The sequence below is a fragment of the Spermophilus citellus genome (genome assembly GCF_964194105.1).
Source record: "Spermophilus citellus genome assembly, chromosome: 15".
Lineage (NCBI taxonomy): Eukaryota > Metazoa > Chordata > Mammalia > Rodentia > Sciuridae > Spermophilus > Spermophilus citellus.
Genome location: NC_138195.1, coordinates 78,728,281 through 78,800,025, shown reverse-complemented (window position 1 = coordinate 78,800,025; position 71,745 = coordinate 78,728,281). Strand labels below are relative to the sequence as shown.

Sequence of the window (71,745 nt, the reverse complement as noted above, 5' to 3'; positions counted from 1 at the left end):
GGGTGGCAGTGAGCAAGAGATACCATAACCTTTAGCATTTGAAGATTCCTAAAAATCTTTTAATTTTTTTTTGTTTTGTTTTAAGTTGTAGATGGATATAATACCTTTACTTTATTTATTTTTATGTGGTGCTGAGGATTGAACTCAGTGTCTCACATGTGCCAGGCGAGCGCTCTACCACGGAACCACAAAGCAAGCCCAAGATTCCTAAAGATCTTATTCAAGCGCTGATCATCCTAGGTTCTGGCTCTCTGCATCTTCCCAGAGGAAGTCTCCACCCCAAACAGCCCCTTGACGACTTGATGATTCCCTTTCCTCTCAAGCTCAATGTTTGTCAGCCTCCAGGATGGCCTTTCTGAGCAAATGGAAGAGATTTGGGGTTTCCCCCAAAGACACACAGTCCCCTTGTGTTTGTCTTTCTACTCAAGCATCCTGACCCATGTGCCAAGATAAGAAATCCAATGAGTAGAGGCCCATGGGGAGCCCACAGGGTCAATGACTCCTCCTAACTACATGGCTGAGGCTTGAACAGTTGCCCACCTGTTCCCATCATCCTTACATCACCAGTCTAGAGGGACAGAGATAGTCCTTTTGCCTCCTTACCCAGCCCTGGGACAACCAAGGTCTCCCACCAGGCTCTCTGAAGCAGGGCTGTGGAAAGATACCAAAGTTAGGACTGGAGCCTTTTGGCCTATAGCAGAAGGGTAGAGGAAGGGCTGACTAAGCTCCTGAGCCATCCAGGGGTCATAATCATTGTGGTATTTATTACTAAACAACATGGCACAAGTAAAGGCTTTGGAGAACAGGGACCCTAAATGAAACAGGAAGTGGTCACTGTGATTCAACCTCAGAGCTTTTCCTTGAGTGTCATCTGTCAAGAGTGACACAGCCTGTAGGGAAAGTCACTGTGCTGAGGTGGGGGTGGGGGTGGGCGGCGGTTGGTGGGGGGGGGGCGGGATCTGGGTAGTGAAATCAGAAAAGTGTGCAGCCTCCTGTCACAGTTGTGTCTCCAGGGCACTGGGGCCAGCATCCATCTCAGTCATGGAGAGGTCCAGTCCCCAGGAGGCAGCTTCTCTGCCTTCCGGAATCAAACCCTACTTACCAGAGCTACCATTTGGACAGGTTACTTTACATCTCTAAACTCTATTTTCTTATAGATGTCCTGGGAATACTAATGAAGTTGTTGTGAAAGTCAAATAAGATGTTAGTAAATAAGAATAAGAATATAAACATATTACTTAGAAGGTGTAAGGTTGTTTGACAATAAGCAATCGTTGTTGTTATTTTTTTTATTATTATAATCAGAGACTCTCAAAGGTGGAATTAGCTTAAATCATTTTCAGAAAAAGAAATTTGAAGTGTCATGAGGGGCATGATTGTCCCCTGGGTCTCACATAGCTGAACAGAGACACAGCCCTTCTAGAACCGGGGTCTCAACTTCTCAAGCCCTTTCTTTCCTTCTCTCCCTGTTCCCCTCCCCTGCCTTCATCATCATCCTCCGGTCACTGGAGTCTTGTAATGAGCCAACCACTGTGTGCGTGATATCAGCTAATTCTCATACAAGGTGAGCAAAATTACTCCATCTTTCAGATGCTGTGTCATCTGGAATACCTTCATTCATCTTCTTTCGATACTCTTTAAACTGTGTCTCAGGGCTGGGGCTGTAGCTCAGTGGCAGAGCCCTTGCCTAGTATGTGTGAGGCACTGGGTTCAATCTCAGCATCACATAAAAATAAACAAATGAAATAAAGGCATTCTGTCCATCTATAACTACAAAAAACATTAAAAAACAAAACAAAACCTCTGTCTCCAACCCTCTCCCTAGAAGTCCTCCTGGATTAAATCTCCTCCCAGGACACCAGTCTCCCTAACACCATCCACAGCTTAATCTTGCAGGTATTCCCAAGACCACAACTAACCAACGCAAACATGGGGAAGGAGCCAGTGTCCTTCAAGCGCAGAAGGTTCTTTCAAATCATAACTTTAAAAAAGTATAAAAAGCACTTTAATATTAAACGTAAAGTAATAACAGCCATCCTTTTTCTTCTATTTTTTTTTTTTTTATTCCAAGCTCCCTTCTAAGTGCCTTACACAGAATACCTTTAAACATGCATCTTACAATATGCTCAGCAAAGGAGAATTCCACTGCTTCTATCCACCATGGTTCCCCCTGGCTTTCCGGTAGCTCAGCCAAGGTAGTATTAGATTGGAGTGGCTTCTACCCTTAGATGGGGTTCAGTCATAGATCGGGGGCCAAGGGCTAGAGGTGAGCAAATACCCAGGTACATGGAGGGGTCAGCCAGTCAAATATATTCAGTGTGGTTTTCAATATATTCCTGAGCGGGGAGGGGAGAGTGGGCTATGCCCTGGTTTGTGTCTGATTCTCCCAGTTTCAGTGCCAGTCCAAAAGTAGTTAGCCATGTCTGTGGTGTCCAGTCCAAAATCTTAAGAGGAACATTCTCCTCCTGGCCCTTCTACCTCCACTGGACTCTGAGTCCTAGCCACTCACCACTTCCTCCCCTGACCCTTGACCTTGTCTCTCCCACACTGACAAACTCTGCTGCAAGTTTCCCCCATAAACTGGCTGTGTCATACAGATGGGCATGTATACAGCATCCTCCTGGCTTTGAAGGTTCCCCTCACCCCTGCTTGCTGCCTGCAGATTTCCAGGGAGAAGTAAATAAGTCCTCCATTCAGGTCTATCTCCTCAGATGAAACTGTGAGCTTCTCAAAATAGGAACTGGGATTTAGTCTTTGAAAAAAAAAATTACAAACAGGCTATAAACCTGTGAGCCATAGTTTGTCAACTTTATTTTTTAAGATTTTGCATTAAAATATTTGTCTTGATTACTGAGTCTTTTGGGCACCTCCTGCCAGTGGGACTTTGTATCTGAAGCAAGTGCCTCACTCCCCATGTTTGCGTTGGTTAGTGGTGGTCTTGGGAATACCTGCTAGATCGGGCTGTGGATGGTATTAGGGAGCGACTCGCATCCTGGGAGGAGATTTATCCCTGGTCCCTGTCCTGCTCCTTTGCATTCCAAGAGCCCAGTGTACTACCTGGAAGTGCATTGGCCCAGTTTTCATAGTCAAATGAACGACACCAGACTGGGAATCCAGAGCTCTGTATTCCAGGCTCTGTGGCTTAATTTTGTAATCCAGGCATACCCCTTAACTGCTGCAGGCCTCCATCTTCCCCTCTGAAAAATGCAGTGTGGATGACCTGGCAGGTTCTCCCTGAAAACACCCATCAAACATTCATAGATAAAGCTGGATCAGAGAGAGGAACACAACCAGGTTCCTTGTCCTGGAGGTGCTCAATTTTTGGAGGCAATCAGGAAATCTGGGAGCCTTCGGCATTTCCCCTGTCACATGGTATGCCTGGGGCTATTGTGAGGCTTAAAAGAAAGAAGGCGATCATTATACAATGTATTACTCCAAATGTTCTAGGAACTTGAATGCGGACTTACTTTTATACTTTTTATAAACCACTTGGAAAAATACTAACACACCCTCTGATGTTGAGCTGTGGAGGGAAGCTGAGTGCCATGATTTCAAACCTACCTGCTATGTGTCCTTGGACCAGTTACTGAACATCTCTGAGTCTCCAGTTCCTCCTTTTCTGAATGGGCATGTCAGCCAAGGTCTCCCCTACCTACCTGGAGATTGTAGTAAAAGTGCATTGAAAACTGAAACCCCCCTGCCTGGGGCACCTCGTGGAAACTCCTGCCTCCTGAGGTTGCGTGTGCTCTCTTTCCCACCCTCCATCACTCTCTGGGGAAAAGGAACAGAAACTACTTCTAACTGCTGTAGAAAGTGATTCCTGTTAGGGTAACTTCTGATTGACATGGAAGCCTTGAATTAAAGGAGTAAGGAGGAATTCAGGAGCTGGAAACTAGGAAAACCTAGAGGTGGGAGAGTCTTCCTGAGTCATTGAAATTCCATCCAAAGCATCATGTCCTGCACAGTGCTTTCAAAAGCCCAGCCTCCCCTCATTTGGCTAGTTCTCATAGAAACTTGGGGTTAAAGCAATTCACTTTCCTTAGAGCTCAGTTTTCTTCTTCACAGAATGAAGAAGGGGCACAATTAGGTTCCTGAGCCCCCTGAGTCTTTTGAGTTCTCATGGTGCTTGGAAAGATAGGGGTTGGCAAAAGGATGTTTTCATTTCCCCTTCTTGCATCAGATGCCCTCTGCCCTGGTCAGTTCATTCTCACACTAGTGGCCTAAATATCCAGCCCCAGGATGAATTTAGGGCCATCTGCTTTGCCCAGCTTGCCTATCTGAACCCTGGACAAGGCTGAGGGCATCCCCTGCCTGCCCTACCTGGCTAAGCCCAGGTGCCCATGGCACAATCACTACCATGGGAATGTAACCAGGGCAGTTCCCACATGGCTCCCTGCACAGGGTGGGACCCCTTCCTTAGCCAGACAATTGGAATCACACCCTGCAAAATATTAATTATCGTTGCTGCTAAAGCCCCACCAGCGGCTGGCAGCCCTGCCCAGGAAGTCCCAATAATCAGCATCACTGGTTTTTTAGTCACCCAGTGGGGAACCGGGTCACCTGACTGTCCAGCTGCTACAGGGAGACTGTCTTAAGGCAGAACCACTTCCTGGAACTCAGCCGGGGACACACCAGTGCAAGGAGGCTGGTGAGGGCTGATGGGGGTGGGGGGACATGTCAGGGAGGAGAAGAGAAGAATATGGAACTCTGGAAGAAGAAAGATGAAAAACTTGCTAGCTACCTTTAAATGGCTCTCTTTGATACCAGAAAGTTGACACAAGTCTTTGTTTTACGGAAGAGGTTGAGAAATGTCGGAAAATTGCCCCAAGTCCCAAGCTGGCAAGAGGCAGTGCTGGGGCACTTTCTACTGCACTAATGGCAGGTAATTTCACAGGCAGGAAAAACCACCCCAGCCTAATCAGTGGTTGAGCATATTGGGAACGTGAGAAAGTAGTGGGCAGATCATGTTGTCAGGATGACAGTGGGACTGTGGGCTCTTATGCTCTTGGTGGCATAAAAGTCCCCCCCGCCCGTCAAGACACAAAGGAGATGTAAACATACAGGTGCTCCTGACCTGCATCAGAACTGGGGGAAAGCCCCTAGGAACAAGTGCTTAAACCATGTGAGGTGAGCCTCAATGGGTATTTCAGAGAAGCCTTCCAGAATCTGAAAATCTTTTTTGAAAAAAAAATGTTCAATTTATAAATACATACTACTTTCCCCCCACAGAATCTCACAGGATATTTTACAGCTGGTAAGAGTGATGATTACAAAGAATCTGTAATAATATAAGGAAATGCATATGCTACAAGGTAAGATACCCACTATGTATATAAGACTAATCTCAGCAGTTCAAAAGTGGGGAGGGGTAATAATCAAAGAACCAAAACTGACCCATAACTGATACATACAAAACAGATCAGTCAGAAACACCAAAATGTTGACAGTGGTTTTACTGAATATCTGGCTCTATGCTAAGCACTTTTTTTAAAAGTCTTTATAGCAGTTCCCTGAGGTGGACATTGTTTTTGTCTTTATTTTAAAAGATTCACAGGTGTTAGGGCATGTTCTACATATTGAGGTGTTGGCTCTCTAGGACCCAAAGCACCCTGTGCAGGGAACAGGACTTCTCTTGTGTTTAAGCTTGGGGGAATGGAGTACCCCGCCCCCACAATGGAGGACCAAGAGCAAATCTGCACCTTCTAGCTTTTGGGTGTGAGTGTAGGCATAGGACCAAGGCTCAGCCAGATGTGCTTCTTTGATGCCTGGGCTTCTGGGTCCCTGCGGGCCATTGGGTCGCAAACCTGTTTATTGTGCTATTTAAGCTACAGCTTAGCAACCTCCCGATCCCTCTTTTAGGTACAATGATGGCTTCTACTGCCTACTGCTCTGGGTCTCAATGGCTGCCTTCATTTCTGCCCCTTTCTCAAGACTATCCCCTCTTGGACCCCTGCCAATTCTACTGCAGTAGATTCCCTTCTGTGTTTAAGATGGTTGGGGTCTATTCCTGTGATTTCGCCACTGAGAGCCCTGACCCTTAGCAGCTACTTTCCAGTATCCCAGAGCAAAAGCGAAAGCAGGATTCCTATCCCAATCTGTCCATCAGACCCGGGGCATTTGACCCGTCCTCGGTGCTGCCCATTCTTCCCCAAAAGTATGATTAGCATTTCCTGAACCTCTAGAAAACAAACCGGAAATATTTTCTTGAAAATATTCCCAGAAGTTAGTGGCACACCACCCCTCCTCCTGCTGTGGGAACCTGGAAAGTCGTTTAGGGAAGGGCTGGAAGCCAGGGGCAAAACCCAGGTCAGGGAGGAGTCAAGCCCAGGCCTCCAGTGAGTGGGGTGCAGACTGACCCCAGGAGGAGAGATGCAGAGGCGAGCCAGCCTCCCTGGCACTTCCTGGCTAGTGCCAGAGGACTGACTCATCATAGGTCCTCCTTCCCCAGGAAGCCTTCCTTGACCTTTGGAGTCTGGGAGAGGAAGCTCTGTTTGGACCCCTTGCATGTCCCTCTCCCAATCCTGGTGGTGACAGTTTGTCTACATGTCTGCCCCCATATAAGTACAAACTTTCAGGGGACAAGAACTAGGACTTTTCCACCCGAGTCTGTGATGCCTGGCACATAAATGTAATTAGAGTGAATGAGCAAATGAATGAACGAAGGGGCTCTCTTCTTCCCAGTCAAGCAATGTGCAACCACAAACCCTAGGACTTCTCCAAGACATTGTGACAAAATGAACAGCAGTGGGCTTTGGAGTTGATCAACCTTGCTTATAACCCTGATACTTTAATCTATAAGCAAATTCCTCCTTAACCTCTGTGAACCTCAGTTTCCTTATGTGCAGAATGGGGAAGTGCTTAACTCTCTCACATGCAGTAGAGAAGCTGTGAAAGTGGCTGGCACACCATAGGCACTCAGTACAGCCTAGCTTGCTTCCTTCCTCTCCCAACACTCATAGACTCAATTCCTTCTTCCTGCCCCTCACCTGAGTAAATTGTCCAACAGTAGGGAAAAGGTTAAGTAAACTATAGCATATCAATGGGATAAAAATGGTAGGCAGTCAAGGAAAATAGTTAAGCCCGTGTTTATAATGGCATAGAAAATTTTCACGTGGAGACTAAATTATTCAGACTGTATGACCTCAGTCATGTCAAGCAAGTATGCACACACATGCTTGTACATGCAATTGATAATTTGTTGAAGAATGCACAAGAAATTCTCAACAGTGGTTTCCTTCTAGGTGGGAGTAGGAAATTGGGGCAGGACTTTGACTTTTGACTTTACAGCCCTCTGTCCTATTTGTGTGTGTGTGTGTGTGTGTGTGTGTGTGTAATTGTGTTTCACCATGAGTATATATTAATATTTAAATGGCACCACAGATATTTGATCTTTAATTTTACTAGATAATGCTAAACCCTTAAAAAAAAGTTTAACACTTTATAGCTGGGGTCAATGGTGCACACCAGTAATCCCACTGTCTTGGAAGGCTGAGACAAGAGGATCATAAGTTGTTTCAGGCCTCCTTGAGGATGTAGCTGGGTTTAATCCCCAGTACCAAAAAAAAAAAAAAAGAAAAAAAATTTACCACTTTACACTACCACCACCAAAGTCAGTGTCATGCTCTACTCCAATTTAACATTTGACATTACCAGATTTTTAAGTTTTGGCTAATTTGGAAGAGGTATAAAGTATTTCAAGCTTTAATGTACATTTCCAATTATTACTAATTGAAACTTTTTAAAAAAATATTTTTGAAAAAAAATTTAAATGAAAATCAAAAAAAATAAAAAATAAAAACAGAGACAAATATAAAGGAATACAAGATAGCATCAGTGGTTATTTTGGAAATAATGAAATTATGGAATTACTGAAATACTTCTTTTTATATTTTTTGTATTTTCTATGAAGCTTTCTATAATTAGCTTATAATTCTTCCACAAGGAGAATCAAAAGCAAAAATTGGGCTGGGGATGTGGCTCAAGCGGTAGCGAGCTCGCCTGGGATGCGTGCGGCCCGGGTTCGATCCTCAGCACCACATACCAACAAAGATGTTGTGTCCGCCGAGAACTAAAAAAATAAATATTAAAAATTCTCTCTCTCTCTTTCTCTCTCTCCCCTCTCTCACTCTCTCTTTAAAAAAAAAAAAAAGCAAAAATCGTTTTAAGCACCCCACCCCCAGCCGGGGTGGGGAGAGGAGGTGCGGCAGGTGACCGTGTCCAAAGGGCGAAGGGAGCAGGAGGTTGGAACCAGGCACAGGCAGTTGTATTTTTGGAGCCATGTGGTTCCTGCTGAGTCAACTAACTGGTTATTTTGCCCCAGCCTGCCTTGGAGGCAGGAAATGCTCCCACTCTTGCCTGGTTCATTGTTAGTCACCCTCTTGGAGAGCAGGGTAGGGGGCAAGGGTAGGAGGCTAGTTGAGAGGAGTCTCCTCTGGCCCTGGAGCCTTCTAGGCAGGTCCTGGGAAGGAGTCTGGGACCCAGCATCCTGTCCCCCTGGCATTGTCCCCTTGGGGCTGGCAGTGGCTTGGAGTGAGCAGGAAGGGATGGGGGAGGGATGCTGGGAAACACCCCCTGGCCCTTGGCACCATCCTTCTGTGGAAGCTATTGTGAAAATTAATTACCGTTTGTCCAGGGCTTTGAGATTCCCCAGATGAAAGACCCAGCAGAAGGAGAGTCATGATGAATATGTGTTTACGGTATTGACTTTCATCCCAAACACCCAGCATGACAGTCACATGTCCCTCCCCTAACCTCCCACTGCCCCGACATCCTGGCCTCCAAGAACCAGAAGCTAAGCCTCAGAATCGAATCAGCCCTGAAGAGGGAGGAGAGTAAGGAAAGACAGGGACTGACTATCCCTCATCGTCCTGCACTTCACATGGGCAAACTGAGGTGCTTTATTAGTTCAAAGGAGGAAATGTTGACAAGTCAAGGAAGGAGGTCTTGGAGAGAGGGGTGGTGGATCATTCTGGGATGGCACCACCATCCCAGAGCCCAGGACTCCGCCTCTCTTTAGGATGGAGGGATGGGGAGAATTCTAGAACTCCCTGGCTCATTCTGCTAGAAAATTGAATGGATCCATTGTTGATTGCTTCTGAACACTTTTAACTTTAGCTGAATTCTAATGTCTCCTGGTTCCATGAGAACTCTTTGGTTTTCTAGGTTCTTCTTATTTTGTCTTCTCTTCTTTATTTCATCCAGGACATAGTTGCATGTCTTCATTTCATAGTTGATCTCTAAAGACATTTAAAGTGTCTCTGTAGGCAAGGGTGCAGAGACATCCAGCAGAGAGGATCTTGGAGGGTCCAGCCCCTCCCTTATTGGGGCTGCCTGTTCACAGGACATTTAAACAATCTCAGAGGGCAGGCAGGACAGTTGTGGACTAGAGAGCTCAGGAAATGTCCCTAGGACCTAGGTCTGCATACGCAAAGGGATAAGGGATGCAGCCCAAGAAGAGATAATGAGGCTCCCTTCACAGAGTTGAAAGTTCCCCTGAGGTCAGAGGCAGGCAGATAAGCAGGTGGGGCAAGATCTTGAAGGCCCTTCAGTGCCAAGCTAAAGAACTGGGATCTTGTCCAGAGGACAGTGGAAACCCACTGGAAGTTTCTGGGCTAGAGGTTATGGTGTTGAGTTTGAAAGAAGGGTTAAATCTTTCACCAGGAGGTGAATCTTAGCATCTCTGAATCAGCAACTGAACCAGGGAATTCATAAGTCTTCCTCCTCAGACCAGCCTTGACTTCTATTTCAGCTAATGATACATCAGCACCAATGTCATCTCCCCAGGTGCTCTCTGACACACAAGACAGTTTTATTTTCTTCATGGCATTTAACTCCTACAGAAATGATCTTTGTGTATACTTGTTTTCTTCCTTTTCCTCTTTCTCCCAAAGAACATAAACAAAAGGTGTTAAGTGGCAGATGCTTTGTGTGTACAAATAGATGGATTGATAAATGGAGTGGTAGCACCAAAATTTCTGTCACCTGGGCCTGAGCTCCATGGAGATACTTGACTCTTCTTCCTCTTCTGCAGAATCTAGTCATTCCGGGGTCCAAGGTCATTATTTCTGCTTTCATTCCTCCCGTCATTCTTTGCATTTAACCTCTACCCTCTCTAACAACTCCAAGCTCCTTAGAGCTGACTCCTCCTCATCATTCCCCCAAGGGGTTCTAGGGCCAAGGTTATGACAATTCCCACTGATCTGATCTTTACAGTTTTCCAAGAATTTTCCATCCTGAAATACCTAGAGCAGATTCAGAACTTGAAACTCAGTCCTGGACTCTAACACACTTATTCCATCATTGTTCTGAGTTATGCATAATGTATGAGGAATGAATGAACGCTGGGAGTGCTCAAGGTTGATTATAGAGGGGGAAACTGGAAGTGGGAGGAACAGCTGGGGGAGATGTTGGCCCACCTTGACATGGAAGGACAAAAAAGCACAGGAAAGCAAGTGATTGGAGTGAGGGAAGTGGGGAGGATGAAAAGCTGGGGCAGGAGGGCTGACCCCCCAGAGATTAGGCTGTCCTGTTCATGTGGCTATAGCACCCAACTCTAAGTTCTCATTATTTAAGACCGAAAGACATGCAGCCCACCCAGGAGAAGACGCCACAGTCAATGAAGGGGCACAGAGATTCCAAAGGAGATTTTATTTATTGGCTTCTGAGCTCATTATTTCTAAGCAAGAAGTAATAAACATACGAACAATTCCTCTGGGCAAAAGTTATGAAGGTCAAAAAATAAAATAAAGCTGGACATGCTGGTGGCACCTGTAGTCCCAGTTTATCAACAGGCAGAGGCAGGAGGATCTTTTGAGCTCAAGAGTTCAATATTGAGACTCCATCTCAGACAAACAGAAACAGAGCAAAAAAGAAAGAAAGAAAGAAAGAAAGAAAGAAAGAAAGAGAAGAAAGAAAACATAAATCATCAGTTATTTCACCATTCAGAAAATCAATTTTAATATTTTGATGTAGATTCTTTCAGATTACATAAATGTCATCATAAATATACCTTTATTTTATATTATCTTTCCACTAAAATATTATTTTGTATAGCATATATGCTTTTGTATATTAATAATAATACAATAAATACTATATATACAAGTATGCATGCACATTTGTTGTTGTTAATAAAATGGGATACACAAAGTTTTATAACCTGCTTTTTGTCACTTAATAATATGTAATGAACACAAAAGGATATTTTATAAGCCCAAAGGGCAGTTTAAAAAGATAACCTTTGGGATAAACAGGAAGCCAGAGAAGATATATGAGCATAGAGTGAGCGGCTAAGCTCTGTGGTTTTGATAAATATTATGAAGGTAAATAAATCTTAGCTGTCCTGCCAGGTTAGGTAATTATTAGCTCCCTATCAGCAAGGCCACGAATTCACAGACTCAGGATGTTGGTACTTGAAGGAGGCTTTGAGGTTATCTAACTCAATCCCCTTACCTTCCTATTGAGAAACTACAAGTCCATAAATATTAAATAACATGCCTAAAGAAATATGACTGGTGAGGCTGGGGTTGTGGCTTAGTGGCAGAACAATCGCCTAGCACATGTGAGGCACTGGGTTCGTTTGATCCTCAGCACTATATAAAAAATAAAATAAAATAAAGATATTGTGTCCACCTAAAACTGAAAAATAAATTTTAAAAAAGATATGAATAGTAAACCACAGAGCCCAAATGAGAACGGAGACCCCTAACTCCTAGTTCAGTGCTCTTGCCTGTGAACCACACTGATTAACAGGGCCTGTGCTTTGGCCACATACAATGATGTGCAGAATGGAACAGGGAGAGACGAGGCCCAGGCCTAGTGAGTCACCTAAGTGAATAACATCAGTAGAGATGTGTGTGTTAAGAGGACATCAAGCCCTGCATTATGGCACATGCCTGTAATCCCGGTGATTCAGGAGACTGAGGCAGATGGATCACAAATTTGTGGCCAGCCTGGGCAACTTAGGGAGACCTTGTCTCAAAATTTAAAAATTAAAAAAAGGGTTGGGATGTGGCTCAGTGGCAAGGAACCCCTGGGTTCAATCCTTAGTACTGGGGGGGAAAAAACACATCAAAATGTCCCTGGGCTAGTATTTAGGAGTAGTTGGACCTGATATCAGACCATAAGAACCAAATCTTGGCTCCCTTACTGATCTTGCCACACAACTTTGAACAATTTACTTAAATTTTCTCACCTTCTCATTTGTACTTAGGGGTAGTAGCTGTAGGTATCTCAACAGGTGGCAGTGAGAATTAAGAAAAGCTCACAGAGGGCTTAGCCAGGGGCTTGGCACATAGAAAGAGCAAATAAATGTGAGATATCATGATGACTACTGCTCTGGCATAAAGGCCAATGTCCTTGGACCCTTTAAAAGGAGCTTAAGGTCATGTCACAGCTGTCCTTGGCCACCGCCACCTGTAAGAAAAGAAGACCGAGAAGGAGGCCCATCCATGGAGCTGACCTGGCCCTGGATATGACATTATTAAACAAGCAAACAAAAAATCACTCAATTCATCCAAAAGAAGGCAGGTAAAGAGGGAAAACTGCACTAAAAACAGAGGCGGGGAATAGAAAACAAACAGCAAAATGGTAGATTGAGACTCAACAATATCAGCAGTTACCTTAAAGGCAATTTTTAAAAGATAGATTGAATTAGAAAAGCAAGCTCTATTGTCATGGTCTGTGTCTAGAATGTCCTCCAAAGACGTATGCGTTGAAGACTTGGTCCTCAATGCAGCACTGTTGAGGTGGGGCTTTTGGGAAGTGACTGAATCATGAGGGCTCCCACCTCATTAATAGATGAATGCATTGATGGGTTCACAGCTGAATGGACTATTGGGAGGGGTGGGAAGTGTAGGAAACGGGACCTGGTTGAGCACATGGGATCCTTGGGGGGGGTGTGCACTTGGGAATCACCTTATTGGGGCTCCTCTCTCTCTTTCTGCTTCCTGGCCACTGTGAAGTGAGTAGCTCTGCTCTACCACACCCTCTCCACCATGATGTTCTGCCTCACCAAAGGCCCACAGCAATGGAGCCAGACGACTATGGACTGAAACCTCTGAAACCATGAACCAAAATGGATCTTTCCTCCTTTAAAATTTTTTTTCTCAGATATTGTGTCACATCAACAAAAAGCTGACTAATACACTCCCACATGTTCTTTTCAAGAAAACAACTCTAAATATACACAGGTTAAAAGTCAAATAAAAAGATATATTATGTAAGTACTAATCAAATGAAAGCCAGAGTTGCGATATTGATAAATAGGCAATATATACAACATAGTAAGGAACGTCACCAGGGACCAAAAGGGACATTTCATAATAATAAAGGGGTCAATTCTTCAAGAGGACCATACTAGTCCTAATGGGACTTTGGAAATTCAAAGCAAAAACTGATAGATCTGAAAGCGGTGAATTCCCGTTTTAGTTGAATACGATTTTACTCAGTAACTGATAGAACAGTAGACAGAAAGTCAATAAGAAGGTAGAAGGCTTGAACAACATTATCAGTCAAATTGACCAAACTGACATTTCATAATGTCAATGTCATAATGTCATTTCAAACCCAAAAGCAGCCGATTACACATTTATTTTCCATGTGCACATAAAACATTCACCAACATATTTTGGGCCATCAAATAAATCTCAATAAGTTTAAAGGGATTGAAATCATACAAAGTATATTCTCTAACCATCAGAGAATTAAATTAGAAATAAATAACAGAAGGATATCTGGAAAATCCTCTTGTAAAAATTAATCATCCAGGGGGCTGGGGCTGTAGCTCAATAGCAGATAGCTTGCCTAACACATGGGAGGCACTGGGTTCGATCCTCAGCACCACATAAAAATGAACAAATAAAATAAATTTATGCTGTCTATCAACAACTACAGATTTAAAAAATTTTTTTTAAAAATTAAAAAAAAATTATCCCTGAAATCCTGGCAATTCAGGAGGCTGAGGTAGGAGGATCCCAAGTTCAAGATCAGCCTCAGCAACTTAGCAGGACCCTCAGCAACTTAGCAAGACCTTGTCTCAAAATAAAAAATAAGAAGGACTTAGGATACAGTTCAGTGATAAAACCCCCCTAGGTTCAATTCCCAGTGCCCCTCCCCCCCCAAAAAAAAAAAAAAAACTTAGTATAGGCCACTGCTGCAGGAAAAGTTCCTGCACATCTGAGCAGTCAAGAGGTGTGACCTCACAAGGACTCAACCACAGAAGTCAAGGAAGCCTTCCAGCTGCTTGACCAAAGAGGAGATGGCGAGATCCTGTGCAGCCAGCATGGGGATATGATGACTAGCACAGAACCCCACAAATGTCAAGGTGCTCAAGGTTCTGAGGAACCCCAAGAGTGATAAGAGGAATGTGAAGGTGCTAGAATGTGAGTGCTTCCAGTCCATACTGTAGACTGCAGCCAAGAACAAGGACTAGGAAATCTATGGGAGTTATGCTGAAGGCCTTGGGGTATTTAACAAAGAAGAAAACAGGTACCATTTTGGTCCCCGCGATGATTCCTTGATGGTACTATGACATAAGAAGAAGTGAAGACACTGGTGGTAGGGCGTGAGCAATCACGAAGAGCTCATCTGGATGGTGCTTGATGGCTGAGGACATTCTCCACATCCCCGAGGCCCATGCCACATGCTGTGTGAGATATGTGTGTGGCTCTGGAGGCTTTCTAAGGCTGATGATGATGATGATGATGATGTTCATCAAATAAACTTGCTCTTTGCCCCACCCCCCAAAGAATTTATTACAAAGCTACAGTAATCAAGATAGCATGATAAGATGGGGTAGAGAGAGAAGATGTGAGGGAAGGGGAGGGGGGGTAGTAGGGGATAGGAAAGGTAGCAGAATACAACAATTACTAATAGGGCATTATGTAAAATTGTGGATGTGTAACCGACGTGATTCTGCAATCTGCATTTGGGGTAAAATTGGGAGTTCATAACCCACTTCAATCTAATGTATGAAATATGATATGTCAAGAGCTTTGTAATGTTGTGAACAACCAATAAAAAAATAAGTAAATAAATAAATAAAAAAGATAGCATGATAAATGTAGAAGGATAAATATATGTAGGAGATATACATAGAAGGATAAGACATATGTCAGTGAAATATGTTCAATGGAACACCAATTGCATAAGGATAGACATATATCTAGGAATAACTCTTGAAACTTAGGACACAAAACTTATTTAAAGAAAATTTTCAACAATACTTCACCAAAGAAGATATACGATTGGCATACACACATGTGGAATAATTCACAATGCCATTGGTAATGATGAAATGCAAACTTAAAAAAATATCCAATGAGATCCCATTATAATACTACTAGAATGACTAAACTGGAAAAAAAAATCCCAGCGAGGATATGGAACAACTGGCACTCTCATTCATTACTCATAGGAATGCAAAATGGCACAACCACTGGAAAAATAGTGTGGTCATTTCTTACAAAATTAGATATTCACTTACTATAGGGCCAGAAATATGCCCATGAATATCCATGGCAGGATTATCCATACTAATGCAAAATTGGAAAAAAAAAACAGGTCCACAGGGTCATGTCCTACTATGAAATAATATTGCAGCATTAAAAAGGAATGAATTATTAGTCTCTCAACCCTAATACACTGAGAAACATCTAAGTGAAACAAACCAGACTGAAAAACCTATGTACTGTATGATCCCATTTGTACAGAATTCCAGAAAAGCCTCAATTATAACAAAGGAAAACAGATTGGTGATTTCCAGAGGCTGGGGTAGGGAGAGGGAAGTGAACGTACAGGGCACAGGGAGATGCTTAAGGTAAAGAAAACCATCTCTATCTTGATTGTGGTGGTGTTACCTTACTGTATGTAAGCATTTGCCAGAACTCAGTTAACTGTAAACTTAAAAGGGGTAAATCTTTATTGTATATAAATTACACCTCAATAAAGCTTGTTTTTAAAAAATCACAGGCATCCTTATTTAATTCCCTTTGTGAGAGTGTTTTGAAGGGGAGACATAGGTACCAGGAGGTCATTTAATAAGGAATCCTGAAATCAGGAACTAAAATTGTGAGTGAGGTCCAGAGGAGGCCCACAAATGGACAGGTAAGAGAAGAAAAGGAATGCGGGAGAGGGGGGTCATTGCCAGGCCCTGAAGCCTGACTCCTCTCCACTGCAGGCTTCCCAACAGAAACCCCTTTATTTACCCATCCTCAATCTATGCTGCAGTTATTGCAATCAATAATCACAGCAACAGTTCACTGAGGACTTACTGTGTCCTTGACCTCATATTAGCTAATTATTCCCCATCACATTTACTCTTCAAACCTGAACCCACAAAGTAGATTCAAGTTTGGACTGGTTGGATTTCTTTTTTTTTTTCTTTTTTTTTTCTTTCCTTTTCTTTGGTTCCAAGCTCTACCACTGAGCTGCATCCCAGTCTTTTTTATTTTATTTTATGTTTTGATTCAGGGTCTTGCTAAGTTGCTAAGGCTGGCTTCAGACTTGGAATCTTCTTGTCTCAGACTCTAGACTCCAGAGCTACTGAGATTACAGGTGTGTAAATACCCCACTAAAACTTGAGATTTAGATGAAATAATTAATCCATGTCCACTCACCCAGCAAGTAACAAAGCCAGAATTCCATCCAGCTCAGGGTTATGAATATATACCCTCTGAGTTCTGGGTCCTACTCTAATATAACTTCAGCTAGTCCATTGACTCTTCAAACCACTCTTACTACCTTTCCCCAATCCTGTTGATCCAGCAGTCTCTAATCCCTTCTTCATTGCCTCGTGGGACATTACCTGTAAACACATCACATTGTTCACATTCTACTTGAAATACAACTCACAAATCTAAATGCAATATGGGAAGCAAAGGTTTGTAAAGATAATGAACTTTTGTAACAAGATCACTTGAAATTCCACTCTAAAGAATAAATCCATTTCACCAGGTGTGGTGTGGTGTGGTGGCACATGCCTGTAATCCCAGTGACTTGGGAGGCTGAGGCAGGAGGATCACAAGTTCAAAGCCAGCCTCAGCAATTTAGCAAGACCCTAAGCAACTTAGTAAGACCCTGTCTCAAAATAAAAAATAAAAAAGGTGTGGGGATGTGGCTCAGCAGTTAAGTGCTCCTTGGGTTCCATCCTCAGTACCAAAAAAAAAAAAAAAAAAAAAAAGAATAAACAGATTTCATACCCATGTATAAGGGGTGTAGTAGACATGGAGGCACATACCAAGAAGCTTTTGAATTTCCTTTCCTGAAAAATATTATAGTGTAAGGGAAAGCACATGTCCTTGAGTATCCACTGCAAGTGAGGTATTTTAGCTCTGACCCTCAGGCTGCAGCTGTGTGACCTTGGTGGGGAGGGATAACCTTTTCCTTTTCTCACCCCATAAAATGAGACTAACAATACCCATGTTTCAGGGTTCTCGTACATCTTAAATGAAAGATCATGTGCAAAGTACCTGGAATAGAGCATGCCATAGTATGTAAGCAATAGACTGTCCTCCCCTCCCCTGCTTTTCTATAGAAAACAGTAATTCTGGGCAAGTTTGGAGGTGTTTTTTTCTGAAGCAGGAGACAGAAACTACATGACCTTTTGAAATTACTTCCATCCTGGCATCTGTGGGGATTAGGAGACTTGTTCTCAGCTCTCACTTATCCCATAATCCCCACACTTACCCTCACATGCATACCTGTTGTCTTTGGGGACAACTCTCCTTTCAGGCCCAAGCAATAATGTTCCCTAGGATCTGGCACCAGCAGTCATATTTCCTGATTCTAAGGCCACTGTTCTTTCCTTCTGGATGAGAGATCAATTTTTTTCATCTTTTCATCATAGTGATGTATCTGAGGTTTCACTATCAGAAGGTTTGTTCTTCCCAAGCAACACATTTTCTCCTTGCTGCTGGAAAGCCCAGAATAAAAGTGTTCAGATACTTCAAGGGTTTACTTTTAAGGCCCCATTTGGTGGCTTCCTGGTTTCTGTAAACCTTTTTAAGTGAATGCATGGGTGTTGGGGGTGGGGAAGAAGGAAAAGGACCTGACCTGATATTGCCAATAAGCTAGGATTTTATATTAGGTTCCCAGGCTGGAGCTGGACCTCAGCAGTACAGCATGTGCTTAGCATGAGCAAGCCCCTAGGTTCCACCCCAGCATAATAAGTAAAGAAAGAAGGAAGATTAGTTACCATAGTTAAGTCACCTTGGGGTGCTGCTGCAGGGGAAACAAGATGGGTACAGAAGGTTTCACATGTTTTTTTTCTGAGCTTTCTTATGGGACACTCAAGCAAGGGGCACTAATTGAGCATTTTATATAGTAAGAAAGTCAAATGTATGGAAGGCCACCCTTTCTACCTGAAACTGCCTTATCCATAGCCCGCATCTAGGGAGTCTGAGCTAGCAGGTCTTTGATGTAGAAGAAACTGGTTCATCTGACCCAAACACAGCCCACACATAAGCTGATCAGTGACCAATAAGATGATGTGGTGCCGTGGATTCTAACTAATGAGGTAGCAGTAATTAACCAGATCTTGGTAATTAATTGGCAAGTAGCCCTGGGGTAAAGGAGACTACATGCAGAGGGTTCAGGGGCTCCAATATAGAGAGGGCAGCTTCTGGTTCTGACAGCTGTTCATTCTCAGTTTTTTTCTTTATTCAACAATTCTTATTGAACACCTAGCATAAATCAGAACTGTGCTAAGTCACTTTTCAAATCAATGCAATTCCTGCCCAGCATAGTGGTACATACACTCATGCAATCCCAGGGACTTCAAAGGCTGAGGCAGGGGGATCACAAGTTTCAGGCCAGCCTTGTCAACTTAGTGAGATCCTATCTCAAAATAAAAAATAAAAAGGTCTAGGAGGTAACTGCCCATGAATTCAACCCCAAGTACTACAAAAACTAAATAAAAAATAAATGTAATTATTGCCCTCTTAGGGCTTATGGTCTAGATGAGATGGGCATTAAAATAATCACAGACAAGTGAAATTTTAAACTTTGGCAAAATATGGAGGAAAGATATAGGGAGCTATGAGAGATCTAATAGTGACATCTGGCCCAGTCTAGGAGTCTTGGAGGGCTTGCTTGGGGAATCAAAGTTGGAGCTGTGAAGTGAAGGACCAGTGGGTGTTAATGAGTTGAAGGGTGATTTAGAGGAAAAAGGTATTCCAGGCAGAAACATGTATGTGCAAAAGTCCTGAGGCAGAAGGGAGTATGTCATGTTTAAAGGGCTAGAACAGGGTAACTGTGTATTAAACCCTTTCCATAATGTGGCCTGAGGGGACTCTTTTTATTGCCAACAAAGCCCAATGAACAGAAGCACCTATTGTAAGCCTCAGTGTTCAGAAGAGTACAACAACATTGAAATAGCTTCATCCTGGCTCTACTAGCCACGCAGCCTTGGGAAAGTTATTTAGTTAGTACCTCTGAGGTTGTTTTGTGCATCTGCAAATAAAGATAATAAAAACTTATGCACAAGTCTCTGATGAAAATTAAATGAGATGATGCCTGTGTACCCGCCTACCATGGTTTATAGCATATGAAAGTACTTAATGCATACTTTTTATATTAGCCAAATGGCTGGGAAAGGGATAGGGCTCCCTAAGAGCTCATTTCTTTAAAAAAAAAAAAAAAGGAGGGGAGGCTACTTTTTTCACTCCACTGGGGGTGGAGGTAAGGGCAAGACTAATACCATATTCATTAAAAAAAATACAGAATTGATAAAAAGGAAGAGCACCTAAGATGTGATGTAATGTAGGACAGGGTCTGGGCTGTTAGCACAGGTACCACAGCCATGTCCACAGGTTGGTATTCTGGTGATTTGGGGTATGAAACATACATAAGAGAGGACAGAGTTGGAACCTAGGGCAAGAGCTGGCTGGGGGAGGGGGCCTAGGGGACATTGGTCCAACTGTGGAGGCCAACTCCAGTCTGGGACAAAAAGTCCAGTGAATGGTCATCAGAATCATGAAGTCCTTGAAGGTGGAGCCATGTGGCCCTTGCTCCTCCTTGATTCCCAGGTTTAGCAGGTACTCAGTGTTACTGGATGGACAGATGACAGTTATCTAGACAGAGGAATCACTTCTATCACATCCCAGTCTTATAGCTTTGAGCAATGTGTCCATCCATGCCAGGGTTCCCCAAAGGGTACTGGTAAAGGTCAAAGTAGAGGGCAGTGGCAGAGATTCTGAGGCAAGGGTCCAATGCCTCAACCATGAGGTAGAGTTCTGGACAGAATCTATCCCAGAAAGAAACACAGAATTTGGCAGTCACTAAGAAAGCAAAGGAAACCAGTCCCATAGATGAATCTCTCAGGGTGAGAAGAGACACAGGGGCTTCTTTCTTTTTCTTTTTATACCCACCTCATTCCATAAGCACATTGTGTTATGTTTAATCTTTAAATAGGATTTGAAGGGTACATTGTTGTTGTTATTTGAGTCACTGAGGAAATGGAAGGGGAAATAAAATTGGAAAACTTCAATATAAACAAGGTGGCGTCAACATGAAAAACACAAGTCAGAAGCTCCTATAAAACAGGGGTGGGCTCAGAGTTCAATTCTGAGCTGCCTAGTTACCTGAGCAAAAAGGAAAGCAGGCACATGAGCTTTATGGTGTTCAGAAAATAAACCACCAGCAACTTCAGGAGCTACAGCTGGTTGGGGTATCAGAGTCAGGGAGACATTTTTCCATGTTCCTGCACAAGGAGACCTGTGGGTGCACAGGACTTCTGCCAGCACACTGGATACTGGGTTGAGGCTTCTTATACATCTTCCACCCCCATCAGGCCTAACTCAGAGGCCAGAATGGACCCACAGGGCTTCATGCACAGAAGCAGCAGGAAATAGAATAGGGGACGTGTCTATTTTCCCAGACACATATCTACCTGAGGATGCTGGAAATCAACAGAGATGTTTCAATTGAGTCCCACCAGCTTCAACTCCCTATCTGGCACTGGAAGCAGTGTAAAGCTGATCTTGGCAAAAACGGAGGTATAATTAATGAAGAGAATATTAGTGGAGTGAGAGTTCCAGAGCCATCCCCAGCTGTAGAGTTCACTGGCTTAACCCTGCCGCGGCCCCCAGTGACTCACTGGCTTATGAGCAATTCTCATATGCCTGATTTAGAGGACTTACTCAGTCTTCAGAGAAAGACTTTAATGCAATAAGGCAAATGTCAGCAAGAGGGACACGGCTTAGCCTATCACCCCAGCCTGTACCTGGCTTCTATAGTCTGGGTCTCCCTGCTTGAGCTCCCCCTACCCCCACTCACTAGGCACCTGGACAGGCTGCAGATCATACCCTGACACTGACTGGAGGCTCACAGATGTGAAACCAGAAGGGATCAGGCATAGCTATCCCAAGCCCTGAAGTCTGGTCCACAAAGGGTGGAGATTAGCTCCCACACACTGGAGGTGAAGGGAGGGCTGGATCTTGAGACGCCTTAATCCCTGTTCAGTGCTCCTCACCATGAGAACCCCACTTAGATTAAGCAGATAAGGGAGACAACTGAAAGAAATTCAGCCTCCCCAGTGTGCAGGCTTCTCATCTGTGCTTTCCAAGTAGCCTGTGGAGGGTGATTTGAGAGAGCAAGACTTCAAGCGAGGCTTTGATGTGAGCTCTTGAGAAGGTCGGCTAACCTGGGCTCTGCCACCATCTTGACCTTTGACAACACAGAGTGCCTCTTTGGGCCCTCCTGAATTGAGGGGTACAGCTGGAATCCCCGTGGGTATCAGGCATCAGTTGTCTAGGGTGGCATACATCCCAATCAGTTCCCTACAACCCCAGATTGGGAAGTAGGCCCCAAGACACACTTGACATAGGCAGTGCTGTGGGGAGTCTGCTCCCTCCTTTCTCCACCAACGCAGAAGACGACATTAGACGTCAAATTGAGTCTGCCTTGGATTTAAACCCACTCACTGTGGGATTTACCCAGAAACTACTGAGTAAATTTTCTGGAAGAATTAGTTGCAAGGGTAAAAAGGGGCTGGGGGGCAGGATCTTAATGTCAAACAACTTCATGTAGTTCACATCTCTATCCCAACACCTTCTATCTAGACTTTTTAGTTGCATGTGTCAGGCAGGGAGGGAGGAGATTGGAAAGCTTGGCACCCAGGTTTGCTAGAATCCAGGGCCTTATGCTTACGTGGACTTTCATCTAGCTCAGTTCATTCCATTTCACACATGAGGCATCTGAGGTTCCAGCCAAATTCACTATCTTGGGGTGATGGGATTGAGGAACCCAGAGTGAACAGATGCTCCAACCACTTCCCTGTGAAGCCTGTTAGCTTAGGGAAGCCCCCCAGATGAAAAGCAGCATTTTGTGTCCTTGTTTCGATCACAGACTCATGAGTTAACACTTACAGCTACATATCCACCATTTCACCCTACTATTTGGAAATGAAACCCAGTGCAGCAGGCTGGCTCTGATCCAAAGATATCCCCACTTTACTCCAACTCACCAACAACATGAAGAAGTGCTGTTTCCTTTAACTATTTTTATTTTGCACTATAAAAAAACAATAACAACCAGTAACATACCCCTTTTCTTCACATTCACATGGGTTTTAAGAAATTATTGCCTTTTCCCCTGGAGAAATAATCTACAGACAGAAAAGTAGTACCACATTGCAACAATCTGCAAATCCCAGAATTCAGTAGCTTGAAGACAACCCCCAGGGGCTGGGAGGAAAACAAGTGTCACAAGAAATGAGACACGAGCACACAGAAGGACAGCAAGCAGAGAAAGGACTGTTTTCAATGCCACTGACCCAGAAGACACAGCAGGTACCCTTTTTCTCCAGGCACCCACTGCCACCTCAAAGGGGTGATTTTTGGTCTATGGTCTGAAAACCCTTTTCGAATGACACCAGAGTTTTAAGAGAGTTGCAAAGAGACTGGTTCAAGTATGATGAAGAATCATGCCAAAGTCCAAGGTCAGGAAAGAACCCACAGTGAAAACGAAACCCAGAAGAGTCAACATCTTGCAACTTCAACCAAATGTTTCCCTTGGACCCAGAGGGCATCTCACAAACATTTCAGGGTTCAAAACAGCATATCCAGGGTGTCCCTACCAATCCGGCAGGGTAACTTTCCTGACTAGGCGGTGATCAGCTTATACCCGAAGCAACAGAGACTGAGACTGTCAAAGTTCAAAAAAATAAGATGGAGATTGTGCTTCCTTTAAAATGAATTGGCTTCCTAACTAACTGCCTTTTCTCCTGGTCCAGCAACTTCTCTCTTTCCTGTTGCTGCAGGTGTTTATTGCCTATGCTTGAAATGAAAAGGCGAACTTTGAGGTGCAAGGACTAGGAGGTCCTGAGAGGGCAGGGGTCTGGAAGTACAGTAGTCAGCACACACGGTGCTCTCGTAATGGCTTGGCCTTCCTTCAGTCCCGAGAACCTCTCTGTGAGGTCAGTCTGAAGTTTGTCTGCAAACCTGATAACCGCTCAGTGTCTTACCGGGGCAGTGAGACAGAGAGAGGTCTTCAGTATTGCACAGGTGTGAAATGTCCACAAGTTTAAAAAACAAAATCACAGTTGCTCTGGGGCTGGGCTGGCACCCCACCCCAGTCTTAGCAGGATGTGGCGGTGGCCACAGGGCCCCTGTGGAGCTCTGCAACGGTTGAGTGGGTGGGCACTGGAGCCAGCACCGAGGTAGGGAATGTGCAGTAGGTGCCCTGCACATCAGGGCTCAGTGTCTGCAAATGGTCTATAAATGGGGAGCCTGCTGCCTCCCCTTGGCAGGAGAGAGGCTGCGGGTTGGGCGTGGAAGGCAGGATCTCAGATTCATACTGCAGGAGCTGGCCCATGAAGCCGAAGTTGGGTGAGATCACACTCCTCCGCTGCTTGATGTAATCGAAGGCCTCCTTCAGGCGGAACTGCTTGGTCTTCATGAGGTAAGCCATGCAGATGGTGGGCGACCGGGAAACCCCAGCCTCACAGTGGACCAGGACCTTGCCTCCCTTTTCCCTGACACAGTCTGAAAGGAAGATAAGAGATTGGGAATGAGTGGGAACTGGAATTGAAACACAAGAATTAAACAGTAATGTCACCTAGTTATCACACCCTCGTGCCTGCTCAGAGCCATGGTACCATACTGGACGTTTGCTAGTCTTCAGCCCCTACTGGTGAGGACAGATGTAGGAAGTATTTAATCCTCACAGCTACTCCCCAGTTCCCTAGAACATCTGCAGATTCTGCCATGGGAGATGCTAGACCTGGAGGAATCCCTTCTGGGGATTCCATCCTAACTTGGGTTCCAACGGTGGGGTTCAAGAAGGAACTAGAAAATCCTTGAAAGCATATGCAAATTTTTATTGCATATGCACAAATTTTCTGAGAGCCTCCCAGACTCAAAGCCTTACTTGGAGAAGTAATTCTTTGCCTCTCTCCAGGTCAGATTCTAATGATGACAACCTAGCCCCCATCCTGGTAGAGACCTCCTGGCCTCCCTGGACACCCTGTCTTGCTGTGCCAGGGCGGGATGCTTGGCTCAGCTCCTAGGGTTCTCACCACCAAACATACGATAAATAGCACATGGCCACTAATTATAGCCCTGGCTAAGTGACGCTTACTAGACGGAGGATATAAATGGCTTTTGCAAATTCCATGTTGCTCAACAATGGGAGTCACTGCTATAAAGCTACCACCATCAGTTAGCATTCTTTAGCTCAATATGACCAAAAGGGGGCCCCTCCTTTCCTGCTCTAACCCTCCCAGCAAAACAGAACTACAACTGTTAAAAATGGGAAAGGGTAAAAGGTGAACATTATCAACAAGACCACAAAAAACAGTCCTTCCAATTCCCCCTTTAGCTAATGAGGAAACAATTATATCACAGGAAGTTAGATGTAGCTAGCACTCTGTGAGGCTGCAGTAAGCAAAAACAAAATTTTTGAAGGCAGCAGGTAGGGGAGCCCCCTTACATCCTCGCTTATCTGCTCCAAGTTCAAGAAGTTTGCAAATGAATCTGCAATGTCTAGAAGATGAAATATCTAAGGCTCAGGGAGGAACCTACAGATTCTTCATGTGAACCAAAAAAACCCAAAATACACCCAAGGTAGCTCATAAGAGGTATACCCCCAATCCAATCAATTCAAAACAACAACAACAAAAAAAACAAAACTTCTTATAAATCATTTCCAAGGGGAGACCCCCAACTCCCTAGGATTACAGGGTTGTGCCTTCGTTTCCTTTGCTCTTCCACTCATTTCCCCTCTTGAGTCCAGCTTTTAGTGGGCAAAGGACCCAGAATGCACTGCTTCTCTATAGCTCAGGGGCCTGCCTTCTATAGGACTCTTCATCTGGAAGGGGTTGGTGCATATTTCAGCACAGGGCCCACTGGGGAGGCTCAGCCTCTTCCATTAGCAGGGCAAGGTGTCTGGGAAAAAACACTGTGTACTTTTGAAACCCTGTGGGGTGGTGTGACTGTACACAAACACACACACAATATACACACAGGACTGGGAGGGACAGTTCTGTGAGCTGGATGGAGGCGAGTTTCATGACCTCATGTAGCAGCTATCTAGGTAATTAAATAAGAGGCCTAGGAGGGCAGAGCCTTCCCAGGGACCGGGAGAGCAAGTCAAGGGTTTCCCACCCAGAACCCATCATTTTGGCTGCTTCTCAGGCTCTAAAGGGATCATTTCAGCCTGGAGGCTCAGGGGACAATGAGGACAGGTTTGACCTTTTGCCTCCGGTGAATTTCTCATCAAGGTTTCCTATGGAGCAGAAATTGTGTGTGATGAGCACAGGGCTTACCATGTGGCTGAAGAAGGGCCCTTTAATTGCTATCTGCACCAAGTAATTATGCTGTGCCTAACACCTGTCTTTCCTCCTTCAACATCCCTTAGAACGTGATACAAGGAAAATCAAGCCTCAGTACCAACAACTATGCATGTTAAAAAGAAAGAAGTCCTCTTAAGACCACAAGGTTAGGGAGTAGTGTTGCAAATGTGGGATTAAAAAAAAAAAAAAAAAGTTAGGCCAGACCTGCAGGGAAAGAGATATGGGAGAAAGAGAAGACACCAAACGGGAGGACAATCCAGGCAACCTCAAGTGCCTGGAAACCCCAAGGCCAAAGCTCTTTCCAGGCAGAGGGTGAAGGCTACGGCCTTGTTTTCAGGTTTGCACAATGGAGTAAATGATAACTGCCTCATAGGAATGCAGAAAGGATGTAGAAGATGCCAAATTTTCTGTGCACAAAGCATGGAGCTTGAGTCAAGTGCTATCTTTAATCCAAAATTAGCTGAAAATGCAAAACAAATTGCCTCCAAAGCTGTTTGCCAAAACTGTGGAAAGCTGTTGGGCCCTCCAGGCTCAGTGCGTAAGTAGCGCTCTCTCGATCCTTCTGTTTGCTTTTAAAAATATCCCAGCCTACGTACAAACACAGTTAGGGAGCCCCCGCTTCCCCCTTTCCTCGTGTGAAGCATTACACATGGACATACTCTGCTCCCGCCCAACTTGAAACAAAACAAGAGCAGCAGTGAGTATAGCCATAAAATTATATTAATTCATTTATCTTGCAAACTAAAGCTCCTATTAATAGCAGCTCAAATCCTCCCTCTGCCGCATCTGTTCTTGGTGTCAACTCTTGGTGGTTGCATACACAGGGCATTTCTCTCTCAGAGAAGGTAGTCCCCCCATCAGCACATCAAAAAACCAAGAAGGCATGCTCCAAGGGGCTCCCAAAATAATGGAGGGGGAGGACCCAACCTACCAATGAAGTCTATTGCTTCTTGAAAGTGGGAGCTGATGTCGGCCGTGTGGCTGTCTTCCACTGGGATCCATTTGTAGTGTAGGTGGGTCGTGCAGGCCTCAGAGGTCCGCCGGGAGACATTCAGCAGGGCTGTGATGTGCAGGTTGGCTAGGAACTCGCACTTGGATGCATGGTAGGCACTTCCAAGGTAGAGGAAGGGAAGGATTTCCACAGGGCTGCCCTGGAAGCAGAGACAAAGAACAACCAGGAAATATTGGATTAGCCTGCTCATTTGGAAGAATTAAAAATAAACAACTCTGACCTATTTGTCTCTTAAGGTGGGAGGTTCCCTTTCTGGTTTCCAGGTAGAGAGAGTTCAGAGCCAGGGCAGCTCAGCCAAGAGTGTGGGTGGCACCTCCATCCTGGTAAACTTTACCCACCGTGACTGCCGTGTGACTCAATGACAGCCAAACCCACACGGCCCAGAGTTTCATTTTTTGCACTTATCCGAAGAGATAGGAAATGCCAGCAGCCTTCCTGTGCTACCCAGTGTAAGAACAGGAGCAATGCAATTAAACGACCTATGGTGACATTTCAGCTGCCCTAAGAGTACCAGGACAAGCCTTGAGCCGTGGGGCAACCCTGGCAATGTAGGCTCCCTTCTTTATAGCCCAGACATTTTAGAGTGTATTTTCATCAACCCTCAGATACTGTCTATTCTAAAATAACCCAGGTTTCAGAAATGGTAAAATATGCAGCCTCCTCACCTCCAAAAAAGTATGCTTCTTAGAAATGAAAATAACCACTACCTACCCAGAATCTATGGACTAAGAAAAACTGTTAGACCACAGAGGGGTTTTCCCCACCCCTGACCTTCTTCACACGGGGTGCTGTGTGGGTGAGAGGGGTTTACATCATCGCCCACACAGCAGGCTTCTGGTGTGGAGAATCAAGACTAAGTGAGAACCAGAGACTATCTACCCCTGAAATGAACCTCCAGCTAGTTGGACTCCAGCAATCTGAGCACGTATGGGTTCTCAGGTGCCAAAACAAAACAAACAAAACAAAAAAGCCAGTGACAGTTGGAACAACAGGAGCCCCTGGGGATTCAGAGGGAAACACTGGGCTGGCTGCAGGGACTGTGGTTGGTCTTTGGGAGCCTTTCCCATACCATCCATCCGTTTCCTGTCTTTCCATTTCCTGTCCAGGAATAAGAGTGGAATGGAAACTCTCAGCCCGACTCATAATAGGGAAAGGGGCATGTGTGTGTCCTGGGGAGGAGGGAGGTTTGCAATAGGCCATTCTCAAATTTGTCCAGCACTTTGTGCCTGTATTTTCTGTCCTGAGAAGTTGAGTGTTTCAGTAAAGCCAGTTCAGTCACTTAGAAGAAAGTTACAGAGGATTTTACTTAAGGTTAATTATAACAACAATCACATTTTTATTAGCATTTACAATGGCTGGCATGTGGGCTTGACACTTTGGATGTACCTATATAGCACCAATTTCACAACAAATCTATAAAGTAGGTAATGTTGTTTCCATTTTATAGAAGGGTGACTTGAGGCTTAGATTGGACTCAGGGGCACTCGACCACTGAGCCACACTCTCAGCCCTATTTTGTATTTCATTTAAAGATAGGGTCTCACTGAGTTGCTAAGTGCTTTGCCATTGCTGAGGCTGGCTTTGAACTCTTGATCCTCCTGTCTCAGCCTCCAGAGCCGCTGGGATTACAGGTATGCACCACCTGGGTCAGATAGGTTTAAATAACTTGCCCACATCAGAGCTTATCAAATGGTAGAGATAGGATTGAAACCCAAACCCAAGTCTCAAGGCCTTGTCTGAGACCATTTCAACAGTGATAGTATGAGAAATCAAGCATTTCAGGTAAAATATCCTCTATCTCTAAAGAGAAGTGAATTTATACCCTCTCCTTGACATCCCCCCAAACTCCCCTACATACGAAGCAGCCTTCCCAGTGGCAATGTGGTACAGAGGCTGAGAATCTGGGCCTGGGCACCAGGTAAAACGGCTCTTTCTCCATCAAGTCCCAGCTCCACATTTCCTAGCTGGTATGACCTTGGGCAGCCTCCCTAACCTCTGAGCCTCCTTAACCTCTGAACCTTTATCTGAAAACCTCTAAGCCTCCCTAACCTCTGAACCTTTATCTGTAAACCAAGGATAATAATCCCTATCCTCCTGGGATAATGGGTAAGTCATAAATGGGATAATGGGTGTATTAAAATCTGATACATTATAGAGCATTTTCATGAGGCTGAAGAATAAACAAATAGAATAAGAATTTTCTCCCTGGGGAAGACACAGGACAGATGCTGGGCGGTCAGGGTATCCCAGCAGTCCGGGTTCTGGCCTAAACAGGACCCACTCCGTGGACCCAGCTCCCCACTAATTAGAAACCCAGAAAACAGCAAAGATGTTGTGTTCTTTGGAAAACAGTGAGAGGCACAATCTGGTCAGTTTCTCTCAGCAACTGACCAGCTAGACACCAATGGACACCTATACACAGAGCAGGCAGGATGGCTGACTAGGTCTCTCCCTTTCCTGAGGGCCTGGAAAACATGGACACCAGGCTTGGAACCCTACCCAACTTCCCCTAGAGCTTAGCCCAACAAATACCCCTCAAATTATATTTCTTTCCCTTTCTGAACCTCCCATTTACACTTAAGAGGAAGATACCAACGGCCTTTCGAAACCTCAAAGGTTAACAGCCTCACCTCACTCCTCTGTGCAGAAGTGGTATGGGGGTTCCCCAGATGATCTTGAAGACACATCAGGGCCTCCCCAACCTTCGCTTGGCCAAAGGTCTTGTGTGCTTTCACACATTCTGACAATTTTTATTTCTCTTTCACTTTCTTAGAAATGGGGAAAATACAACCCAAACAAACAAACAAACAAAAATAGAAATCCAGCTAGGCTGGATGCTCATGACTTGAAAGCCAAGGGTTCATCATACACTGAAGATTTTCCATTAAGGAAAACAAACTGAGTCATAACCCTGGCACCTGGCCAACATAATAAATAGGATTCCTGACCAAGAATCCCATTCAAGACCAAGTCACCTGGTTCTATTTGGAAGTCTGTCCCTAGGAGCAGAGTTCTACTCAGACAGGGAACTGGCATTTTTGGCAGCATCTAGAAGTCTTCCTTCTTAGGCTTTGGCTATGTTCTTAGTTGGGGAGGACAGTGTGAAAAGCTCCTCCCACTACCCAGGTATGTAGCCAGGGGCATGTGAAAAACAGGAGGAGGTCCTGAAAGGAACCACAACAGGGAGTTAAGAGAATGGGGTTCTGGGGCTAGGGGTGTGGCTCAGTGGTAGAGCTCTTGCCTAGCCATGTGTGAGGCCCTTGGTCCAATCCCCAGTACTGTGGGACCAAAAAAAAAAAAAAAAAGTTGGGAGGAAGAAAGAAAAAAAGGGGGTTCTAACTCTGAAACTACCATAACCAGCTGCAAGACTTTGTAAATCAGTCATCTCACTAGCTACAGCAGTGCTTCCTCTCTCTGGTGAAAAGTCAAGGTGGGTTTTCAGCTCTGGTTTCTACAGAATCTGAATTCTTTTCTGCCTTTCCCCATCTTCCAAAATCATGTTAAGTAACCCAGGACCTTTAATGGGTGGTTACAATGCACAATTCTTTGAATGAAATAAACCCCCACACCTTTAGAGAAACAAGAAGCTCCCCAGCGTCTCTTGATCTCCTCTGGTGTCAGAATTTGTAGAATTACAAGCATCAGAGACCCTCAGGGGAGCCTGCTGAGCCATCCGAAACAGGGGTTTCTCTAGCACAGCCACCTTTCCCCCTACCTCCAACCCTACTGCAGTTAAAAACACCAAGACACACCTTGATAGTACTGGGTTGGTGTATAGAAACTGCAGATGATCAGCAATTACAAAGAACACAGGAAGCCTGAAAGTCAACTCTGAAATGTTTTCAGGGAAACCTAAGCCAATATTTCTAAGCTTCTCTGAACCTCCCAAGGCAGCCATTAACAAAGTATCTTTCATTTCCCCTTTTCTCTAGAAGCTATCCAGCATCCCAGGGCTCACTTGCTCTTGTCAGCTTGTTTGCTGGAAGGATGCCCATTTATTCTTGGACAGGAACTCCAACTGGCAAGCTATAGAGGCTCTCCAAGTTAGAGGATAGTGCCAGCACCCTGATTCACAGAGAACAAACCACTGCTGCTGAGCTGGGAGAGAAGTCAGGTGGCTGAGGAAGGAAGGAATGAGACAGGAACTGGCAGCTACATACCTGGTCATAAGCTGGCCTGTAGTTGATGCTTAGCACTGGTTTCCCACACTGGCTGATGAGGGCTCTCTCGCTTTCGATCTTCTCTTGTGAAACGGGTTTTACGTCTACACAACACTCAGGATATTCCGAATAGAAGGTCTCATATCCCCCTAGAAAAACAAATGAACATTCAAAAAGTGAGACAGATGTTTTAGGATAGAAATTGGATGCGTGCATACACACGCTCATGTGTGTGCACACATAGCCCTAAAAGGCTATAGTTCAGAAAGGCAATGATTAACTTTTTGTGTCTATCAGAAGCAGCTTAAACTGTGAAAGAAATAATCTGGCATCTGGCAAATATTAACTAAACCCTTCCAGAAAAACAAAAGCCATTTTCTTATTTTTTATTCAAAATGAAGGTGTGATTATAAAAAATTTCATTAATTTATAAGAAATTCTTTTAAACTGTTTTTCCCCAGCGCATTTGCTCTAAGCAGGATTACAGATGGCACCCTATCATTTATAAGAGAATAGGGACTCATGCAAGGATTCAAATCAGAACAGTAAACCAGCCTTGCCCCTTCTCACCCTGGAGGTGTTAAGAACTCTGCTGACAATCCCTTCCCTAGGTCCAATTTAGAGCCATCAATCCAGTTAATTACCTTCTAGGCCAAATGGGAGGAATGAGGATTTCTGAACTAAATTCCCAGCCCCCATAAGTAAAGCCTGTCTCTGTTCCTTTGTGACTCCTACCCTTTCTATCTTATTTATTATCCTCCCCACAACCTTTCTCCAAGGCTCCAAAAGGATACATCAACTAAGAGCATTAAGAATCTTAGCATTACATTTAAACTTCTCCAGACTGATGACTTAAGGCTAAAAACCACTCTCTCTAGGTCACAGAAATTTGTCTTCTCAAGGCCATTATACTCAAGTGGGGAAGAACCAAATGAAAAATGGCCAAGGGCCGCTCAGGAAGCCAAGGGCTAGTGGGTGAACAGGCCAGCTTTGCTTAGGAACTCTATTTCCAACCAGAGCAACCTCAGGCACTTCCGAGAGCCTCTAGAAAGCTCACTTGTCTTTTAATGGCCCAGAGAATTCACTTAGTATCAAATCATGAATTAAATACGCATTCTGAGATCATGCCATTTCCAAAAAAACTCCTTTTCTCTTTTGCGTTTTGGTATTGTGATGGACCCTCAATGGAGGAGGTGCTGTCTTTTTTCAACTCTGCAGTCAACAAATGGTTAATGGATTACATGGCAGTCTGCAACTCTCTCCCAGAAGCTGCAGCCAATTCCTAGAATGAGTCATCTTGCCATTACTGCTTCCTCTCAGCTTGCTGGAACTGCCCCTGCCCCCATTTAGTATACCCGAATCTCTCCCATGGTCACTTCAACAAATAGCCCACCGTACCTCCCCGGATGAGTTTCTGGTCCTCCACAATGACCATGTTCCCTGTCATGGTGACAGGAGGCCCAGCTGGAGTATGGATAAAGGGGGGCAGAAATAGAGGTTTGGTGGTGTAGCTTCCTCTCCCTCATGTCCCCCAGCCCCCTTCCCTTCTAGGAGGTAGAGTGTGCCAGACTTAACACTGGCCCACATCTTCCCCAGAGGAGGTGTCCCTAGTCAGTCAACCACCTGATCATTTCCCATGCCAGGTCTCAACACTTTGATTCTAGGAGATAAAACAAGTGATTGGGAGCAAGCATTTGCATCCAGATGGGTATAGTCCCTCCAAAACTTCGAGAGATGAGACTTGGTGAAAAGAAGCCTTTGGGCCACCCTATGTCTGGGCTTCAAACAGATCATTTAAAAGCTGGCTGTCAGTTGGAGAGATGTGGGTGTGGGCTAGATCCTGCCTGCCTGTTGACAAAATAAGGCAGGCAGACAAGGCGTCTCAGTGTAGTAGAGGGACAGATAAACTGGGCCCTGCCTCTTCAAGCTGGGGTCAGGAGATTAGATGGGTCTTCCACCCACTCCCATCAGAGGTGTGGAGACAGAACATTCCTCTCCGGTGCCTCACTCACGTTGCAAGAGCCATGGCAATTCTTAGGGCTTCAACCTTCCTCAGAGTGAGTCTGCTTTCAATCATCACCACATTGCCAGAGGAACAGAGGCAGTGAGTAGACACTATATATAAATAAGCACTGGCCACACAATTCAGTCAATCACCATCTCATTGCAGTGAGTCTTGGTTTTGGAGGGGGGATTTAGAGAGTATAAAAGGCATTGCCCCAGGATCTGAACGCCACCAGGTTAAAATCTGAACTCATATCTAGACATGAGTTAGGCAAGATAAAGAATTTTTCCTCTGGCAAAAAAAAAAAAAAAAAAAAAAAAACCATTTTGAAGAACAGGGTGTTATAAGGGTAGGAATTTCTACTGAAATCTCAAATGCACACAAATTTGACCTAGTAATTCTTATCATTTTATGGAAAGATAAGATAGTGCACATACATGAATATATGGGCAAAGGTATCCTCTATCTCACTGCTTCAAACAGTAAGGCTGGAAGCAACCTGCTGGCCATCACCAGTGATGACCAAGGGTCATCACAAGTGAAGGGACATATATGCCCTGATGTGGACAAGTGTCTAAGATCTAGATACAGGGAATATATTTAAAATAAATTTATTTTTTAAAAATACTTGTGGGAGGGCTGGGGCTGTAGCTCAGTGGCAGAGTACGCATGAGGCACTGGGTTTGATCCTCCGCAACACAGAAAAATAAAAAACAAATAAAATAAAGGCATTCTGTGGGCTGGGGATGTGGCTCAAGTGGTAGCGCGCTCGCCTGGCATGCGTGCGGCCCGGGTTCAACCCTCAGCACCACATACCAACAAAGATGTTGTGTCCGCCGAGAACTAAAAAATAAATATTAAGAAATTCTCTCTCTCTCTCTCTCTCTCTTCTCTCACTCTCTCTTTAAAAAAAATAAATAAATAAAATAAAATCATGAAATTTATAAAAAAAAAGGCATTCTGTTCATCTACAACTACAAAAAATTAAAATAAAAAGATACTTGTAGGAAATAATGACAAATAAGAAATAGTTGGTGGCTGTCTGGGGAGTAGAATGGAGTTTAAGGGTGTGTGGAAGACCCAATTTTCATCACACAGGCAATGAAATTTTCAAATTTTGACCTGTTTAAATTTTGTCCTGGATATGTTATTTCATTAAAAAAAATTTAAAAATAATTTTTCAGAGTCCACCAAGCTGACTACTTCCTGTAGCAATAACTGGTCAACAGTCCACGGCCCTCTTGGAGAAGGGTGGGGATCAGAGGCAGGACCAAGAGGGTTCCTGGAACATCTTCACCGCTGCTGGGGAGGCAGAAGCTTTTCCTATATGCATTGCTAAGTAAAAAGACTAAATCAAAAAATGACATCAGGAAGAGAAGGCAATTTAGAGCCAACAGTAAGACCTCTGTAGAGCTGGAAAAGAACATTTTCCACTCCCCCGCACCCCAGGGGGCTGGGGCAGTAAGGAGGAGGATTACCATCCACCTCTGTTATCTTCCCAGTGGGAAGAAGGGACAGTCACCAAGAGGTGCTAATAGATGGGGAGCTACCCACGAGCCTCTGAGGTGTGTGAAATTCCCCAAGTTGGGTTGCCTTGAAACTCAGTTGCACCTGAGTATCGAACCACCTCAGTGTTACAGTCCAAGGTGTCCAGTAATAAGGCTGATAGGACCTTAGGGGCCCGGTCCAGCTTAAGCTCTCATCTCTGCACCAGAACCAAGGTTCCCATACATTTGAGGTTACAAGGCAGGAGCAGTCACAGGAAGTGACCCAGAAATCAATGCTCTGGAGTTTGAGAGTCAATCACCCACCCACAACAGGAAGCTAAAGTTATGTTCCCAGCAGGTGAAATGGGCAGGCCTGGTGGAAGCTCTTGGAGGTCTCCAATCAAAGGTCACAGAACCTCTACATCACATTGCCCCCATCACCACTGCCTGTCTCCCTTCCCCATCCCTGCCCCCAACCCCCAGCACTGGCTGTCTGGCGGCCTCCCACCCAGTAGTAGTAGCTCAGGACCAGTCCCAGGGATAATCTCAGCCCCAGGAAGGCAGGAGGTCAAAGGGGTGGGAAAGCTGTCAGCTCCAAATTAGGCTTGAGAAAGGCCTAGGACCAGGAGGGGAGGAGGCCAGAGGAAAACAATAAAAAGCAATAAAATAAAAAGGAAAGGAAGGGGGAGGGACTCACCAGGGTCAAAAAGGCATGAGGGGTTGGTAAAGACACAGCCTAAAGCACTGTAATTGTCTAGGAGGGAGGAAGGGGGACACCAAGGCGCCACGCTAGGGGGAGGGAGGGTCTCGACCTGCAGATCATGCCAGATACATCAGCAAGGCTCGGAGCCCAGTCCCCAGCTAGAGCGGTGAACCCAGTGTCAGGAAAAGGCGCCTGCGCCCTGCACGAGCTCAAGGCCCCCAAACTGCTAAGGAGCACCTCTCCGCAGCACAACCAGTCTCACCCAGCCTGGCGGACAGACTGGCTGCCAGACGCTTTCGAAGAACGCTGGTGGAGAGGGGGAAGCTCTGAGGCGGGTGCCCTCCCAAGCGCATGTCAAGCCCCACAGTGCAGAGTCCCGCAAGTGGCTGACTTTCCCGGGTCCAGGATGCCGGAGGACGCCCCAAGCAAGGAGGGGTAACGCAAGACCCAGGAATCCCGGTGCTGGAGTGTGGTAGGGTATCAGGGGACCGGCTGCCCGCCGCACTCACCTTTGAGGAAGTAGACCCGCGGGCCCGCGGGCAGGCAGGCCAGCAGCGAGTTGAGCACTACGCGTGCGGCGCTCTCCTCCCGCAGCTTCTGCCAGTGGCGGCTGCCCTGGTCCAGCACTACCACTGCCGCCACGCCGCCGCCGCCTTCCTGCAGCAGCCGCGCGCGAGCCGCCTCGTCCGGCAGCACGTAGCGCGCAGACACCGCGCCGCCCCGGGCCCGCCGCAGCACCACCGAGTTGAGGTTGACATTGAGCGAGCCGCGCACGCTGGAGGCTGCGAAGGCCAGGTAGGGCCGGCAGTCGAGCACCACGCAGCGCGCCGCCGCCTCCTTGCGGAGCATCTTGCGCAGCTGGCGCCCGTCGAGCGACGTGACCTTCATGCCGCCACAGCCCAGCGGCCCCGCGCCGAGCGCCCCTCCGGTGCCCACGGCCAGGGTACCCGCGGGCTAGGCACGGGAGGGCCACCGCGGGGCTGAGGCCGGCCGAAGGAGCCCAGCGCCGGAGGGGCCGCTCAGTGCTCTTTCCCGCCCCGCGCACTCGGCACCCGGCCCGGCCACTTGCTGCCCCAGAAGCCGGGGATTCCGCCTGCAGCGCCGCGTTTTATGTGAATGAGTGTGTGGCCTGTGACGTGGCTGCCCATATAAGGCCAAATATGGGTATTTCCCCGCCCCTTCTGTCGTGATCACGCCCACAGGGGCGGGGCGGGCGCCGAGGGTTAGTCAGAGGGAGAAAGAGGAAGTGGAAGGCGCCTCCTCGCTCTCTGCGCGGCGTAGCGCGGAGGGACTCACTCTCGCATCACCAGGGCTGCGGGTGGGATGTCAGGAAAGCCACAGGACCGAGATGACCCACGCTGTGCGGGAAGAGGAGGAAGCAGAGGAGGGGGCGGCGCCAGCGCCCCACTATCCGCTTTCAGTTTTAGAGACGTGGGCTGAGAACCTGCTGGGGGTTGAGCGGGGCAAGGAACCGGCCGTTGCCCCCCAGATGAATCCGGAATGGATTCCCACCGTTACCGAAGTGTTTAAGCATGTAAGATGATATCCGAGATCTGCCTCAAGGGATGGGGTATGGATGACTCTAGATCCGGCAAGTGTTGGTGATTCTTGAAGCTGGATGCTGGATACTGGGGGTTCATTATATCGTTTTCTCCACTTTTTTATGTATATTTGAGATTTCCATAATAAAACTTTCTAAAAGTTAAGAGGGAAAGGGAGACTGATTAATTCATTAATTGATTAGTTGATCCTCTCCAATAGATTCTGCTCTCAAAAGGATTGATAGCTCTCTGTTCCTCTCCCATAATGAGAATAATAAACCGGCGTGTGGAGGAATCCCTCTCTGGTTCCTGTAAACCTGTTGTGAATTCAGCAGCAACATCAACATGTATACAACGATGGGCCTCAGTCCATTAAACTGCTGTCCAGGTGGCTTCTGGATTTGGGAGATTATCTGTGGATCAAGTATAATCCCAGGCTGTCTGCCCCCACCATTCCCCAGGAGCTTCAGGCTTCCCACCCCCACTCTTGGGGAACTGAGCACGATTCACCTCCTCTGCAAGTATTTATTAAGGCCGTCTCTGTACAGGGCTTCTCTGCCTGCAGGGACTCTGCCCCCAGCTCACCGCCAACCATTTTATCATTGGTTGGGCTGGAGCTACCTGATGGAAAACAGCCTTCCTCCTCTAGAGAGGGGCTTGTTTACAGCTGACATAAGGGAATGGGGGTTTTAGAAGAAAATTAACCAAATTCTGAAACCAAATGCAGTCAACCCCAACACCAGCATAGCTGTCATTGCTTCTTGGTCACAGCTGCATTCAGTCAAAGGCACTGTCCTAGCTCTGCCTGTGGGGTCTTGATAACATGATGTGAAGTTTTTATTTTTATTTTTTCTCTTTGGGGTTATCTGTGTCAGCCTCCCCTGAAAACCGCTCCTCTTCCAACCTGTTCTGTCTCTGTTACTGGCACTATCCTACCCCAGACCTTTCAGCCCAGAACACCACACATATGGGGAATACCCTCATGGACTTAGCTCTGTGTTAGGTGCTGGTGGCACCAATGAGCAAGATTTGCTATCTCCTCTAGCTATTCCCCACTCCCCCATGCACCAGCCCAGAGGGGAAGCCAGCTGCACACAGGCCTCTTTACAGTTCAGTGGTCAGTGAGGAGGGTCACCCAGAGTCTGTGTGGATGGGGTAGAGTGAGGATGGGGGCTGGAGAAGGTCTCCAGAGATGGGGGCTGAGGCAGACTTCCAAGGATTTGACCTTAGCCTGGCCCTGAAGGGGAAGGTAAGGCATTCCAGGCAGAGAAAACCGCCTAAGGTAAAGGAAAAACCAACCTGTGGGGTGTGTGCTGAAGGTGTGTGGGAGATCATAGCGTTTCTGGCATTTATTAGAAAACAAAGCAGGGTTAAGTGGCAGAGGGCCTTGTGTACCATTTAAGGCACTTGGATCTTATCCTTTGGGTCTTATTTATTCAGTGAACTGGTCAGGTTAGTGTTTGGGAACACCACTGAAGAAGCGCTGTGGAGGACGAATGTTTTATATGGAAGTGAGGGTGGAGTCCAGACTGAGACAGGGAAAAGGACAGGAGGCTTTCATAGGTAATCTAGGCCTAAACTAAGAAGGACCTACTGGGATTTGGCAGTGGTACAGTTGTGAAGAGGCCACACGGATGGGAGAACATTTACAAGTAAATTACCTGAAGGGATAGGATGGGCAGAGAACAGTGGAGGGCAGCATCCTTGGGAGGGTGACTCTAGCGTCTTTTAACTAGGGTGACAGGGTGAATGGTGGTACCTTTAGTTGCAGGCTCTTCAGTAACAGGTCTGGTGATAGAAGAGAGGAAGAGGGGTGAGTTTTAGACATGTTAATAAATGAGAGCTGGGCTGGGGATGTGGCTCAAGCGGTAGTGCGCTCGCCTGGCATGTGTGGGGCGCTGGGTTCAATCCTCAGCACCACATAAAAATAAAAATATGTTGTGGGGCTGGGGATGTGGCTCAAGCGGTAGCGTGTTCGCCTGGCGTGCGTGCGGCCCGGGTTCAATCCTCAGCACCACATACAAAGATGTTGTGCCCGCGGAGAACTAAGAAAAAATAAATAAATATTAAAATTCTCTCTAAAAAAAAAAAATATGTTGTGTCCACCGAAAACTAAAAAATAAATATTAAAAAAATTCTCTCTCTTAAAAAAAAAAAAGTTAGAGCTGATCATGTTCAGCAAGCAGATGAGTGATCTATAAAGCATGTAGGAAGGTCATCTGTTGGTTGTCTTGCTGATTGTTCCCTCTCTTCCCATGTCCAACAGATCTCCAATTCCTGGGACTCTGCTTTCTACATCTGTCTTCTGACCTGCCCTTTCTGGTCCTGTGGCCAGGGCTGGCTTCATGGGTGTATGACTTGTGCAGCTGCACAGGGCTGTGTACTTGAAAGGGCCCCCAATGCTCTGCTATCACTTTCTTGAAATTCTTAATTTTTGAACAGGGGACCCTACATTTTCCTCTTTGCACTACGGATTTGCAAACTATGTAGCTGGTCCTGCTCATGGCTGTAGTTAAAAGGTCTCATTAAAGGCCTAAGTTAAAGGTTTAAAGGGCCTCATTAAATCTCCCTGCCATCAACCCCAGCAACTAGACTGTGCTTACCAGTAGCATTTTGTTTCCCAGTCTCGAATTTTATTTATTTATTTATTTTTTTAATAGTGGGGCTTGAACCCAGGGACACTATACCACTGAGGTACATTCCTAGCTCTTTTAATTTCAAGACATTCAGTTGTTGAGTCTTGCTAGATTGCCCGGACTGGCCTTGAATTTGCAATCCTCCTGCCTCAGCCTCCTAAATCTCTGGGATTACAGGCATGCAGGCTGTCCACACCCAGCTGCAACATGATCTTAGATGTAGATCTGTGTGGAGTCCACCTGCTCTGCTCAAGACTCTTTGGTACCACCTACACGCTATCTGATAAAATTCAAATTCCTTAGTGGAAAACAAAGGTTCTTGTTCTGACCAGTTGGTCTTTACTCATCTCTAATACTGCTTCTCCCCTTCCTTCCCAGCACCCCCCTCCTTTGTACAGGAACCTTCACACAACTCCAGCTACTGTTATACCTCCAAGAAGCCACTTCTTAGCCCCTGCCCCTTCTCCCAGATTGACCCTGTTATCTGTGCTGCCATTAGCCTGCAGCTGCTGAGGGAAGGGGGCACTTATCTGAGAGTCTGCATCTCCCTCACAGCACCCGCATGGCAGGAGCTAGATCAGTATTGATGGAATGGAATTCAGTGCTTGATGAGACTTAGAGCAACTGACCCTTTGGGAAGGACCTAGAGAGAAAGTTAGTATCAGCATAAACCAGGGAAGCAAGACAGAAAGCTGTGGACACACACAGTCCACAGGATTAGGAACTAAGGTTCATGGCTATAGTCTAGGAAGAAGAGGAGAGTGTCAGTTTGGAAGGCCTTAATGGCATAATAATCACACTTGTCCCCCTCACTGCTTTGGAATGGGGTGAGGGTAAGCTCAAAGAAAAAAAAACAGTTAAAATTAACATTGTGAATCCATGAGGCAGGACCTTATCCATTTCTCCCCACCCACACCGGTAATTCTCACAGGGAGACAAGGACGGTTTTTAGGGTTCTTGGCTCTTGTTTGACCCTTATGCGTTGACCCTGGTATTGTAATCTGCAGCACCCTTTGGAAGGCCATGTGTGTCTCTTTATAAAAGTCTCTTGGGAACTGCATGCCCAGAGTTCAGCTTACAGTTTCAGGGAGTTTACAGACCTGTAGAATATCCTGGGAACTCCTACAGTAGTCCCTGGTCATTGCAGCCTCATTCAGAGCCTCTGAGACTCTTCCCAGGCTCTTCCTGGCCTGTAAGTAGGAATGTGTCAGAGAGCGCCCACAAAGTAGGGCCCCAGAGCAGTCCCAAAGTGGACCCAGGGTTCCTCTCTAACCATGGTTGCATTTGGTCCCCTCTGTGTATTTACCTGTTTGTTTCTCATTCCGGGAGTAATGCATGTTTGTTGTGGAAAAAGCAAAGAAATGAAAAGAATGTTTTTTTGGGGAGAGGGGATAACCGCTTTTCAGGTTTAAGACCCTAAATCAAAGCTGCAGACAGATCTGGAATTGCTTCCCGCCATCTTTGATAAAGGAAATAACACTAGGCTAAGGAATCAAAGATCTGCATTCCCATCAAATCTCTATTGCCACTTTTTATTCATTTATCTAAAATAGGTAGAATGCCTTTTCTTGCCCTGTGACCTTCCCATCTCCCTTCTCTCCCCTTCCCAGAATCCTAGAATGGAGCAAATACGGTGTTCACTTGGGGGTACAGACAGCAGTTGCAGTGTGACTGTTGAGAATCACTGACCCTCTCAGAACCATAGTGACTTGCTCATGGTCACACCAGACATTCAATAAGTATCACCCCCTGAGCAAAGTTCAGCAGGTTGAGTGACCATCCCATCCCTCTCCTGTGTTTATGAACTTGCTCCAAAGCCCCTGTCCTTTCTGGTTTCACTTGATTATTTATTCCTCGGTCTCTCCCCGACCTCTGCAGCCACATTCCCTAGCCTGGACCTCAGCTGGACCTAGGAAGACAGTTTGCCCAAGGAATAAACAAAACTGGGACATCTGCTGGGTGCAGAAGGAAGAGTCACCCAAAACCTCCTTCCTCACCTCAAGCAGGGCTGGAGAAAGGGTAGGGGTTGAAAGCCCAGGAGTATTTTCTCAGGCAGAGGAAGGGCAAAGATTCTGTAGTTGCTAGAGACCGGGGAGTTGGCTGTGCAGGGAGTGGCAGTAGGAAATAGCCCATTTCCAGGGAGGAGGAGACCACCATGGGGTGGGGGCAGGGAAGGTGGGGGAGGTTAGGTATGAGAAATAACACCTGCTTGGTGCAATGTCATTACAAAAGTGCAAAAATATTGCTTACCCTTTGGCCTAGTAATTCCACTTCTGGGAAATAGTCTTAAGGAAAAATCTTCAAAGCTCAGGGGAGGTAAAGACATATCCGCAACAGTGTTCATCACGGAGCTATTTATAACAAGGTAAAAATGGAAGCAGCCAAAACATTTTTCTTAAAGAGAATGACAAAGTGGGCTGGGGTGGTAGCTCAGTGGTGGAGCGCTTGCCTTGCACTGTGAGGCACTGGGTTTGATCCACATCACCAACATAAAAATAAATGAATAAAATGAAGGTATCGTGTCCATCTACAACCAAATGAGAGAGAGAGAGAGAGAGAGAGAGAGAGAGAGAGAGAGAGAGAGAGAGAGAGAGAGAGAAATGACAAGGAAACTAGTATACATAGCAGCCATTAAATGTGATGTTCTCCAATACAGAATAACATTCCAAGTAAATTATGCTTAAATGTTAAGGGAATGGGCAGGTTACAATAACCACAACAGCTGTCATTTATTGAGGTATTTCCTAGGTTCCCACCAGAGTGCTTCCTGTATTTGGTCTTATTTTATTCACACAGTAACACAGAGATGATAAAATAAAGGCATGCTGTCCATCTACAACTACAAGAAAAAAAATACTTGCCTGTAACAGATCTGGAGACTAAGGGGTTATAGGGCAGGAGGGTGGAGGTAGCCGAGCTGGGATTCCAGTCTGGTGTTATTCCAGTGTGTTCCAACCACCTGTAGGACCATATCCAGCAAAGAGACCTGAGAAATGCGTCGAATATAATAAGGGATTGGTTTTTTGTTTTTTAGAACAGGAGATTCAGAGTGATTCCCTGGTCTTCTAAATTTTTCATTATGAAGTGATACTTTTTGTATACAGTTTTTCTAGTTTTCTGTTATTATGCTCAGCATTCTGCAGCTTGTTTTGCTTTGTTATTTCATTTACCAGTAGGTCTCAGTGACCTTGTCTTCCAGGTGCCATTCCATCTTTTGGGGGAAGGCGGCTGTTCCATGATATAGATTAGGCAGAATGTATTTACCTGGGTCCCCTCTTGAAGCACATTGTGAAGATTTCTAATTTTTCACTAAGACAATCAATCCTGCACGGAGCATCCTTGCTTATACCCCTTTGGGCGGAGGGTTTTGTGTGTTTTTAACAGAAGGGACTAAAGCAAAAAGGACTTAGAGGTGGCTATATTTGTGGCTTTGGCAGATTGTGGGATGTAGGAGACTGCAGATAGAAAGATGGTCCCTGTGATTAGAAATGGGAGTCTAGGGACTAGTGAGGGCTGGTAGGACAGTACTTGCTTAGCATTAAAGAGGTCCTGGGTTCCATCCCAAAACTGAAGGAAAGAAAAAAAAAAACAACCTTGAAGGATCAGTTCTCTGATGATATTTCCCATACTTCTCTTCTCCCTTTAGGGCAGCCCCATCAGCAGACCATTTGGGCACGTCTGGGGCTTTTCTCCTTGGAGGAAGTGGAGATTAGTGTCCCCCACCCTTGATTCATATTGACATGCAACTTAATTCAGTTTAGCTCTGGGCAAATCCTCTTCCGGAAGACAGTTATTCCAATGCCTGTGGGGCACCAGGATGCAGAACTGACTCCACTTTCCCAGCTCCCCTGGAGGTGTTTTAAGCAAATGTCATTTGAAAACCCAGAACCTCCGCCAATTCCTGACACCTGCTGTGTGGCCTGCAGCCAACTTTGTAGGGACTGTGTGCTGCTGTGCTTCATTTATGTGAAATAAGGGCCAGAGTTAGAAGATTTCAAACTGCTCCAGCCTTCTTCTGTGATTCCTTAAGGCCTCATAACAGATACAGCTCCACCTCTTACTAGCTGTGTGATCCTGGATGAGTTATTCACATCTCTGAGCACAGTTTCTCATCAGTAAGAAAGGAACAGTGAGACCTGATAGGGTTGTGCAGATAGCATGAACTGCAACAATGAATTTGGCACCTGGCACAGGGCCTATACCTCAAGGATCCTAAGAACGGAAGCCCTTTGGCTCCCTTTATCTCTAGGTTTACCTGGGGCTGCCAGGAGAGCTTTGCTTTGAGGACCTCTGATCCAGGTAGGGAAGCCCATTCATTTCTCAGACAGTGAGATGGTAGCTTGAAGCCAACTAACTAAAAACAGCAGCAAGCAAACACCCATTAATGAAGGTAGTTCCTGAACAAGCAGGAGTCCCACCTGTTTGGGGGCTCTACAGGCCAGTACATTATGAACCCACCTCCCCACATACCTTTTTTTTTAAGAGAATTTTTTTAAATATTTTTTTTTAAAGAGAGAGAGAGAGAGAGAGAGAGAGAGAGAGAGAGAGAGAGAGGGAGAGAGAATTTTAATATTTATTTATTTATTTAGTTCTCGGCGGACACAACATCTTTGTTGGTATGTGGTGCTGAGGATCCAACCCGGGCTGCACGCATGCCAGGCGAGCGCGCTACCACTTGAGCCACATCCCCAACCCCCCCACATACCTTTATGTTCATATCTCTTCATCCTTAGGTTCAACAGACAGAATCTCAATCTAATTAGGGATCCTCCTTTCTAAGAAGGGAGGCATCAATCAAATGAAATTTTATTTATTTTTTAAATTTTTTAATTTGTTTTAATTAGTTACACATGTCTTTCTTTATAACTCAGCAAAGTTTAAAGGTCTAGTTCAAAATGTATTATTAGAAAGTGAAAAAACTAAGTGGAACTAAAGGCCTAGCACTATCATAGGAAATTAAGATGTCCAGGTGTGTGTGTGTGTGTGTGTGTGTGTGTGTGTGTGTACATTCTTTTAATATATTTACATTCTCTAGATATAAAAAGTTCTGCCAGTCTAAAAGTGTTAACTGTGTTTGTTCCTTTGGGGGCATAGGGTGGGCTCTCCCTATTTATTTTGTTTATAGTTTGACTTCCTGATAATGAGCATAGCTGTTTTTTTCTTTCCCCATTTTTTTGCGGCGGGGTGGGGGGGGGGGAGGTGGTAATTGGGGATTGAACTCAGGGGCACTTGACCACTGAGCCACATCCCAAGCCCTCTTTTGTGTTTTATTTAGAGACAGGGTCTCACTGAGTTGCTTAGCGCCTTGCCATTGCTGAGGTTGGCTTTGAATAGCAATTCTCCTGTCTCAGCCTCCCAAGCTGCTAGGATTTCAGGCCTGTGCCACTGTGCCAGGTCTCTTTCCCCATTTTTTATGGGTGTATTATAGTTGTGCATAATGATGGGATTCATTGTTACATATTTATATATGCACACAATATAATAATATAATTGACCAATATCACTCCCCAACACTTCCTCCTTTCCTCCCACCCCATGATCCCTTTTCTCTATTGGTCTCCCTTTGACTTTTAATTGGATTCCTGCCCCCTCCCTCACCTTTCTTTTCCTTTTTAAAATATTTTTCGTAGTAGATTGACACAATACCTTTATTTATTTATTTTTATGCAGTGCTGAGGATCAAACCCAGTGCCTCACACATACTAGGCAAGTGCTGTACCACTGAGCCACAACCCCAGTGCCTCTTTTCCAGCTTCCACATATAAGAAAAAACATAAGACCTTTCACCTTCTGAGTTTGACTTATTTCACTTGACGTAATGGTCTCAAGTACCATCCATTTTCCTACAAATGACATAATTTCATTCTATATGGCTGACTAAAACTCCATTGTGTATATATAGCATGTTTTCTTTATCCATTCATCGATTGATGGATACCTAAGCTGTTTCCATAGTTTTGCTACTGTGAATTGTGCTGCCATAAACATGGGTATTCATGTATCATATAGTCTGGTGACTTTTTTTCTTTAGGATAAATACTAAGAAGTGGTATAACTGGGTCATATGGTGGTTCCATTCCTAGTCTTTTGAGGAACCTCCATACTGATTTCCATAGTGGTTGTACTAATTTACACTGTAAGAGTCTTCCTTTTTCTCTGCAGCCTTTCTTGCATTTATTATTGTTTGTATTCTTGATAACTGCCATTCTGACTGGTGTGAGATAAAATCTCAGTGTGGTTTTGATTTGCATTTCCCCAATTGCTAATGATACTGAACATTTTTCGTGTATTTGTTGTCCATTTGTATTTCTTCTTTTGAGAAGTGTCTATTTAATTTATTTACCCATTTGTTAATTGGGTTATTTTACTTTTTGGTATGAAGTTTTTTAAAGTTATTTACATATTCAAGATATTACTCCTCTGTCAGAAGAGTAGCTAGCAAAGATTTTCTCCCATTTTGTAGGTATTTTTTCACATTCTTAATTGTTTCCTTTGCTATGTAGAAGCTTCTTAATTTGATGCCTTCACATTTATTAACTCTTGGCTTTATTTCCTGAGCTTTAGGGGTCCTAGTGAGAATCATTGCCTGTGCCTATATGTTCGAGTGTTGACCCTACATTTTGTTCTAGGAGTATACATAGTTTCTGGTCTAGTTCCTAGGTCTTTGATCCATTTTGAGTTGACTTATGGGCAAGGTGAGAGATAAGGGTCTAGTTTCTTTCTTCTACATATGGACAATAAGGGCCAGAGTTAGAAGATTTCAAACTTTGCTCCATTTGTTAAATAGACTATATTTTCTCCAATGTACGTTTTGGGCCCCTTTGTCAAGGATCAGATGACTGGAAATGTGTGTTTTTCTCTGTGTATTCTATGCTGTACCATTGGTCTCCGTGTCTGTTTTTATGCCAGTACCATGCAATTTTTGTTATTATAGCTCTGTGGTACAATTTGAAGCCAGGCACTGTGAAGCCCCCAGCATTGCTTTTTTGGCTTAGGGTTGCTTTGGCTATTTTGGGTCTTTTATTCTTCCAAATGAATATATATATATATTTTTTGCATGAGCACATAAGCTTTTTTTTTTAATTGGTTGTTCACAACATTACAAAGCTCTTGACATATTTCATACATTAGATTGAAGTGGGTTATGAACCCCCAATTTTACCCCAAATGCAGATTGCAGAATCACGTCGGTTACACATCCACAATTTTACATAATGCCCTATTAGTAATTGTTGTATTCTGTTACCTTTCCTATCCCCTACTATCCCCCCTCCCCTCCCCTCCCATCTTCTCTCTCTACCCCATCTACTGTAATTCATTTCTCTCTTTGTTTATTTTCCCATTCCCCTCACAACCTCTTATATGTAATTTTGTATAGCAACGAGGGCCTCCCTTCATTTCCATGCAATTTCCCTTTTATCTCCCTTTCCCTCCCATCTCATGTCTCTGTTTAATGTTACTCTTTTCTTCCTGCTCTTCCTCCCTGCTCTGTTCATAGTTGCTCTCATTATATCAACGAAGACATTTGGTATTTGTTTTTTAGGGATTGGCTAGCTTCACTAAGAATAATCTGCTCTAGTGCCATCCATTTCCCTGCAAATTCTATGATTTTGTCATTTTTTATTGCTGCATAGTACTCCATTGTGTATAGATGCCACATTTTTTTATCCATTCATCTATTGAAGGGCATCTGGGTTGGTTCCACAGTCTAGCTATTGTGAATTGTGCTGCTATGAACATCGATGTGGCAGTATCCCTGTAGCATGCTCTTTTAAGGTCTTCAGGGAATAGTCCGAGAAGGGCAATAGCAGGGTCAAATGGTGGTTCCATTCCCAGGTTTCCCAGGAATCTCCAAACTGCTTTCCAAATTGGCCGCACCAATTTGCAGTCCCACCAGCAATGTACAAGTGTACCCTTTTCTCCACATCCTCGCCAACACTTGTTGTTGTTTGACTTCATAGTGGCCGCCAATCTTACTGGAGCCAAATGAATATTTAGATTGTTTTTTTCCTAGTTCTGTGAAGGATGTCATTGGTGCTTTGATGGGGATTGAGTTGAATCTGTATACTGCTTTTGGTAGTATTGTAAGCACATGGCCCACAAATGAGGGAAGCAAACCTCGGATCAGCAAGTTTTCATTTATTCTGCAGCGCAGTCAGTCAGGCAGGCACAGGAGGGCTCATTTTCTGGTTACAGGAAATGACCCTCCAGTTACAGAAGGAGTCTGGGTTTTATAGTTTACGATGAAGGTGAATTAATCATTGGACACTGTTGATGTGCAGTTTGGACAGTCAGGGACTAGTTGTGCAGGTTAAAATTTTAACTCAGGAAGGCAGTTGTAAAAAGTTTGGGGGAAAAAAAAAAGCACACAACTCAGTGTTCACTGCTTATCTTCCTTCCTCTGGGATCCATTGTTACCTGGAGTTTCACTATTTGCTTTTCTTCTTCCAAGGCTCATCTGCAATGGGAAAGGGTAAAAGTCCAGGGTCCAGCATTTCAGTATCTGCCTTCTTCCTTCAGGACCCATTGTGGTTGGGAAGGGGTAAATGTTTACTTTTATTTTTTATTTTTATTTTTTAAAGAGAGAGAGTGAGAGGGGAGAGAGAGTGAGAGAGAGAGAATTTTTTTTTAAATATTTATTTTTTAGTTCTCGGCGGACACAACATCTTTGTTGGTATGTGGTGCTGAGGATCGAACCCGGGCCGCACGCATGCCAGGCGAGCGCGCTACGGCTTAAGCCACATCCCCAGCCCAAATGTTTACTTTTGATGGAGATGCTGGGGATGAACCCTGGAAGGGTTGAAAGTTGACTTTTTCCCTTGGGGCTCATTATTACTGGGAAAGGATGTATTGAGAGAGTACTGTGGGGCAGTCAGCACCCTGCTAGGATAAATTTTGCCTGCTCAGAAGGGGATAAGCCACCTGAGAAAAATAAAGTCTGAAATAGTGAAGAAATAAGAGTCAGAGCCAGGAAATAGTTTTAAAAGGGATGGAGCGCCGGATAGTTTCTTCCAGCCCATGCAGGAGCTGGAACAGGATGACTAGAAAATGGCTCCAGTCCTTTAATTAAGGGAGTACATCTAAGGCAGGGATAAGGTTTCAGCAGGAAGAGTCTTGCTTCTCCGTGTGGCAGGGGACTTGCCGCAAACAGATTGATTGGCATCTTGGCAGACCACACCCATCTCTGAGAGGCTGTGTGTCTATGTGGCTACAGCAGGTCACCCCATCTCCGGTGTTGTGCAAGACCTTTGACAGAGCTGGGTGGGAGTTCACATGTATTTGGTCCATCTCACCAGCAGGAATGCTGCTGTAAGTTCCCAGATCCAGACTTTCCCACTCCATGGTTTCCTTGCCCATCTGGTCCATGCACATTTCACAAATGGCTCTTGACAGGAGAGGTTTAATGTTTGACTAATTTCCCCTCCCTCCTCCCAAGTCACACTGTCCCTCCATTTTTCCTAGGGAGTTGTCTTATAAGAATATTATTTTCCATAACCCTTCTAGTATAACCATTTTGACAATATTAATTCTGCCTGTCCATGAACATGGGAGGTCTTTCCGTTTTCTAAGATCTTTGATTTTTTTCTTCATTGTTCTATTGTTTTCATTGTAGAGGTCTTTCATTTCCTTGGTTAGATTTATTCCTCATTTTATATTATTTTTTTAGGCTATTGTGAATGGAATTGTTTTCCTGATTTCTCTCTTGGCAGATTCATTGTTGGTATATAGGAAAACATTGAGTTTTATATGTTAATTTTGTAACCTGCTACTTTGTTGAATTTGTTTATTAGCCCCAGTGGTCTTTTGGTGGAGTTTTTTTTTTTTTTTTTTTTTTTTTTTTTTTTTTTTTTAACTTCTAAATATAGGATCATATCATCTGCAGGTAGTGATAGTATGACTTTTTCTTTTACTATTTTTATCCTTTTTATTTCCTTCTCTTGCCTAATTGCTCTGGTAAGCGTGACTTTTGAGAAAGGCAGTTATTGCAATAGTTAGGAATGAGAGGGAGATTGGAATGTGACCATGTTGTTTACTTCAAACTCGGATGTATGTGTCTCTAACACTGGAGTTCTTGCAGATCAGTGTAAAAGTGAGATGACAATAATAATAAAACTGATCTAAAGAGTTGTTTGGAGGGTGAAATGAAATTTATGTTCAGTAAACACTCAGAAAAGATCAACTATTATTATTACTGGTATAAGTACAAAGAAAAACATATGTCAGGTGGGAGCAGTGGCACCTGGCTGTAATCTTCCAGCAAATTTGGGAGGCTGAAACAGGAGAATTGCAAGTTCCAGACCAACCTTAGCAACTTAGTGAGACATTGTCTCAAAATAAAAATTAAAAAGGGCTGGGAATGTTGCTCAGTAGCAGAGAGCCCCTGAATTTAATCCTATGTACCAAACGACGCCAAACAAAAGGAAAAACCCATCCCCAAAGTATATCAACATTTATTTGTGTGTATACGGAAACATGGGCTCCTCTACCAAAGGGCAAGGGTATGTGGGTGCACTGCACTCCTAAAATGCCTACAGTCATGAAAAGAGACGTGAGAAAGGAAGGAAGGAAAAGGAGGACTGCTAGGCAGCTCTGTAAGCCCCTGCACCATGATGTTGCACTTTTCTCTCAAGAAGGGCAGTTCTTGAGAAGTTTTCAAGATGAAAACACAAGCATAGGAGGTGGCAAAGACCCAGTGAAGAGTCTACCCCAGCACCCAACATGAACTAGCTGGTCAGGAGGCTGGAGAAAGGACATGGATTTGTCTTCTGTCTTGACCCAGGAGCTTCTAAGGTGGGAAGGAGGTAGAGTTGTCCCATTCATCCACTACCCAGTGAATAGGTGTTGCGTGCCCAGGGAGACACAGCAGCCCAAGAAGAACAAAACAAAACATCAAATAAACAAAAGCTCATCTTCAGGCAATCACACTCTTATGGAAATAGACAGGCGTTAAAAATGAGTGAGATCTATGGTAGTGTTGTAGAGACAAATGAGGCAAGGCACCACAGGAAACAGGTTTATTTGACTGCAGCCAGGTTCAGAGGGCACAGCTTTTGCTGTAATCAATTAATCCCCTGAACCCAGAGTTCAGGTAATTTCAGAGTTTTATACCCAGCATGTAAGGGGAGGGGCTCAGAAGTTCACAACCTGCAGAAGTTCACATAAAAGCAGCTTTTTCTTTCACTGTTTTGGGCAAGTTAACCCTTCAAGGACAGCACCTGAGAAGGGGAGAGCTTCTTCTTCCCTTTCTTTCCTCCCCCTGCCAGCTGTTACCATGGAGCCAATTGGTAACTTATCTTAAAAATGTAGACATCTCCGTGAGGCCCAGCTCAAGGCCAGAGGCCTTGTCTGCACATTTCTACAAACTACTATACTGGATACATTTGTGAAAAACTAGCAAAAGAGTGTCCAGCACCTGGAGTGCTGGTATGTTCCCGGCTAGTGGCCAAGTAAAACAGGGCAACATGAAAATAGGAAGTTTATCTACATTGAACTCTTTTGCAGAGACTCTTGCTGACAGTCCTAAAATCAGCCATGGTGAAGATTTCTGGAGAAGCCAAGTTAAGACTTTTCTTTGGAGAAAGGAGGTGCCACTTCAGTATGCTGAAGAGTGATAAATGCTATGGAGAAAAACTTAGCAAGGAGCAATTTTAGGAGTTTTTGGTATAGGTTGCAATTTTATTTTATCTTATTTATTTGTTTGTTTGTTTGTGGTACCAGGGATTGTACCCAAGGGCCTTCTACCACTGAGCTCCTTTCCAGCCCTTTTTAAATTTTTTTTATTTTGAGACAGGGTCTCGCTATGTTGCTGAGGTTGGCCTCAGACTGTAATCCTGAAATTACAGGTGTGTGCCACCAGGCCTGGTTGCCATTTTAAATAGTATGATGAGAAAGGTCTTGCTGAGCAGATGATATTTGAACGAATACCTGGAAGACCAGAGACCCCTGCAGATATCAGGCAGGGGGAAAGGAAGTGCAAAGACCTGTATATAGGAGCAGAAGAGCACAGAGGGCAGCAAGGCTGCAACAGAGGGGTCTGGAACAATGGTCTTCAACAAGGGGCCTCTCCTCTCCCTCAGGGACATATGGCAGTATCCGGCGACATTTTTGTTTGTCACAACTGAATCAGAGGAGTGTGTGTCCTACTAGTGTCCAGTGGGTAAATATGGGAGATGCTGTTCAACATCCTTTGATGCACAACACAGCCTCCCCTCCAACAAAGGGTTATTGGATTCCAAAAGTCAAGAGTAGCAGGATTGAGAAAACCAAGTCTAAACTTAGACTTGTGGAGGTGATGTCAGAGAGATAAGAAGTGAGGGCATGGGGGCTAGGGTATGGGGAGGCAGAATGCCAAAAGCCTGTAGACATTCCAAGGACTTCAGTTTTTACTCTAGACTGGATAAGAAATCATTGATTATTGGCTTAAGCACAATGATGATGTTGAGCTGGTGGAATTTCCAGGTCACAGACAGGGAGAGGAATAACAGGCTGTCCTTGAACTTGGTTCTAGGCACTGGCTTCCTGTGAGTGGGCACACATCAGGAACTGGAAAGTGGAAGACAGGATTATTTCCAATTATTAAGTAGGACTCCATCTTCGGGTGAAAACCTTGCTTTGTGGCCAGGTGCTGTGGCGCAAGCCTGTAATTCCAGCGCCTCAGGAGACTGAGATAGGAGGATCACTAGTTCAAAGCCAGCCTCAGCAAAAGTGAGGCGCTAAGCAACTCAGTGAGACCCTGTCTCTAAATAAAATACAAAATAGGGCTGGGACTCAGTGGTAGAGAACCCCCCAAGTTAAATCCCTGGTACCCAAAACAACAACCATTAAAAAAAAAAAAAAAAACTACCTTGCTTTGTTAGGAAATTATCCCTCTTGATTCTTCAGGAATGGCCCAGCCTTCCACAATCACTAGGCATCATGGGAAGTCGGGACTTCACCAAAGCAGGATCTCCTGTCACCAAGTGGAGGCTGGAGGCTGGCTGTGGTGCACAGCAAGTGTTTGCTTGCACACCTCGTTTTCTCAGCATTTTTAATGTAATGAGGGATGAAGAGGAGGGAGAAAGATGAAACCCCAACTTGAGGCATGAGACTTTCAGGGAGCAGCTTCTGAGTGCACACTGGCTGCCAGTAGATGAGATTGGAGGGGCAAAAGAATGTAAGCGTGCAAGGGAGGGAATTTGTGCTGGGCAGAGATACACTCCAGCAGACTCCCACAGTAAGGGGAGGTAAGTGCAGTTACATATGGGGGGTGGGCACTGGGAAAGAGGTGGGCAGTCAGTGGCACCAGCAGTGGTGGTGGAGAGGCCTTGAAAGACACAGGAGCACAGGAGGTGGAATTATGGAGGAAAGGCAAAATGAGTCAGTGTTCTCAGGGGCTCCACTGTGTAGATGTCTGGGCCACATTCTTAGGGCTCCTTATTCAGAAGACCTGGATCTAGTCCAGGAACCTGCTTGTTATGCAGCCCAGGGACCTGCAAACCAGGTGTGTCTCTGACTGCACATTGTGAAGTCCAGCTCCAGGAAACTGCAGGTGGGATCTATGGATCTGATCTCAAATGGTGCTTCCAAGAGAAAGACATCCAAATGTTGCTCCTTGGGAAGGGAAAAATCAGGACAATCTGGCTTGCTGACGTGGCCACCCTGAATGAATGCAGTGGTTCTGCTTGATTGGCCTAAATGCAACTGGGGTAGTTTGTTAGACTACATATTTCTGGGTCCTACCACCTTTGTAAGACTTTGCCTTACCGATTCCTAGCATGGTCTACTGGGGACTTCACCTGCACAAGCACTGGCTTTGTGGATTGTCTATGATGAAGACCTCACCTTTGGCCATATTGAGCTCCCATTTAGCCCCTAGAATCTCAAAAATACTACAAGTTCTGTCCAGTGACACATCTATATATTTTATTTTATTGTTTTGGTACCAGGGACCACTGAGCCACATCACCAACCCTATTTTGTATTTCATTTAGAGTGAGGGTCTCACTGCATTGCTTAGTGCCTTGAAGTTGCTGAGGCTGGCTATGATTCTCCTGTCTCAGCCCCTCAAGCCACTGGGATTACAGGTGTGAGCCACTGTGCCTGCTGGGCACATCTATATATTTTAATCATATAGCTGCTTATATTGAATTCTTCCTGAGTGTAGGACTCATAAGAAGCATTTTACATTTTTTATCTTTTTTAAACCTTATAGCAGCCTGGTGAAGGAAGTAAAATTCTTTTTTAGCTGTAGATGGATGCAATACTTTGTTTTATTTTTTATGTCTATGTGGTGCTGAGGATCAAACTCAGTGCCTCGCATGTGCTAGGCAAGTGCTCTACCACTGAGCTCCAACCCCAGTCCCAGAAGTAAAATTCTTATAAGGAAACTGAGGCCCATTACTCTGTGGCAGAGTGTGGATGCAGACTTAGGCTTACTGACCCTGAAGCCCAAGTTTTTCAACGGTTCCCTAAGCTGCCTCCCTTCTGATGCCCCACTATGTATTCTGCTGCTGTCCCCACAACTATATTGCAAACTACTTGGGGCAAAAGTGGGATCCTTGGGTATTTGTAGACTTTAGATAAAATTTCTTGCATTAACTGGGATTGTCTCTCAAAAAGAGCCTTGAGAGCTCTCTCTGGTCCTTTTTCCCCAGCCTCTGGAGAAAGAACCAATCCTCATAGGTGGAGCACTGATGTGTGGAGTTTCTGCAGAACTTACCAGAAAGGCCTTGCATGCCACTTCTCACCTTTCTCTTCCTTTTGACACATTGCTCCTTCATGGGCCTGAGCTTGTAGAAGTACTGAGCTTCTCCATCTGTCTCTCCCACAGCAGCACAGGCTAGGCTCAAGGGGATCTGACTGGTAAGCATTCAGATTCCCCTTCTGTGGACAGAAACCAAGAATTCCGTGTATGTGTGTGTTTTCGAAATCACATTCATCTTTCAGTGTTTTAGGTATTTTAAGCTGACTTTAAAGAAAAGGGAGGGGATTCACTAGTCAAGGAATCAGACATTCTCCAGAACTGGGAAAGGCAAGGAGCTGGCTTCCCCTCAGAGCCTTCAGAAGGAACACAGTCCTGCTGATACTTGCTGTTAGCCCGTAAAGCTCATTTTGGATTTCTGATCTCCAGAATTATAAAATAAAGTATCCATGTTGTTTTAAGCCACTGAGTCTGGGGTCTTTTTGTTACAGCAGCAATAGGAAACAGATACATTGGCTTTATAGACAGGTGGAGTTACAGATGGGCAGCAGGCTGTAATGACTTGAGCCCAAGACAGAGGCTGAGGCTAAAACCCTGGCAACTCCAGCTTGCAGTTGGAACTTAAATCAGGACTGTGAATCACCGTAGGGCATGGAAATAAGCTGGCTGGAGGGCCTCCAGATATTTCCTGTCTTCTTTCAATTGGATAAAAACAGTCTTCTAATTAGAAAATCTTTGGCCCAAGGGCCTAGGTGGGGCCTGAGCTGGATGGCCTTCTCCAGGATCAGCCTAGAGGTGAGAGTGAATGTGGCTAATTCTAGTGCACTAAGGATCCTGTCACCCTGAGGGAAACTCCCATCATGTTATCTTAGCTGCTTAAGGGACCAGTGCGTGAAGGGAAATCCAACAGGGATGGAAGTGTTTATTTGGCACCTACTAAATGCCAAGCACCAAATCTGGTACTTTTTAATCTGTGGTTTTAAACCTTACATAACCCTAGAAGGAACTCTTCATTCCATTTCATGGATAGGGAAATTGAGGCTCAGATTATCTCCTTAAGATATCACCAGTATGGGGCGGGGGATGTGGCTCAAGCGGTAGCGCGCTCGCCTGGCATGCGTGCGGCCCGGGTTCGATCCTCAGCACCACACACCAACAAAGATGTTGTGTCCGCCGAGAACTAAAAATAAATAAATATTAAAATTCTCTCTCTCTCTCTCTCTCTCTCTCTCTTAAAAAAATAAAAGATATCACCAGTAGGAAACCAAAGATCCAGGAGTCCACCAAACTTGGCTGGGCTTCAAATGTCCCCAAAGGGGTGCTCAGATTATTTTCTGAGCACCCCTCACCCTGGGTGAGGACTATTTGAGTGTGTTTTCTACTCAAAACAGCAACACTGGCTTCCAATGATTGACTGCTTCTGTTACCTGAGATAAGCATTTAATCCTCACAACAATACCATTGGTTGGGCTTATGGTTTTCATTTTACAGATGCAGACACTGAGGCTCAATAAGAAAAGTCATTTGCTTAAGATAATGCGAACCAGAAAAAGCAGGTCAGGACTGGATTCCAGAACAATGATTTTTCTTGAGGTGACACCACTACTTCTGCTAGTCACTCTACTGCACCTCCTTCTCTTATTGTTCCTACTCCTACACCTTCCCTGCAGACTCTGATCAGGGTATATGAACCAGGGAATTGTGCCTGATACACCAGGACCACAGTATTGACCACAGGGAGTGAGGCTGTAGGGAGAAAAGCCCATTCTCCCCTGACCTTTTCTCAGGTGATTTCAACAATCAGGAAGGTAGTGCCAGTGAAGCCTCTTGCAGGAAACCCTCCCAGATTCCTTCAGCCCACAGCATTCTTACCTGTTCTACATTTAAAACCTCTTTACTTCCCAGTAGGCCTTGCAGAAGCCATTATGATTGCATATATTTCCCACATAGAATGTAAGCTCTTTGAGGGAAGGGATTTTTTTTTTTGTCTGATTTGACACCACTGAATCCAAAATGCCTAGAAAGGACCTGGCACGTAGGAGGTAGGCACAAGAAATATGGGTTGGATTAATTAAAGCTTGTTGCAACCCACAGGGATTGGCACGGGTCTGGGCCAGGCCATGTCCTGGCTTCCAGAGATGCAGAAGTGACCCAAATAACTTCCTGCCCTCTAAGCTTCTGGAGGATTCAGACAGACCTGCCAATGACTTCACCACATGCAATCAGAGAAAAGGCCATCGGAAGGAGGATCAGCCTCACTTGTTGGAAGAGTGCAGGTGGAAGTTAGAGAGGGGGTCCTTTGTAGAGTCCCCAAGCAGGACAGGAAACTGAGAGGCACCACTGGGTGAAAGTTAGGAGCACAGGTTCTGGAGCCCAACTGTCTGGGCACAAATGTTCCTTTGCCAATAACTGGTTGGAAAATGTCATGCCAGTTATTTAATCTTGAGAAAAATCCAGATCTCCAGACTCACTGCAGAGATTCTAATTCAGCAAGTCTGGACTGGCTAGGGATCAGCTTTTTTTTTTTTTCTTTTAAGAAACATCTCATGATTTATTGCAGAGGGTCTATAGACAAAGACCTGTCTGAAAAAACACTGACTGTTAGGGAGATGGTCACGCTGATCAGCACACTAGACTGTCAGTTTTCAGTATGAAATCATAAATCATTATTCAGGGTTAGACATCTAGACATTAAAGCACCCAGTGACATGGAGAGGTTTTAGCACAGCTGGCCAATGAGGGCATCCAATAGGATCTGCCTCCACCAGGTCATCTCAGGTCTTTCCCCAGTGGCAGCCTGCCAAGGCACTCTGCCCTCACCTTAGGCCTGAGGTGGACCTGCAGGACACTATCTGCAAATATTGATTGATATAGACAGGATCAATTTTCTAGCCAAGCTCCAGCTGACTAGCCCCAGCCCTATATAGAGGTTCTGGGTGGTACACATCCTAGGAAGGAATGGGGTCCAAGGTGGTACCCAGCTAGGGTATCTCCAAGGCTTCACCTGAACGAGGGCATCATAGCCAGGTCCCCTGAGAAGCCAGATTCAAGGAAGACCATGGGAGATATGAGGGCTCAGTGTCTATAGTCTCTGGACACACTCAACCTCTCTGAGCCTGGTTTGAAATGCAAGGCCTGCAAGTTACAAGTCATTCCATTAGTATTTAAGCAAGTGTCATATGCCAGGCTAGGAATAGGACAGTAATGCAGGTGTTCATACTCAGTGAGCTTGCGCTGGAGTGAACAGGACAAATTACATAAATTAATATCAGAGGTGCTAAGAGGAACGTCATGGATGAGTAAGGGAACAAAGGGCAGGGAAGGATTTTTGGGGGTGGTGACATTTATCCTAAGCCTGGATATGAGGAACCAGCCACGCAGAATGCAAAGACCACAGAAAAGTGCTTCAAACATAATGCAGGATGTCCTCAATGAGGGGTCATTTGGCCTCCTGGTGGCTCTTGGCACTGTCAGAGGGCTCACAGTCCTGACCTCCAGGACTCTGTAAGCAGGAAATCATGACTGTCACTATGGCAAAGCTCAACGGACAACCTCACACCATGAAAACTTTGTCTCACTTGAGCTTCATAATTGCTCCTCAGGTAGGTCCTACTATTACTGACTTAGGGGTATTTTATTGATGGGGATGCTGAGACACAGAGCAGGTCACATACTTGTTAAGCAAGAGAACAGAGATTTGAATCCAGGGGAAACTCTAAGGCCCTGGATTATTTCTTTCTCTCTTTATGGTGCTAAGACTTGAACCCAGGACCTTGTACATGCTAGGCCACCAATCACACAATACCTTTTCTTCTGGCCACAATGCTCTATCACTGAACTACATACCTAGCCCTTTTTAAATGTTATATTGTTTTGAGACAGGGTCTTGCTAAATTGCCCAGGCTGGCCTTGAATTTGTGATCTTCCTGCCTCTGCCTTCCAAGTTGCTGGGATTACTGGCATGTGTCACCACACCTAGCTAGGAGCCCTGGACTCTTAAACATATATATATGGTCCCCATACCAAAGGCATCTCCCTGGAACATCAACTGAGTGTGGGATTGCTGAGGACTGTGATCTGGGGTGGTGAGCCAGATCAGCCCGGCTGGAAACCATCCTTCTAGACACTTCCCTCTAGAAGGAAGAGTTCCTGGCCCAGAGCTGTGTTCTGTTCCCAACCTGCCTCCAGTCTGCCCCCTCCTCAGCCCCAGACAACCACTTGAGTCAGCCCCAGGCCTGTGTGGGGGCGTCCTCTGGCCTTCCGCAACATCCTGTGTTCTGCCTTCTGTGAACCTCTTTTCCATTCCCAGGGAATCCCTCCTCTCTGGTTTGTTTTCACAAGCTGGAGCACACCAGCCCATAGAACAATTAAAATGGCTTCCCCAGGGTCCCCCAGAGCCATTCCTGCTTTACATAGTAAGTCCTCTGCCTCCAGAGTCTAGCAGGGGCCTCCCTTTCTCCCTCCCCAAAGGCTCCAAGTTCTCTTCTAGTGTCACTATTAGGACCTTCTCTTCCAAAGCCTCATTCTGTCCCACTCCTCTGTGCTAAGCCACTGGAGCAGGCATCTGTCATGTTTGCCTACTGAGCTTTCCTTTCCTTCCTTCCTCTGATGACAGCTCTTCTTGTCTCTAGTCCCCGACATCAGGTGGAACCACCAATCACACAATACCTTTTCTTCTGGCCACGGTGATTGGTTCAGGGATAGACATGTGACTCAAACCAGGCCAATCAGAAGCCTTGCCTGGGACTTTGTATATGGAGCAAAGGGAGGAAAAAAGTCCCTCTCTGTCCTTTGGGTCTGCTAAACTGCAGTAATACAAGCCAGGCTGGAGCTATCTGCGTCCCTGCTTCTCTTCTGCCACAAATGGAGGCTACCCATTTACAGTAGGAAAAAAATGAGGCCATCACACAGAGGGAAGCAAAAAAACTGAAGAGCGAGTTGCTCATTGTTTCCTTAGAGTCCCCAAGCCAGATTCATTATTTATTTGCTTGTTACCTTTGCTTGAACTAGTTTGAAATTGGTTTCAGTCATTTACGATTAAGAGCCCAAATACATACAAAACATAAGGAGGGATGTTGTCTTGTGTTATGACATATAAAATGCATTTTCGGGGAGTCTGTACTTTTGTCTTCCCAAATAGATAGCAATCTCCTTCAGAACATGAGTTATGCGTTATTTCTTTTTAAGAAATGTTTACCATATATTTTTAGTATAAAATAATATATGGAATTAATAAGACATAAAAATGGAACAAAGACTTGGAACTCACTATGTGGCCCCAAAACTATAATGTGACTAAAGCTGTTGACCCTACCTGTGGGTGCCTCTCCTGTCCCATATGCTGTTAGTCCTATGGAGTAATAACTATCTTAAACATTATGCTCATTATTTTTTTGCTCTAAAAAACATTTAAGACATTTGTACATTTTAAAAAAAATTATAGTTGCAGATGAACAGCATGCCTTTATTTTGTTGGTTTATTTTTATGTGGTGCTAAGAATCGAACCCAGTGCCTCACATATGCTAGGCAAGTGCTCTGCCACTGAGATACAACCCCAGCCCCATTTGTATGTTTTTTTTAGAAAGTGTTGTAGAACTTTGCTTGTAGTTAAGCTTTAGAAAAAAAGTGGTATAGACTGTTGTAGTCCTTTAAAACTTGCTTTTTCATGCATCATTTATTTCTAAGATTCTTCTATCTTATCGCACGTGTCTCTCATTCATTCATTTTCAATTCTGTGTAATGTTAAATTATGGGAATGGAACATACTTAACAATTCATTCCTTCTCCAGGTGGTGGACATCTGGGTTGGTCATAATTATACCATTATGAACAATGTTTTTCTCAGCTTCTTTGTACACGTCTTTCACACATGTGCAAGTGCATATACTAGGGAGTGGATTGCTGGATCACTGGTGTGCGCAAATTCAACTTTACAAGGCAATGCCCAGTTGTTTCCCTGAGCCATCATACACACACACCTGTATTCCTTACCACCTGTGTGAGGTCCCCACTGCCAACATCCTACCACTGTGCTCTACTTCTTCTCTATTCCACCTGCCCACCCTCCCTGGTGCCTAGGGTAGTCTCTCTGATTTGTAGTGGGTTAAAATTCTTTATTTACTGACTGCCTGGGGTCATGGAATGAATGGAAGACAGAGTCAGAACATTGGAGCGACAAAGTAGAGACCATGTTCACCATGAAAGAGAGACACCTGAAGACTCCAGCCTCTTGGACCCTCAGTGCTGGCCACCGACACATGGCTTCTCTGGGTCAATATTTGGGGACTCCCTTGGGGGCTTTCATGGCTCCTTGATTCTGATCCTCAGAGCTCACTAAGCTCCCTCTGTATGGACACAAGCTTTTTTTTTTTAAGAGAGAATTTTTTCATATTTATTTATTTTTTTTAGTTTTCAGCGGACACAACATCTTCATTTGTATGTGGTGCTGAGGATCGAACCCAGGGCCGCACGCATGCCAGGCGAGCGCGCTACGGCTTGAGCCACATCCCCAGCCCGAGACACAAGCTTTTGTATGTGCCTTCTTTTGGGGGGGCCTCATACCTGGCCCTGCCTACCTTGGAGCTCTCTGAAGGGGGCTTCACAGGTTGCTGACCAGGCATGTGCCACGAGCCTCAGATGCTAGCCTTGAAAACTCACCCCTTTGGAAATCCTATCTATGAATAATGTCCCTCTACCCAGATGAGCCAGATTCCAGTTTTGAAATAACCCTGTGTCCCTGCCCTCTCACTCTTTTTTCTCAAGAGTTGTGTTTTGGAAAGGCAAGTCCTAGCAACATGGTAGAACTTTCTCATTGTTCTCAGCCATGCCTGAAATTCATAACCTTCACACACCCACAAACACATACCCCTATCCCTTCTCCAATCTCACATTCCTTCTTTTTTTCAAGTCCAAGGCCTGCAAGAAGAGTTTTCTGTGGAAGGTCAGCAGCTCTGATTGCATTTCTTTATTTAGCACATCATTCCTGCGGAAGCTGATTCCATTACCTTTGAGTGCTCGGAAGTGGAGCCCATTAGAAAGATCTGCCATCAAGAGGCTCCGGAGCAGGCTTGGAGAGTGATGCTTAACTTGGGTTCATTTGGCTACTGTGGTTTATTTGCTGAGGTCTCTCTCTCTTTTTAAATGGAGCCTGCATTTTCCTGCTTTGCCATCTCCAACCTGTTTAGGTAGGAAGAAAGGAAACGTGTCTTTGGTCCAAATGTCAACATCCATTCTTATCTCTGCTTCTCAACTCCCTAGGCCTCCAGCAAGTGACCTATTTCCCATTGCCCTAATATGCCTCATGGACACCCACACACAAGCCTCCAGCTGGCCCAGGCAGAAGTGAAAAGAGCCAGCATTCTGTGCCTGGTCCTAGAGGAAGAGGTTTACAGACCTAACTGATGCCCTGTCTCTTGGCTTCTGACCTGTTTGTCTCTTCACTCCTCTTACCTGCCAGGGTCTGAGTATCTGTGAGGTGACCACTCCCTCACCCAGCCCCTGATTTCCACTTGGTCTATGCTCTTCCAGCTTGTGGCTTCTGCCCTCTCTGTTGTTCACAAGTACAGCTGGGATGCTGGCTCTGCTTCCAGAGCTTTCTGAGCTGCAAACACAACACCAATGCAAGCGTGCTTAGGTTTAAAAAGCGCACATTGAGCAGGGGCAGTGGTGCACGCCTGAAATCCCAGAAACTCCAGAGGCTGAGGCAGAAGGATCACAAGTTTGAGGCTGGCCTGGGCAACTTAGCAAGACCCTGTCTCAAAAAAAAAAAAAAAAAAGTAAAGTATATAAGTATATATAATGGTGCTGGGGATGTAGTTTGGTGGTAGAGTGTCCCTGAGTTCAATCCCTAAAATCACAAAAAAAAAAAAAAAAAAAAGAAAGAAAGAAAAAGAAAAAAATAATGCAAATTGTAAGATGTCATAATATAGGTGAAGGTGAAACAGTGGGACAAAGCCTTGTGCTGACCTTTTGCTAGAGATGCACTCAGAGTCAGCTGGGCTGCGGGCAGGAGGGAATGTTTCAATCTCTCTAAAGAGCAATTTGTTGATATTCATCAAAACAGAAAAAAAAATGTGGCATGTGTAAGACCCTTGGTTCTATTCTATCCCTGGCACCACCAAAATAAACAAACAAACAAACAGATAAATAAATAATTTGAAACCCTGGGGGGGGAAGTAATTATCTTTTGAGCAAGAAATTCCACTTTTAGGAATATATCCAACAAAAAGACCAAAGACCTACATGTGAGCTATTTGTTGCTACACTATTCATATCATAGTAGCTAAAATCTGGAAACCATCTACCTACCCATCCTCTGATGTGATGTGATTGTGTGCTATGTATCCATGGAAAAAAAAATGAGAAATTGACCCATGGACCGAGATGAAATAGAAATATTTTTTGCATGTTTGAAAAAAAGGCACAAAACAGTAAATATATGTCATTCAATCTTTAGGTGTATGTGTATCCTGAGAATAGTTCTGGGAAAATAAAAACATAAGCAGAAAACAGGATTTTTTCCAGGGAGGGGACACAAAGGTAGAGGCGAGTCTTTTTCACTGTGTATTTCTGTTCTTTGAAATTTTTTTTAATCATGTGTATACAGAATGCAAATAAAAATTTGAAATAGAAAAAAGAATGTAAGCTATTTCTACTTTAATTACTCTCAAGTTTTCATTTCTAAGATACTTATATGTTGTAGATAGTGGTTCTGACAGTGACCTTTGAAGAAATGGAAAGATGTCATATGCTTTAGTGCACCAAAAGAGGATGTGGGTTCCCCAGAGTGTGCCCCTGTGTGCTGCCCCCGCAGGGCTGCCTGTGGCCCTAAGCCCTGGAAATGCAGCCACCTCACGCCTACCACAGCCACTGAGTTTCCTAACTCTGGCTTCCAGCACCCCCTCCTTCCCAGGCCCCCACCTCTGCTGGCTTTCACTTAGGGCAGTCAGGCCTGGTGCTTAGTGCCACACACACACACACACACACACACACACACACACACACACACACACGGGTACCAAAGGTTTTACCTCCTCCTTTCCTCGGTCCCCACCATAACATCTATCAATTTCTTACCCCCTTTGATCCATTCTTCACATGGCTGCCAGACTTTTTTCTTTCTTTCTTTCTTTTTCTTTTTTTTTTAAACCCAGGGGCATTTTACCACTGAGTGATATTTTTTTTATTCGGAGGCAGGGTCTTACTAAGTGGTTTGGGTATTTATTAATTTGCTGAGGCAGGCCTTGAACTGATCCTCCTGCCTCAGCCTCCTGTGCTGCTGGGATTACAGGCATGAGCCACCATGCCAGACTGATCTTCTAAGCAATAAATTGTAAAAGATCATTATAGTGATTAAAATCACCCAGCCTTCGTGCTGTTAGAACAAAATCCAAACTCAATGCCACGACAGGGCATGACCCAGCCCTTGCCCCTTTCCTTGCCTCTTCTGCTGCCCCTCACTTGCTCTGCTCCGATCATCCTGACCTACTTCCTGCTCCTTGAAAAGCCCAAGCACCGTCCTGCCCCAGTGCATTTGTTCCCTGTTCCCTCTAATTGGATGCCTCTTCTCCACCTTTTCTCCTCATTGGGTCTCATCATTCAGTTCTCAGCTCAATGCCACCTTTCACAGAAGATTCCCCGACTGCTCTAGGTTCAGAGGCTGCCCATCACTCTGTCCATCCCAGCTAGATTTTCTCCATGGTATTTGTCAGTTTCAGCTATTGCCTTATTGGCATTTTTGGTTTTCAATCCATTTCCATAGAATGTCAATGCCATGAGTGTATGGGCCTTGCTGCTCTTGATCAGCGTGACGTCCCCAGTGCCCTAACCAGCGCCTGGTGCATGATGTCGGTACCAGGGGTGTCGGCTGAGTGAATGGGTACAACATGGAGGACTGTGTGTGTGCTCAACGCTGGTGGAATCTCTGCTGCTTACTTGCTGTGTGGCCTGTTTTCTGCAGCTGTGGGATGGGGCAGGCTGGGAGTAGCAGCAGGGCAAATCAGATGTGCTCCTGAGTGGAGCATTGTGGTTTTTCTAGATGCTGCTTCCTCTAAAGAAGTGCAGAAACGCATACTCTGATTCTCCAGCTGGGGACTGTGTTCTGCCCACCTTCCTGCTCTGGGAAGCAGCACATGTTCCTGGGAGAAACTCCTGGGAGAGAGGGTTGGCCTGGAAAACATCTCAATGCCTGGGGGGAGGGGAAGGGAACAGAGGTTGGGGGAGGGGCACGTCTGGGAGAGCTGAACTGTCTCTCTAAATAAAGAGTGTGGGAAGAAAGACTGGAACAGAGAGAAGTCAGGGAGGTTGGTGCAGGCGAGCCCTCAGCACATCTGATATTCCCTGTATTGCCCCTTGTAAACTATAAATGAATGGTCACCATGAGGAAGATCACCGCTACTGTTACTGGACTGTGTCTGTTTTGAATAAAGGAAGGAACCAGATTATCCCAGATTGTACATCTGTACAGTGCTCTGCTGCGTTTACCTCTCACAGCAGTCCTTTTGGAAAAGTCTTTTTTTTTTTTTTTCCTTTTTTGAGAAAGGCTCTCACTATGTGGCCAGGATGGCCTTGAACTCCTGGACTCAAGTGTTTCTCCTGCCTCAACCTCCTAGGTAGCTGGGACTAAAGGTTTGCATCACTGTGCTCAGCTTGGGCAAGTACTGTTGGCTTCCCCTCTTAGAACTGAGGAAGCTGAGGCACTGAGAGAGGGGGACTCGCTCAGGTTTACACTCGGCTGCAGAGCTAGGATTCAAGTACAAAAGGCCTCTTCCTGCTACAATTTTGAGGTTTCTTAGAACTTCCCAGGATTCTTTATTTTCGTTAGGCCTGGCATGTTTCCTTGTGGTTCCCAACAGTAAAACAAGCACAAAGAAATGAAAGGAGGCTGTGTGGGCTTCTTTTGGAAGGAACGGGGCTGGGAAGAAGTCAGGGCTCCAGTGCCGGGGAGAATGTGGGAGAATCTGAGAAGATCCCACAGGCAGCCGCAGGAGAAGGGAGAGAACCAGGCCCTCCTGGGCTGGGCAGTGAAGTGACCAAATTTCTGTTCCAGCTGGACAGACTTTTGGGAGGTGTGAGCTCTGGAAGAGCAAGAACAGAAGTCCCCAAGCAAACTCTGGACATGCTGGGGACTCAGGTTCTATACTCACCCTGGGTTGAGGCCTGGCCTCAAATCCTGATCTCCTACCTGTGAGACAGGCCCAGCCTGAAGGTTTTTCCTTGAAAGCCAGTTTCAGAGGGCTGAGCCACTTGGAGTGAAAGCAACAATTACCAAGAGCATCTGACTCAGAACCAGACCCGTAGCCACCTGCCCAAGATGTCTAGTACAGAGATCAGCCCCAGGGGTGGTGGTGACATTCTCTGCTCTCACTCTCCCCTTTCCCAGAATGATGCCCACAGTTTCACCATTACAACTAGTCCTTTGAGAGAGCCCTGGGGGTTAAGCCCCTGGCTAAAGTCTGCAGAGAAATGATATGAAATCTCTAGCACCTTCATGGGACTTTATCCACTCCGGCGGATGTGGGTGAACCTTGCTTTCCTAGGATAGGGGTTGAGGGAGCACAGGAAGAAACACTTCCTGTGGAATACACTAGAAACAGGCCCCTGTCTGGCCAGGGGTCTGAGCTTGGAGAGCAGGCCCTGGAACCTGGAGGGAAAAACCAAACTCAATTAGGCGTATTTCAATTAGGTTGTTGTATTTGAGGCCATGCCTCTGTTGGAGTTGTTCTGCTTTAAGAATCACGGAGGAAAGCAGTGTCCTCAGGGCTTGGTGCTCCAAGAAAGGCCACCTGGGGTCTGCACGTGTCTTCTCCCTCCACCCACTCCCAGCTTCAGCCCCCTCCCGGCCCCTCCTTCCCACCAAGGTTCCGGAGTGGCCACCCACAGAGCAGCTAGGGCCCAGCAAGCGCTGAGTCATAAGGCCCTGGTGCCTGCCAGGGTGTGAGGGTGGCAGATGGCTCTATGCAGGCATGAGTGGGGGAGGCAGATGGAGAGGGCAGTGAGTGACCCTGGGCCCAGTGGGGATCCAGGCAGTGACCTGGGAGGCAGGCCAAGTTCTACCCACCAGCCACAACTCCTCTTTTTCCCTGCCCTCTCTCCCATTTCCAGGGATGCCCACTCCTCCTGGGAAGGCTGTGGCCAGGTTGGGGTGGAAAGTGACCCAGGGGACCTGCAGCCTAAGGCCTAGGGTTTCCGCCCTGCCTAGTCTGCCCCATGGGAGGCAGAGCCCGGCTCTGTTTATCCAGGCCAGGCTCTTCCGGAGCAGATGGGCGCCTGTCAGTGCCGCCAGCCAGGAACCAGGTTGACGTCTTCTCACTGCCAAGTGGCAGGTGACTCCAGGGCCTGAAGGGGAACATGTGTTTGGTTTGATTGTTTATTAGGGGAAATCTTTCCAGGCTGGGAGCTGCCTCCACACCTGAATGAGCACTGCCTCCCGAGAGTGTGGGACACAGTGCAGCCCTGACCCAAAGAGGCCTGGCTTTTGCATTTGCTGGGAGCTGGGAACTCTGGGGACTTTGGGGCCTCCTAGAAGCCACTGTTGTTGAACTCTGCTTTTTGCCACCCTTCCCTAGGTGTAGTAGATTGCTACAAAGTGTCACAATCTGAGTGGCTTAAAACAACAGGACTATATTCTCTCCTTCCATATGGCCTCCCTTAAATGTTCAGGAGGCCAACATTTAAGTTGAGGTATCAGCAAAGTAGTTCCCTGCTCAAGGTCTGCTCTGGTCATCCGCTCCCAGTGTGTGGCCACTCAATCCCACCTCTGCCTTGGTTTCCACATGGCCTTCTCCCCTCTCCCTCCATTCTCCTCTTCTCTTATGGGATTGAGTGTCCATCCTTCTCCACTATATCTCTACTTGATTACATCTGCAGTGACTCTATTTCCAAATAAGGTCACATCTGAGGTTCTGGGAAGGCCCTGAGTTTGGGTGTAGTACTTGGGTTGCTACCTGCCCCTCCTCTTCCTAACATCTGAGTACATTAAAAGATTTTCAAAGATAGTCTCTTGGTCTTCTGGGGGTTTCAGGTTCCTTCACAAAAGCTCCTGGAAACCACAGACATCCTCTCTGCCCAGTGTGCCTACTCGCCACCAGAATCCTTAGGCCCCTGGACCCGAGCCTGGCAGGACCACATAGAAGCTTGCCTGCTGCCACCAGATGGTCCACTGGAATGGCCCTTTTCCCCTCTCCCTAGTCCACAAATAGTCCTCCAGTAAATTCTAGCTGAATTGTCCTCTGGACCATTCGTTGAGTTGTGTTCTCAAACTGGCAGCAGCAGAATCTCCTGGGGACTTGTTAAACGGACCCCCTAGACCTGGGTGGGCCTGAGGTTTACTTTTCTAACAGGTATCCGGGTGATCTGATGGGAGGGGCCCTGTGACACTGTGAGAGCCACTGCTGTAGGCAAAGGACACCATCTGTGCCTTCTGGGGTCCAACTGGAATTGGAAAGGGGTCCTGTTAGGAGCAAAGGCTTGTCCTCTCTCCTGTGTGGAGCGGAGGAGAAGGGTATGCCTGGGAACCAGGACGAAGCCAGGACCAAGGGGATCCTCTTAGAGGTTAGGCAGAAGAGGTGTTGCATGGAAAAACTGTGGTTGTTCCTCAAAGGGACCCCAGGGCCATCCTTCCTCACCCCAGGGCCTGGAGAGTGGAGGGAAGTGGGCATCTTCTTCCAATTCCCTCACCAGCCATTGGCCTGCCTGGGATCCTGAGCTCTGCTCCTTCTATGCCCTGACCAGCCTGGCCTGTCCACCCTATTGGGATAGAGGGCTGCACTGACTAGGCAGAGACGGGAGGGTGGGAAGGTGGGGGGAAGGACCTGCCAGCCCCTCAATTTCCCCATTACTACCTTCCAGGTTCTGTGGTTGGTTCTTGGACATTAAGATAGAGAGGGAAAGAGAGACAGACAGACAGACAGACAGACCGATACTCCCTTCATCCACCTTAAGGGATTGGATTGAACAAACAGGGTGACCCTGGCACCTGGCCCAGCAACTAGCGTGCAGCTGGCACCCAGTAAATATTCAATGAAGCAAAGAACGGTGGACACTCAGCTCCACCCGACGGGGCTGAAGGTATAAGTATGCAGGAGGGAGAGGTGTTCTTGGTACTTTTCCACTCCTCCCTTTCTGCGTCTCCCCTTCCAGCAGGTCCATCCTCACTGGTCCAAAGGGACTCAGCACTGGGATTTATCTGTTACCTACAGCAAATGTGTCCCACCCTGGGGCATTTCCGTCTTAACAGAGGATGCAGACCTCAGAGAATTAAACCCCAAGGATGGAATGCTGGCCTGGGGGCAGGGGCAGGCAGCATTGTTCAGGGTGGGGAACTAGGAGGGTGGGGCTGCAGTCTGCCTCTCACCCCTTGTCAGATCACCCCTCCCTCCTCTGACCTAGGCCCTTCACAGGTGTGATAAGGATGTAGTAAGTGTGTGTGTGTGTGTGGGGGGGGGTGTCACTATGAGATGCCCTGGGACCTGATTCATATAGGGCCACTATAGAGTGCCCAGCGCTGTGCCAAGCATTTGTCAGACTGCCCTGGAAGTGATAAAAGAGGGCAAGAGGTGCCACGACTTTCCAGAAGCTTCTAAGAGTCCCCATCAAATTGAGAGAGTGGCCTCTCAGTGGGTCTGGGCCTGTGAGAGGAGCAGGTTAGTGAAGCTTAGTGAGGTGGGCAGCCCAATCCTCCCTGACCCCCAATTCCTCTCTCTAGCTACTGGGAGGTGGTGGTAGACAGTGACCTACAGAGGGACAGGGACATCTGGAGCACTGATCAGTGGTCAACCCTGTGAGGTCCAAGAGCCAAGAGGCACTAGGACTTTTAGTCTTTCTCTTTTCTCTTTTTTTCCTTCTGGTCACTCAGGTGCCAAGGCATTTCTCTGGGGCACAGTGCTCTATAGCACTCAGAGGCACCAGGTACAGAGGGACACCCTCTCAACACTTCTGGCTGCAAGAGACCAAAGATTCTTATTCAATCTGCCTTGATCAATAACAGGGTTTTTGTTGTTGTTTTGGTCCTCGGGGTTGAACCCAGAGGTGCTCTACCATGGAGCTATATCCTCAGCCCTTTTAAATTTTTGTTGTTGTTGTTTTTGTTGAGACAGGGTCTCAATAAGTTGCTCTGAGCTTTGCTAAATTGTCGAGGCTGGCCTCGAATTTGTGATCATCCTACTTCAGCTTCCCAAATCACTGGGATTACAGGCATAAACCATCATGCCCAGATCAGTAAATTATCGGAGTCAAGCTGGTTTCAGGTGCAGCCACATCCAGTGGTTGGTACCATCAGCTCTTGGTCTTTCTGCTCAGCACTTACCTCATATTCATTTCAATCCTAGGTTCCACAGGTGGCAAGATGGCCATCAGCCACGGCCTCCACCCCCTGAGGACCAACAGAAGAGAAAGCCCTGTTTCTTTGGTAGATGCCACTCGAGTCCTATTTAGACCAGCTAAAGTTTTGTGCCCACTTGCTAAGATTAGGATTCTCTGAGTGGCCAGGCTGGGTCCTAGGCTCCACTAGAACCAAAATGACAAAAGAATAGAAGTATGAATAAAGGCTTCACTCTATCCAGGGGCTCCATGAGAAGGGGTCCCTAAGGAGAGAGCAAACACTATTTTTCCTGGTGATTCTGTGTCCATGACTTGGTAAGGAATATCCCCTGAAGTACTAATAGTTGAGCCCTAAAATTCATGATTAAGGCAGAGCAGTGTTTGAACCTTGATTTCCCTATTGTGTGTGTTAGATAGGCTAGGAGATGCCAGGTGACAGAAAACCCTAAAAATATCTGTGATTAACACACTAAGAGTTTAATTCTTCCCAGGCCACATGTCTTATGCAGGCATGCAGGTGGCTGCAAGATGCCATTGTCTTTCAGCCGAACTGTGTGCACCACTCTACAGCTGCAGGAAAAGAAGAGACTGGAGCCTGGCACCTAGCTTTTCACTGCCTCAGTTTGGAAGTGACTGACATCACTCCACTCATAGCTCATTGGCTGGAACTCCTCAGAGTCCAGCCTCACAGGAAGAGGGTGCAATAAAGGGAAGCAAATGGAATACTGAGAAAGAATTATCACTCTGCCACCCCCACTCATTAGTTGTGTTGTGTGCCTGTTGCAAGTTACTCAACCTCTCTGTATCTTGGTGTCCCCATATGGTCACCAGGGATTAGAATAGCCCTTTTCTCAAAGGGACATTGTTGAAATGAACCAGTCTCTACATGTAAGTGTCTCAGAAAAGTTCCTGACATGGAAATAGCTCAAGAAGAGTTAAGCAGTATCCAAGCGTCCTCTCCTTAGGGTTTCTTTGTATAGATGATGCAATACAAATGAGGAGGTCAAACACTGAATAATGTTCTGTTGTAGGACAAGGACTTAGAGCCGAGTAATTTGGGGTAAGTAGTTTTATATCTTGAACTTGAACTTCATCTTTCCACTTCATCCTGCTTACATTTTAGGGCTCCTACAAGAACCTAGGGGGAAAAAATGGTTGGCTAAGGAAGTTGTGTCTACATTGAGCTTATTTGGCCTGCCTTGATGTTCAAATGACCTGTGCATTTCTAAGATATGCACTGGGATTCAAACCAAAAAGACCACCTTCATCCCAAGTTCCTGCTCCCCTACCTCTCCAGCTCTGCCCACACAGCCTCAATTGACATTCAATTGGGTGAGGTTTTAGGTTGCAGTCACCTGGAGCATAGTTGGTCTTTCCCAGCCAAAGAGGGACAGTGCCCAGGACCAGGCATGGCTGCACTGGTCCCCAACAAATGAGGTCTGTTCGCTGGGTCCTTCGTGCCGCTCTCACAGGGTGAAGACCTACCAGTGGGTTCAGGAAATGCGGCTGGACCTCTAGGTGAACAAGGGAGACCTATTTCACGGAGCATTCTAGGCGGGGTGACAGACAAATCAGGAAAGAATAAATACCTCAGGACAAGGATCTGGCTCTGCAGCCCACTGGGAGCAGAGCCTTCATGCCCTGGGCAGAAGTGAGGAGGCCAGGGCAACAGGAGCTTTGTGAGAACCATGATAGGAAGGCCAGGAGGCAGGAGAAGCAGACAGAGGCTGGATCTTGTGAACCTCTCACCCTCACAGGGCCCAAGAGTCATGCAGGTCCGCCTCTTCCTGGAAGCCCTAGGCCTCCTCCCAGTTGACTCAATCTCCCTGCCCATCCCCCTGGTTGCTTTGGTGGTCCAGCCTCCCCAGGCCTCCAGCTCCTTCTGAAATGGACAGCTGTGGGGATAGTGAGAATCGCAACTGCCCTCTTCTTGTCCTTGAGGAAGAGGGAAGATAGAATCTATGCATCCATTAGCAGGAGGGATGGGCATGCAGAGTGACATTCCACATGAGAGGGGTGTAAAGCAAAGGAGCCTCATGGGAAGGCAAGGACCTGAGAACAATCACACACAAATCAGTTTGACAAGATGCAGGAGTGCGAGCCATTAGGAACGGAAGAGAAAGTTGGAAATGGGAGGGAGGTGACAGGTTTGGAAGGGCAGAACATTCTATGCATAGACGCCCTAAAACAGGAACAAAGATTCTGAAGCCAGATTTGAGTTTTGTTACTCACTAATGTTGGAACTTTGACAAGTTACTTTAACTTCAGGGCCTCAGTTTCCCTATCTGTATAACCTTGTTTATACATATCAGTATTGACCTTGCTTTATAAGGTATAAGTTGATATTTGCAAAGCACTTTGAATAAATAGCATCCAGTCCAGAGTGAGTGTGGTATAAGTGTTGGTTAAATTA

At 45.6% G+C, this 71,745-nt stretch overlaps 1 protein-coding gene across 1 annotated transcript; it reads right to left on the bottom strand.

The window, feature by feature from the left end:
* Positions 1-22,493: 22,493 nt before the first annotated feature.
* Positions 22,494-36,253, bottom strand: DUSP5 (dual specificity phosphatase 5). Its single transcript, XM_081268096.1, has 4 exons — positions 35,666-36,253; positions 30,962-31,110; positions 26,721-26,940; positions 22,494-23,981 (listed from the first exon to the last, which is right to left on the bottom strand). Exons 1-4 carry the CDS (start codon positions 36,042-36,044, stop codon positions 23,575-23,577), a joined length of 1,155 nt encoding a protein of 384 aa, XP_081124222.1. The 5' UTR covers positions 36,045-36,253; the 3' UTR covers positions 22,494-23,574.
* Between the last annotated feature and the right edge of the window lie 35,492 nt (positions 36,254-71,745).

What these genes read in the sequence shown, in the direction of transcription:
- DUSP5 (XM_081268096.1), bottom strand. Translation starts at nt 36,044, where the DNA reads ATGAAGGTCACGTCGCTCGACGGGCGCCAGCTGCGCAAGATGCTCCGC. An exon ending in ACAGGCCAGCTTATGACCAG is followed by an intron (nt 26,941 to 30,961) that starts GTATGTAGCTGC and finishes CTCTGCTTCCAG; the next exon opens with GGCAGCCCTGTGGAAATCCT. An exon ending in AGAAGCAATAGACTTCATTG is followed by an intron (nt 23,982 to 26,720) that starts GTAGGTTGGGTC and finishes TCTTCCTTTCAG; the next exon opens with ACTGTGTCAGGGAAAAGGGA.